The 71,519-nt window shown below is 47.8% G+C and overlaps 1 protein-coding gene across 1 annotated transcript; it reads left to right on the top strand.

Annotated features, from left to right (window-relative positions):
* The first annotated feature begins 25,265 nt into the window (after positions 1 to 25,265).
* Positions 25,266 to 71,271, top strand: LOC115638754 (calcium/calmodulin-dependent protein kinase type IV-like). The gene is made up of 11 exons (XM_030540716.1): positions 25,266 to 26,461; positions 41,410 to 41,488; positions 44,173 to 44,235; positions 51,051 to 51,133; positions 51,774 to 51,846; positions 56,380 to 56,470; positions 57,846 to 57,920; positions 62,343 to 62,418; positions 64,827 to 64,953; positions 66,934 to 67,086; positions 68,596 to 71,271. The coding sequence occupies exons 1-11, from the start codon at positions 26,364 to 26,366 to the stop codon at positions 68,881 to 68,883; spliced, it is 1,206 nt and encodes a 401-aa protein (XP_030396576.1). The 5' UTR covers positions 25,266 to 26,363; the 3' UTR covers positions 68,884 to 71,271.
* The last annotated feature ends 248 nt before the right edge of the window (positions 71,272 to 71,519 follow it).

Genomic DNA, 71,519 nt, shown 5'->3' with positions numbered 1-71,519 from the left:
TGGACCAGTGGGGAAAGGTCAGCAGCACCCCCCACTAAGACCACTACACCCATTTCTGCACGTCCACATTAGGCGGTTGCACCAATTTCGCTAAATCAGTTTTGTTGCCCAAACTGTAGGTCAGCCCTCAGTTTGACTGCTCCGACATCAGCTCTCCCAATGCAACGATAACCTGTGAATGAGTCCAGAGCAGCTTGTTCAACTGTTCTGACGCAATTACATTGTGGGCCCACTTTGTCCTGATGTCAGTGACTGCCCAAGGAGCCAGGCAGTGGAGAATCAGGCCCCTTGACTTGAGTGGGAGGGGGCCCTGCAGCTGAGTGCCTGTTCAGAGAGTGGTAGCTACGTATGTGTGCGTGCACTTAGGCGATGCATGCAAAGATTGCACCATTTAGTGGGTACAGAAGAGTAATAGCATCTGTTGTATTATTCATTAGCTTGCAGGTTCAATAAAGTTGTTGCTATTAAGCACTGCAAAAGGTTTCGAGTTCCACTCTTCACAGTAACCACTCCCCCCTTTGGTGCTGTAGAGGGGGCCTAACCCTGGCTTTCCCGTTGTGTTTTATTGCCTTTGCATTGGGTCTAGCACCTCCTGGCACTGTTCTCTGCCGGAGATTCACTCTGCTCCGTGAGAGCTGCCCAGCATGAGGCTGCACAATCACTTCCACCTGGCAGAAACAGCGAGGGGAGCCAAGGGCTCTGAAGCACATTTGCCTTCTGGGGCCAGGTCCTCCGCTGGCGTCTGCCCATTGGAATCCCCAGACACAATCCTCACTCAAGTCAATTGTCCAATGTTCTTTAATTTCTCTCTCCCGGGGCAGGGGCAGCCACCCGCTGCTGCTGCTGCTCTGTATGTAAGGGCTAGAGATCCTGCCCTGTGTTCGAGCACATGTGCATCAAGTCATGGCAGGTCACGTACCCCAGTGGTTCTCAACCTTTTGCGGCTCAGGACCCATCTGTAAACCTTGATGGCCTGTCGCAACTCAGAGACCCCCGGAGACACCCCCAGACTTGATCCACCAGCCAGGTTGCACCCACACGGTTCCCAGACTAGACTAAACTAGGGTAACCTCCAACCTTTCCATAACCATAGCAACTCTTTGTCCTTCTCTAGCCTGCCCACCCATTAACAAATTTAACCTCGTAAATCCCACCCCTTCCTATGAGGTAGCTAAGCTGAGACACAGAGAGGTCAAGTGACTTGACTATGGCCTTGGAACAAGACTGATGCAGAGTCAGGAGTAGAACCCAGGAGTCCTGACTCCCTGCGCTTTATAGTAGGGCATTGTGAATAGTGTAACAGCTTAGATTAAAGGACTCCCCGAGGAATGGGGCCTGCGAGTTTATACATAAAGCTGGACTTCAATGGTCAGTGTTGTTACAGACTTCTGATTCCATACAGCGCCTTTCACACAAATGATCCCCAGAGACTTATCCAAATTTTGCCTAGGTTTTATCCTCAAAAGTCAGTGATGTTTGCATGGGTGTGACTAAGAAGAGAATTTGTCCCCAGGGTCTGGTGATGGTGCATATCTTTTCATATAGTATCGATCTGTAAGACAGAGTTCTCTCTGTAGGAGGCCATGGCTACAGTTGTTTTAACTTACCTGCCTCCCCAGGGCGCCTGAGATGCAAAGAGATGAAATGTGCCTTAAAAGTGCTAACCAAGAACTACATGCCAGGCAGAGTTGTGCCCATGATAAAGGGCCTCCAGGACAAATCTCTCATGTATGTGCGAGAAGGTGGAGACTGTCGTTGTCAACCTACTGCTGCGGCATGGAACTCCATGGGCTAGAGCTCGAACTTTTGCTCTGAAAGTCCAGTCTCCTCCCGCTTGAATGCAATGCAATTCTCCTTTAGCAGCGCAGGGCCCCGCTCTGGCACAGCCGAGTTGTTACGATTTCACTCTGCCGTGCCCACATACCCTGACCCTTTTACAGCACTCTGCCCTCACATGGCACCGGCCACCCAGTGATCTCAACACGCTCCACCAACGTTAGGCTCACCGCTGAGGACAGGGGCGTCTCCTCCCCATTTTATAGACGAAGAAATGGAGCTATGAGGACAGGCGTCTGTGACAGCGCTGAGATTAGAGCCCATGTTGCAATGTCTCCTGAACCAGGAGACTATCGTCCCTTCCTAATGGTGACATCTCATGTAATAACTCTGGCTTTGTGATGAATGGGTTGGAGGCCATTTCTGTCCCTTCTGAGTACCGAGTGCATATCAAGCGTCCGTCCCTGGGTGTAATACGCGGTTTATGGCTCGCCAGCGCAGCATCCTCGCCGTCAGCCATGCATGTATTTCAAAGCGCTGTTGTCTCCTTGTAATGCTTGTAAGTGGGGTTCAATCCTGGGACTGTCTCCTCTGCCACAGCAGACAAGTGAGGTACAGGCCTTTGACCCTTAGCTGCAGTCAACATGTGTCTCCAGATGTCATATCCTCTGGCTAGGTACTTTCCCCGCCCTGTTGGCACTTGCTAAATGCCGAAGGATTGGCAGGTACAAGTCCATTCCCCCAGGGTACGCCTAGCCCCACGCCGCCTGTTTACAGCCGTGTATATTTCACAGGCCCGTGTGTAGAACTAGCGCCAGGACATGGAAACCCAAAGAAGCAGCCTGGGTTTGAAACTGACGATGATGAGAAAGATGCAAAGGGAGCGGGGGGGGAGAAGGAAAGATTGAAGATTTTTTAAGGCAATAAAACCCGCTACATTTTCTAGGTTTCAGCATCTGAATGTGCGTACACCCACCCACCCATGCAAACACGCACAGAAACAAAAAATTTCCCGGGGGAGGGGAGGGAGTCCTCCAGGCTCTGTGCCTTGTCAGCGCTGTGTCTGCTGTCACTCAGCCGCCAAATTCTCCTTCAAGTTGTCATAGCAAGGCTGGAGGGGATTATGCTAAGGCACTGTCCAGAACTGATTCATGTGGAACGCGTGCTTGACGAGCGGAACCGCTGGTGGGAGCGAGAGCCGTTGAGACCCCCGATTTTCCCACCTTCCTTAGACAATCTGGTATTGTTCGGCCGCAGCCCCAATGATCCCTGTCCCAGGGTTGTGACTGACACAGCTTTGAGGCTCTAAGGCGTATTTTGAATTTCTAAAACCTCTCAGGAAGTCCCCATGGGTGCCTTCTGCCATTGTCTTGCTTCTCTTTTTGGCCTTTTTCTCTCTCCACCCCACACAGCCCCTCCCTTCTTTTTTTTTTAATTTCTAATTCCAGGCCTTATGATCCCCTAACAAAATGTTTTCTCCCTCCCGCCCCCTCTTGCCCTGTGTTAATACTCTTGCTCTCTCTGGGGTCGCTCAGCCAATTCGCAAACATGTTTAAAAGAAAAATAAAGAGACAGAGAGTGAGAGAGAGAAAGCTTTAAAACAGGGATTGAAAACCTGGCTCCTTTATTGACATGAAGGGTTTTGTTTGTTTGTTGTTAATTAACTGACAGAAATTCAGGAGCTGTTGGAAAACAATAACCAAAATACCACTCTCCTCTTCTCTCTCTAGTTATCACACCATCCATACCCCTTTCTTGAGCCAGGTTCTAAAGGATTCGTCATCGGGATTGAGCTAAGGAGAACTTGTTGCCCAGAAATTGTTCCTCCGACAGCGATGGTTCTTGCCGTGTTTCACCGAGAAGACCTATGGACGTTTCTCATTTGGTTTTGTGTTTTTTACGGATATTCACTCTGACAGACAGAGAGTACATCTGGGAGTGGGGGGTGGACTGGAAAGTCGCCCCACACCTTCCTCTGCCAGTGAAGGGGACAGGACCATGAAGCCTGGAAAGGCTTCACTTGGGCAACTTTCTAGAAACAAGCCAGGTCTCCCCCCTCCAGGGAACGAGGAGTGAAATCTCAACCCCAAACCCCTTTAACACATGCAGTTGCTGCATTTGCTCTTCTGGAGCAGAATTTGCCAAAGACTTGGGGATACCTGTAGTCCAGTGGGTGGAGCTAGGAGGCAGGCCCTCTCCAAGGCCCATCTCCACTTGGACCAGAAAATTGGTCTTGCCCCTCCAAGGAAGGAAAATACAGCTAATTTCCACTCTAGGTTAATTAATGGAGATATCCTATCTCCTAGAACTGGTAGGGACCTTGAAAGGTCATCAAATCCAGCCCCTTGCCTTCACTAGCAGGACCCAGTACTGATTTTTCTCCAGATCCCTAAGTGGCCTCTTCAAGGACTGAACTTACAACCCTGGGTTTAAGCAGGCTAATGCTCAAACCACTGAGCTATCTCTCCCACCATGAGCAGCTATTGTCCCAAATGCTCCTTGCTGTGGCTGGAAAGATGCAAAGCAATTGACAGGTGTAATCCTGGACATGGCTCTGATGGCCAATGTTACATCAAGGCATATCCCAAAAGACTGCCTCCCTTATCAATTCCTCACAGGGCATCATATCCCTCCACCGGGGTCAATGACTTGCATTGTTCGGCTTATCTTCTGCCTTCATCCCCTGTCCCCCCTCGCGCACACACAGCCCCTCCTGACACACACATCCCCCTGGAATCCCCTTCCCTTCCACCCTACTCAGCATTATATAACCATTTCCCATTTCCAGTCTTAATCTTATAAGAAAGAATTGAGAATGACCAGCGTAAATACACAGGTGCCGCTGGGAGCAGAAACAACTCTTTAATCTCATATAAGAAAACAATTCCCTCTGCTTCTCACTAGCAATCAGCAAGTGCTATCAGCGCTCCACTCTCCCTGGGAACATGGGAGCTTATAAATATGAATTAGCGGAGAGCAAATCTACTCTCTTACCTAAAGCTAAATGTTATCTGGGTCCCTTTCCAGCCACAGCTGACATTTCCAGAGGACTTTAGTCACATCTACTGGAAGACAACTCATTTCTCCTTTAAAAGGAAAGCAAGAAAGGAGAAAGGGGTTGGGGCCTGGAAGAGAAATGTTGCCTTTGTTTAAAGGGAGACACTCTAGATTTTCTGAATCCTTCCCAGAAAAATTCATAAGGGGGAAGGGGAAACTTGGCTAAACTTAGGGTTTGGTCCTGTTCCCCTAGCCCCCTTGTTGGAGCAGGGGGAGCTGTCCTAACAAGACTACTGGAAATTCCCCTGATATAAGGGAATCCTCAAGTGTCAGAAATGGTCCCTGTGACAAGCTGGGGTCAGGAGGAAGCTGTTTGCAGCAATGATGCTCCAGGATGGGTCATCAGCAGGGACTGAACCTTCAACCTACAAATCTAAATACAGGGATTTCTATTGCTTGACTCGCTAGGCATGTTCCAACCACTAGAGGAGGACAAAGAACCACTGCTTGTTAGCATGGGTTACAAGTGTATAATAATGACTATTGAACCTACCAATGCTACATAGTCTTATGTGACGGTAGATGGCACTCTTTGTACTAGCTCACCATCCACATATACACGTCTCTCCAGATACATCTCCTTTATAGCAGCCCTGGGGCTGCTCTAAATTAAACTGTGGGCTTCCAAGATCAGGGACATAAAGGTAACTTTGGTTCTGCAAAGTCAGTGGTTCTCAAACTTTTGTACTGGTGACCCCCCCTTCACATGGCAAGCCTCTGAGTGTGACCCCCCCTTATAAATTAAAAACTGTTTTTAATATTTAACACTATTATAAATGGTGGAGGTGAAGCAGGGTTTGGGGTGGAGGCTGACAGTTCGCAACCACCCATGTAATAACCTCGCAGACTCCCTGAGGGGTCCCAACCCCCCGTTTGAGACCCCCCTGTGCAATGAGAAGAGCTTGGCTGGACCTAAGGATCAAGTCCTTAGACTGTGAGCCGTTTGGGACAGGATACTAAGCTGAATCTGTATTTGTACAGCACCCAGCACAGCTCTGGATGGGGCTTCTGGGTGTAATCAGAGCAATTACTACTACAGTTATTATTAAGTGATAGCTGGATAAGGTTTCCCTGGGTGATAGGGCTTGCAAAGACCGGCTGAGGCTGCATCTCCTCAGGGATGCTTTCCCCAGGCTCTGAGCTCTCATTAGATGTTGTGGCCGCCTGTTTATGGCATTTCAGACTGGCCTGGATGAACACAGCATAGGAAGGAAAATCCAGAGAGAGCGACTAGATTGTTCTAGATATACTGCAAAGCGTTTCCACCTCTGACTTCTCTGGGCGGGGTTCGAGTCCTGAAATCCCTGCTCTAGTGACAGTCCCATGGAAGCTTTGGCTGGGCAGTGAAGGAAGCTGATTTCATTAATGTCCGTGTAAATCAGCAGTAACAACAGTGATATCAGCGGAGTGATGCAAAAATGGGTGGGAGATCAGCATCGGGCCCTGGCTTGGGCCCTGCCCCCAAGGGAGCAGCGGGTGCACGGAACTCCTTGGGATTTGGCCTGTGACAGGGTAGCACTGCTCACATACTGATTCAGAAAACCACGGCGCTGCGTGTCAGCTGGGTAAACAGGATTGCTCCATTTTAGGCAAAGGAGTCATGGTCGTTAAGAGTCAGATTTTCCCAAGGAAAGTTGCAAAATTCTTCTGACTTCTCCTAGGTCATTATTCCCCCGCCCCCCGTGCAGGAAGCCAGCGCAGGGCCTATGTCCCACTCAAACCCCATTTACGCCTTCAAACTAGAGCACGTATGGTGCATGTGGCTTGTGCTGACCGTCTGCACAGGGGAAAATTTCACCGTCCATATGTGTGCTTCCTGTTTATGACCTCCTGCCGCCCGCAGGGTGCAAAGCCGTATTGACTCTCTCCACAGGCCATTGCACCATAAGCAGGGGCGGAGAAAGGATGATCATGTGGTTAAAGGGCAGGACTAGGGGGTCAGGATGCCTGGGTTCTAGACCATTCACTTGCAGAGGTGCTGTGGCCCTCCATTCCCATACCTGCAAAACCAGGGCAGCGTTACAGACCTGTTTCCAGTGTCACTCTTATTTGTTGAAGAAGCAACAAAGTGGGAGTCAAGAGACTTGGGTTTGATCCCCAGCTCTGCCAATGACCTGCTGTGTGTCCTTGGCCAAGTTACTTCCTGCCTCAGTTTCCCCTCACACCCTTTGTCAGCCTTGTCTATTTAGACTGTGAGCTTTGGGGGCAGAGATGGTCTCTTTCTCTGTAGCCAGACAGCACCCGGCAAAACAGGGCCCAGAGCTCGGCATGAGCCTCTAGGCACTACTGTAATACACACAGTAACTAACCATCCTCATAATAAATTTATGTAAAGAGCTTTGAGATCCTAGGGTGGCCAGCGTAGCAGAGTTGCAAAATCTCATCAGTCCCCTCTCTGCCAAGTAGCCATAAGAAATTATGTGTGTGTTTGTATCAAAATCCAAATCTTGCTTCCCGGTGAGCAAGGGGGAATCTGCCAAGCACCCTCAACAGCCAGGAGTTAAATGCACTGACAACACACTTGGTGCTGGGGGGCCTACCTGCGTGGGCTGAGTGTCCAGGTACCAGCTTTGCTCCTGAGATCAAAGAAGAAGCACTCTAGTAGTCTAAATGCCTCTTGTATTTTATTTTTTAACCAGGTACCGTATTTAATTCAGGTTTCCAGCGCTGATTCAATGCAGGTGCAGAAGGAATGACAGAGTCACCTCCAAGATCTAAGCCCTCCTTCCCCACTCTCCCACAGGTAACGGGTAAATGGAGCCTCTTCCTCGAACAAGCCACTCGGCTTGTTTGCCAAGAGGGTGACATGAAAGAATCTGGCCCTGCAGCCGGCGAAGCCAGAAATGTAAATGTTCCCCTTTTTCCTCCAGACATTTGGCTGTGATCTCTGCTACCTACACACGTTAGCCTCTAACCACACAAACATATCTGGAAGGGGAGAAACTACAGAACAGTGGAGTCTCTAATGGGATGCTTAAGCCATCTTTTAGCTTTTTAATGAGCAGTTCATGGCAGGAATGCTAAACACCAGTAGGTAGACAGACCTGTCTCGCTAGCAGACAGCGCTATGTGTTTCTATGCCCTTGTCTGACTTGAGTGAGCTCTGACCTCATTGGCTTCATGCCATTCAATTAACAAGGAGAGGAATTTGTGTGCACGTGGGGGCGGGGGGGCGATGCCAGGGGGCAGTTTAACCATATGTATTAATTGTCATTTTAAATTCCAAGCAATTGAGCATCCCGCAGGGATGGTATAAACCTCTCTGCCACCCCTAGGTACTGACCTATCTAGCCAATTAGTATTTCCGATGGCTGCCATTTCTCCCCCACCCGCATGGAGAATATGTCGCCGGAACCAGCTGAGGGCCCGTGACACAGCGGGATGTGATCAATGAATCAAGGTCAAGGGACGGCCGGATTGCATGTCAAGTCATTTTGCCCCCCAGGCTGCGGCGGAGCGTGTGGCCGTGGTTAGGCCTTTCCATTTCCTCAGCAATGGATTAAGAACCGACAGACGGGCTCAACGTAATTGTGGAATAATCCAGTTCTGGCCATTTCCACTCAAAGAAGGGAATGGAAACAGGACTGAGTGAAAAATTCCCCCCTTGAGATTCCCTTTTGTCTCTGTTTAAGGACATGTGTGCTGAGGAGGGGCATACAAAAGAAAGTTTCTCCTCCAGTCTGAAAAACAACGTTCTCTTCCACAGAAATTCACTCGGGGTTGCCCTCTTTCAAAAGGGCTGCCATCTCTTATTGTTCTCAGTGGGACTGAGGCCACAGGCTGCCCTCAGTTTTGATGGCCTTCTGAAACCGGCCACCATCTCACATTACTCTCACTGGGAGGGAGGCCAGAGGCTACCCAGAGCAAAGAGGGCCACTGCTTCCATTCACCTGGTCATCTCAGGACACCTCTCTGCTTCCCAGCAGTAGAGAGGGCCACTATCTTCCTTAACAGCAACTGGCTTCACTCTCGTAATCACCAGTCACTCTCAATAAACTTGGCCTACTTGGCCTCACCAGCAGCTCTAGTAGACTCATCATTAGCCACTAGACAGGGTCAAAGACGCTGCCACCAGGCACACCTCGCTACTCCTCATTCTGAGGGACATGGCTCGCTGCAGCCCCAAAGGTCTCTATCTTCTGCACACGTTAGGTGCCCCCTCGCTTGCATCACTGAAAATTATTTGCATCAGAAATAAAGACTCATGAAACCGAAGTGACGGAAAGAGCTACTTACACTAAAACAGGGGTTTGCAGCCTTTTCCACATGGCATCCCCATCACGGGAGGCTTCTAAGAACAAGTCTTGATGACTTCTTGTGGATTCTTTCACCCTGACATTGTTATGATTCTATAGCATGATCCCCTTGCCCACCCCAGTGCCCCTGTCTCCTGTAGCTCCGACCCCTTTTCTATTTAGAAATATAGGAGGGTTGGAAGGGAGGGGTCATAACCTCCTGACACCTGTTTGTGAACTTTCAGGGGGTCAGCTTCCAGGGCCTGAGAGCTCTTGTTCTAAAGCAGTGAACCTGACATCATTTTAAGTTTCCTGCATGAAAGCCTACTTTTTTGCCTTTCACTGTGGGGTTTTGGGTCAAATTTTCAAAAGTGTCTAAGTGGTTTAGGAGCCATTTTTCAAATGTGATTTAGGCTCTTAGGAGTTGACTTTTAATGAGACTTAGGCTGCTAAGGCCCAGATCCTCAAAGGTATTTAGGCACCAAATGCCCATGGGAATTAGGTGCCAATCTGGGCCTGGGCACCTAAGTCACTTTTGAAAATGGGAAGTAGGCTTGTTGGAGAATTTAACGCTTCATCACCTCCCACATCTGGGCCTTGGCTGAATGAAAGGGATGGTCTCCAACCCAGCTGAAGATTCCAGAGCCCCTACCTGACAGTCCTAGCTAAGGTACTTAGATGGCCCCTGTGGACTGTAATGTCTGATCATTTCACAATCTTTACTGCATGTATCCTCACAGAACCTACAGAAGTGACGGTACCAATTTATAAGTAGGGAACCAAGGCACAGAGAGTATGTCTACACCGCACCCTAAGCCCTGGTTCTGACTCAGGTTTGAGGCCGAGCCTCCTGTCTGTCTGCATACAAATGATCTGACTCAGGTCAGTAAGCACTCAGGGTCTGGGTCCTAGGAGCCTGCTGTGGGGTGGGTCAGAGCCTGAGTCCTGCTGAGACCAAGCCCTGTAATTTTGCAGTGTGGACGCAGCTCGAGCTGCAGACCTGAAGTCAGATGTTCTATGCGGTCCAGTATGGATACATTAGTGTAACACAGACAGACCCTGGTCATCTGCAGGCAGGATTGAACCTGGGACCGCTGGAGCTAAATGCATGAGCCTCTACAGCATGCGTGAAAAGCCACATGGCTCTTAGCTAAGGCTGTAGCAGATTCGTTAATCTTGAAGTGATCTCGGTGCCGCTAGAGGGAACAGAGCACCAAACCCAGGAGGTGTGTGGGTTACATTAGCATGGCTGAGAGACCCAGGTCAAGCAATGTAAACCCATGTTTATAGTGCTGTGTGGCTGCTCGAGCGTGATCTTAGAAACACCATGTCCAGAAGCCCCGGTCCCAAAGACCCAGGCTTACATTGCAGAGATTTGCCCAAGGGCACATGGAGTCGGTGGCAGAACTAGGAATTAAACCCAGGTCTCTGGCTAGCAATCTAACCACGTGTGCCATCTGCCCTTAATTCCCTACCTTTGCCTGGAAGCCAATTCTTCAGTTGCCAGAGTTTTAAATCAGTCTCTTCAAAACACGGTAGGTAGTTCATTTTTCTCTCTTTTGTATTTCATCAGAAACGTCGAGAGCCGAGCAATTAAATACAAATTACTTAAAAAAGAGCGAGACAGTGAGAAATGTTTCCCGGGATATAAAAAGTGATTTCAGGCACCAAAATTTATGCTACTCTAAAATAGATTTTATTCCAGTGTAATGAGAGAACAAAATAATTAATTTCTCTCTCAGAGACAAAAGGGTAAAGGTCGTCTTCCAGTGTCTTAATTCAAACCCATCATCCAAGAAGAGGAAAACAGAATGGACGAGAGCCAGACGTGTGCCAAGCAGTGATGCAGAAGGAGCAATATATTTTCTTTAGAAAATTTGATGTCTGGAATTAGGGCTAATAACCCCCACTACGGTAAAGCTGAGATCAGCAAACGTTCAGCAGACAGCTCTGTCCTCCTACCTCAGTCCTGACCTGCGTATCAACCCCTGCTATTTCAGTCCATGGCCTAAGATAGCTCTGCCCATGTGCCATGCTCCTGACATGCAGCTTCCCCTCATAGACCAGTTCTGCTAATGCCTCCTGGATCGTCACCAACAGTCCCTTCTGTTATTCTAGTGCAAATTCTGCTGTGCACCTCACTCTGTGAGATCACCTCTCCCCGCTATGTATAAGACACGTCTCCTGGACAACCTGTGCACTTTGTTCCTGGTGTTAAATTTGCCAATTAGCGACAGGCGAGCGTGTTGCGGGATGGGCCAGCACCTCTGGAACGGGCTTCCTGTGTCGAACAAATTTCAGGGAGCAGCATGAGGCACTGTCTCTTTCGCTGAGCTTTGGATTGCAGTTTGAGTCATTTCTAGGGCCTGTGTCTACGCAGGAGCTTTTGAGAACTATTAAATTTTGAGCCCCAATCTTCAGCGGATGTGAGATACCCTGATTTGCACTAGGTGAGGATCTGACTCCGAAGTATTCATTTGCCAACTGATGGAATATCTCGTATAATTAACATAAGCGCAGAAGTGATAAATGGGTTGATCCCTCCTCTAATGATTATTGATTGGTTAAGCACTGACAATATGCTTGAAACACAGTGTGTGATAGTCCCTATCCAGTGAACTTCAGTGTAGTGTGTTGTTTAGATACACGCGGTAAACAATCCATCCCTACTCCAACACCCACCAGCCGATCGTTAGCAGAATTGCAAAGCTATAGAAAAGAACCAACCAACTCATATTACCATATTTACAAAGGAATAGGCACTGGGACTCTTCAGATATAATCTACAATTGTAGGGGGCTGTGGAGAAACGGGGATGGTGCTTGTTCTAGATGAAGTGATAAATAATAATTATGCAAACCAGCCTTCTCCAGTCCACCCTTATCTCTGCAACATAATAGGGCACAGGCAGGATTTGTATAAATGGAGGCAAAGTGAACGTATCCAGTTAGCAGGTCGCTCCCTTTAAGAATATTCCTTCCAAAGGAGAGTTGCAACTTGACTCGATCAAGCAGGCCTGAGTTTGTCTCTCTCAGAGATGATAAAATATTCTAATAAACACTTAGGAAGCCTATTACAATGAGAACATTGCATGCTGGCAAGACCTGCTTGTCAATTTCTTTCAGGAAGGCTCTGCCAATCCAACAGCCTATTACATTGGCAGAAAGAGCCAATCCAATGCGCTCCAGTTTATAGCACTGTGTGTCGAGCTTCCTTATCTAAATCTCCCAGTTACCTGAAACTCAGTGAGAAATCCCTTTTCTTTAACAACCCCTCTGTGCAACTCGTAGATTCCCGGAGTTTAAGGGCGGAAGGAACCATTAGATCATCTAGGCTGGTCTCTTGTATAACACAGGGCAGCGAATATCACCCATTTACCCCTGTATTAAGACCAATAACTGGTGTTTGAGTACCCCAGAAAGGTATCTAGCTTTGATCCGCTTTGCTGGAGCTCAGGCTTTCCAGCCCACCTCGCCCCTTAGGCTTGAGAGCCCAAGTTTCAGTCTGAGCCATAATGTCTACACAGCTGTTTTTAACATGCTAACATGAGACCCACCAACAGAAGTCTGTGGACCCAGGGTGGGTGGCTTACTCCCACATGCAGTGCTGACATACCCCAGGAGATGGAGAATCCACGGCGCCCCTTGGCATTTAGTTTCAATGGTTAATCACTCTAATGTGGAAGAACATGTGGATAAATGTGAAGGAATGCACACTGGGAAAAATAACCCCAGCCAATACAATATGAAGGGGGCTAATTTAGCTACAACTAATCAGGAAAGAGATCTTGGAGTCATCGTGGATAGTTCTCTGAAGATGTTCACGCAGTGTGCAGCAGCAGTCAAGAAAGCAAACAGGATGTTAGGAATAATTAAAAAGGGGATAGAGAATAAGAGAGAGAATATCTTATTGCCCTTATAGAAATCCATGGTACGCCCACATCTTGAATACTGTGTACAGATGTGGTCTCATCTCAAAAAATAAAAATAAAAATACTGGCATTAGAAAAGGTTCAGAGAAGGGCAACTAAAATGATTAGGGGTTTGGAACAGCTCCCATATGATGAGCGATTAAAAAGGTTAGGACTTTTCAGCTTGGAAAAGAGGAGACTGAGGGGAGATATGATAGAGGTATATAAAATCATGAGTGATGTGGAGAAAGTGAATAAGGAAAAGTTATTTACTTGTTCCCATAATATAAGAACTAGGGGTCACCAAATTAAATTAGTGGGCAGCAGGTTTTAAACAAATAAAAGGAAGTTCTTACACACACACACACACACACACACACACTCACACACACACACACACACTGCACAGTTAACCTGTGGAACTCCTTGCCTGAGGAGGTTGTGAAGGCTAAGACTATAACAGGGTTTAAAAGAAAACTAGATAAATTCATGGAGGTTAAGTCCATTAATGGCTATTAGCCAGGATGGGTAAGCAATGGTGTCCCTAGCCTCTGTTTGTCAGGGGGTGGTGATGGACAGACGGCAGGAGAGAGATCACTTGATCATTATCTGTTAGGTTCACTCCCTCTGGGGCACCTGGCATTGACCACTGTCGGTAGACAGGATACTGGGCTGGATGGACCTTTGGTCTGACCCCGAATGGCCATTCTTATGTCATGTTTTTTTAACATTTGGCTTTGGGGGAAGACAAGAGGAAGGGTTTTCATATGGTATCAACATTTCCCAGGGTGTCTGCCTAGCATTTCAACTGGGATTTGAGTGTGTACCTCCCACCGGTTGCTCATTATGCCCATTCGAAACACAGTGTTTGTGCCAATGTAACTATGTTGGTTAGGGGGGTGATTTTTTACCAATATAATTGTAGTGGTAAAACAAGCTTTTGGGGGCAGGGACTGTCTTTTTGTTCTGTGTTCACGCAGCACCTAGCATGGGGGCTATTCCTTGGTAAACACACTCCGTAATTAGTTGGCCTTTCATCCTAATAATCCATCCCACCAAGAACCGCAGACTGCCCCTCCAGCCAGGCCACCATAAGGATCTCACTGGACAGCAGTCTGGGTCCTGCTCCATCCTCAAGGCAGCTACATCCCATGGCAATTTGTCTTGATGATCTGAGGATGAGCTCTGTGCAGAGGTGGATTAAGGTTTCCTGGGGCTCTCCCCACCCCTTCTACATGCGGTCCCGACCCTGTTCTGCCGTGACAATGGGGTCCTGGTCTGTGACTGGGGCTCCTATGTGCTACTGTAACATTAATTAATAATAATAATGAATATGACAGAGTTATCCCGGTATAAAGTTGTCTTATACCAGTGTAGCTTATTCTCCTTCCAGTACAGGAAATGAGCTATACAGGGTGTATAAACACCTTTAGACCTATATAACTACACCCACAACAGGGGGATACCTGCAGATCACTATCCCAGGACTGTTAAAGCAGTACAACCTTTACATGATAACAAGGCATAGACTGGGATCTACCTCCATCTTAAAAAGTAGCCTGATCTTCACACCCACAAACCCTACTGCAGCCCACTGGGACTTGCGGGGGTTTAGCATGTTGGGATGAAATCGGTGGCCTGATTGTTCCTTTTTTCCACTCCTTCTGCCTGTGGTTTGCATCCTCCCGGTAAATATGGATGATGGAGTATTTGTCATTGAGTGGAAGCCAGCGCTGCTCACTGCCCTGCCAGGACCACGACCAGTAGTCAGAGGCAGGCTCCAAACACGGCGCAGAATTCCCAGCTCCCTCGCTAACAAGGAGAGAGAAATGGAGCGTGTTATTGAAATCCCCTCTGCACACATCTCTCATATTCGATATCAGAGCTAATATCACAGGGGCCTGGTGTTTGGCGCAATCTGGAGACGCGCTCTCGCCCAAGTAATAATTTCCTTCCCTTGTACGTACAAGAGAAACCTCACGCTGGAATCCCTCGCTGGAGGAAGGATTAAGTCCACCAGCTTGGAAGCGCTTGCCCTCAGGAGCCAGAATTTGAGGGCACATCTTGTCCTAATCATTAGGCCAGCAGTGGTAACGGTGAGCTTATTAGACCTCCAGAAGAGATTCCCTTTTGATGTCTGTATCCTGCGGTCCTAGGCTTTGATGAGGGCAGTGGAATCTCAGGTTTTATTACCCCAGCATAACCATCATAACTTCATAGGAGATTTTTATCTGAAGAAACGGTTCCTCAGCACAATCCTCTCGTCTGGAGAGACGCCGTTTAATGGGGAAGGTCGCTCAGGCGCCGAGTCAAGGAGGGCACAGCTGATTCAGTTCAATGCACCAGGCTCCCCTGACATCAGGGGTGCGGTGCCGATTTACACCAGCGGAGGATCTGGCCCAGAGAATTGGAAATTGGAGAACCCCTGCCCTTCATTGCCTCATCCAAGCCGGGATTGGCCCATCACACAGTCTATTCCCCTGTGCTGTTTTTAAATGGTACGCTAGCAAGGGGCTCCGTGGTGAGATTTGGCCCCAGGCCTCACGGACTGGAATGTTTAGTCTGGCATTCGGCCAGTAGGAACCGGTGCTCCACATTATCCAATTCCTCCTGGTTATGTCACCTCAGAACACCCACCACAATCCCAGAGCCACTGGGCATGGCCACACTGTGATCAGAGACCCCCAGCACAGCCGCGTCGTTGACCTGGGTCGTCCTACGCGGACTCACAGGGGAGAGGGGCCTCCGGCTGCGGGGCTAAGAATTGCAGTGTAGACGGTCAGGTTTGGGCTGGAGCCTGGGCTCTGAGACCCCCACAAGGGGGGAGGGTCTCAGAGCCCAGGCGCCAGCCAGAGCCCAAATGTTTGAAGTGCAATTTTATAGCCCTGAAGCCCCAGCACCCTAAGACCAAGTCAATGAACCTGGGCTCTGAGACTCGGTGCTGTGGGATTTTTAGTGCAGTGTAGACGTACCCATGGAGTTTAAATCGCCTTCAGATCATAGGTTGACCTCCTGCATGGCGCAGGCCAGTGCCCGCACACTAAACCCAGCAGCCCAAATGAGGGCAAAGAGTTACAGCCCACAGGAGACTAGGCTGTTACAGGCCACGGGCAGCAAACAGGAGCCCCCTGCCCCCGCTCCCCACAATGCAGGGCAATAATTAAGTGGGAGACCCACGCGTTGCAGAGGAAGGTGAACTCTGCTCCTGTCCCCGCTCAAAGGTCCTGCCAATCTGACCTGGGGTGGTGGGGGGGGGTTCCTTCCTGACCCCACAGATGGGGATCAGCTAGACATTGAGCCTGCGAGCAAGAACCAGCCAGCCGAGCCACCTCAGAGCCCCACACCGGCCCACTCCATGCGGTGTCCTGTCTCCAGGCGCCACCATCCCTGGGGCTTAGGAAGGAGAATGATCCCTCCGCAATCCCACCTCCACCATTCTGCAAAGGTACCTTGGGAAAGGAAACCTGCTCTGTGTCCATCTGGAAGGCAACACCACCACCCTGAGGCAAGCTACTGACATGGCAATAGTGTGGTAGTTGGGTCTGATACCCAGAGGACTCCAAAAGAGGGTGGGGGCTGGGATTCAGGACACCTGGGTTCTAGTCCCACCTAAGGGAGGCTTGTAAGGTACAGTGGTTAGAGCATCCTAAATCATGCCAGAGTACAAACTGGCCCCAGGATCAGGGGAATGTAAAGGTGGTGAAAAACACAAAGTTATAGAAAGAAGATGATTTGCAATTAAATCCTGGAGGATTTTTGTGTAAGGGGATTTATTAAAGATACAGCATCAGATTCCTGGCTGGGGTAAATCAGCATCCCTCCTCCTGGTTCTCCATTGCCCTGCACTTTGTGTGGTTGTTTACAGGAGGGCCAACTGGGTATTCTGCTCTGGGGCGGCACATGATGCAGGGTGTTGGAGAATCAGACCCATTGACTCAAATGGAGCTGGCCCACCTCACATTGGCCTGCTGACTTCAAAGGGGTAACACTGATTTACCCCAGCTGGCCCTATTGACACCAGTGGAGCTTTGTCAATTTGCACTAACTCTGGATTTGGCCTTTAACTGCTTAGGGAATTGAAATTTGCTTCCACACGCAACACGCTGCACCTTCGGCAGCCTCTGAGAAACAGGAGCGGGTGGTGAAAGCGTATCATGAAACCTGCTTCTTCGAGACTGGCAGTCACAGGGCCGAGCCACAGAAGCAGGAGATTCCAGTGACTTTCCTCCCCTCGTGCTTAATCTCAGTGGGGAAAAAACTTTTCTCTTTGTGGCTCTGAAAATGGGTTCACAGCAGCTGGGGGTCGGCTGTGCCCTGAGAGAGGATGGAGATGCAGCTGACCCCACGGTACGTCCATTGGTGAAGGAAATGGATCAGGGTGCTGCAAATAAAAATGCTCCAGCCCCCCAGGCATCAAAAAACAGCTCTGAAATAATTAGATAACAAGACAGCCCTACCGGCATTTTTAACACGGACGCAAAGGATTCTGGGAGTCCCAACCATGGGGCTGAGAGTGGGGCCTAAGCCTGGGCGTGGTGCGGGGGGCAAATTTCACCCCTTTTTCATGGTGTTGAGAGGGTGTTTATTGGTGCTTTGTTTGGGGTTATGTTTCAGGCATGAGACTTCATCGTTCCTAACAGCTCTGGCCCATCAACAGAGGCACCTCTCAGGAGGTCTGGAGGCCCAGAGGATGTCCTCTCTCTCCACCTCAGCTGCCAGCGGCCCTCCCTCATCTGCAGCTGCCAGGCCGATCACCAGTTCATTAACACACAGTGTTTAGTGAACACATTGGCAGAGCCTGACTCGAGGCTGGCTATGCCAGCTCTGTCCAGATGGCAGTAGGTTGTAATATCTTAGCAGTAGCCATCTGTCTGAGATCAAAGATGCCAGCAGCTAACCCTCGTTGGAGGCGAGGGGGTGAGGGCAAACAACGTACTGTTTAATTAAAAATGTATCTACTGCAAATATGCTTTGCTAATCAGACTGCCTCCCCGGGGCAGCATTAAGGAAGATTTAAACTGGCAAAGGCGCTTGCCGCTTGACTGTTTTCTGACCCACAAGACAGAGGGAACTTATTTCATGCCCCTTTTAAGATCTAGAGACATGTTGATGGTGGACTTCAGATATCAGGCCTTGCATCCATCTGCTTTAGGGGTGTTTTCTAGCCCAGCAGTGGGAGGTCTCACATGCTCCATTCCATGGAAACAGCTGCATCCATAGTGTTGACGTTTGACCCGGGATGGGGACTGCCCTGCTGCGAGTTCTAGATGATGAGGTGGGCAAAGCCTTGGCACAGGGTGGAATTCACCCCTGTGCAGAGCCGAGACTGTGTTGATCACCCCAAAATAGGCTTTAAGTGGTGTCTGCATGGTGGGCGTGGTGAAATGGTTAGTGTGGGGCAGAGAGGCCAATTAACACACCCAAGTGCACCGGAGGGTACAATGAATGAGGCGTCAGCACTGTGGGATGAGTCTAAAGAGACACTACACAGAGCAAGGGGGTGAGCTGTGAAATATGCCCACGAGCTGAGAAGGCTGATGTGCTCCACAGCCCGGATAGGCAGAGCAAAGTGGCCCTATTTAGAACAGCGATTGGCCATTTGGGGCTTAAATAGCGATTTGTGTCTAAGAACCAAAGATGGAGCTGGATTATGTGGGATGGGCACAGAACAGGAAAGAGTCAAGCCTCTCTTGTGGGAGTGCAAGGGGTGCACCATCGAAAGGGGGGCGGGATCACTAGGAAAAACCCAGAGGCCTTAAAGTATCCAAATTTTTGCTGCAACACTGAATAAGAGCAGCAGGCGAAAGGGGCCCTATAACAAAAGTCCACATTGCAATTCTTCAAGAATACTGGGAAAGGTGAAAGACTTTGATTCTTGAAAGATCAGTGGTATCCAGACTGTGCTTGGTGGTCTTAACCTCCACAAGTGCCAGTGGGGTGAAACACTGCAGGGAGCCAACTGGCAGGAGCCCTGGGTTAAGGGTTGCCGTGGACTGAGAACTCAGCCAAGGGCCGGAACTGGATCTTGAGGGGAAGCTCTGGGAAGCATTGCTCAGTACAAGAGCTGAGGCGAGAGCCTGAAGAAATTGTCCTAGGAGGTTCCCTTGCCCCTTGGACTTCTGACTCCTTGGAGTCATAGTCATGGCGTTTAAGGCCAGAAGGGACTCCCAAGTCTGACCTCCTGTAGATCACAGGCCATTAAACACCAGCCAGCCCCCTCCACACCAAACCCGACGCCCAAAACTACTTCTCCAGAGTCCCTGCTGGAGCAGAAGAGAACGCGCAGCTGGAGTCCAGTCTGGGTTGTTCTGTTCCTCAGGGCATGGCTGAGACTCTGTTCTAGGTAGGGATGTAACCAGTTCGGTTTCTCTCCATCCTCCAAATGCATTTCAACACTGGGGGGAGTCATATTTCACCTGTCCCATCCAAATGCAGATCCTGTTAGGTAGCTAGATGGGTGTGTATGGAGATGGCTAGATAGACAGACAGATGAAAGACATTCTGGATGTGGTATATCTTAGGCCTGCTCTACACCTGAAGCTTAGATCAACCTAATTATATTACTCAGGCGTGAGAAAAATTCACCACCCCTGAGATACATAGTAAAGCCGGGCCGGATTTACACCTTACATGCCGCTAGGCACAATATCTTCAGCGTCCTTCCTGTCCCCCTTCCCCCCGCCCCCGACTACAGCTGACCTATGTGTTTTCCATAAAAAATGAAACTTTTAACCCACTTTTAACTTTTAGGTGCTCCTAGAACGCCGGTGCCCCTAGGTATGTGCCTACTGTGCCTAACTGGAAATCTGGCCCTGACTAACCCCCAGTGTAGAAACTGCAAGGCGGATGGAAGAATTCTGCTTTTGACCTAGCTACTGTCTCTTGGGGGGGTAGGGGGGAGGGTGAACTACCACAAAGGAAAAGCCCCTTCTGTTGGCACAGCTGCAGCACTGTAGCTGTGTGGAGCAGCTGTAGTGTTGACATCCCTGATCCAGAACTCCTAATACCAGGGTCTCAGCCCTTGGTTGATTCGCGGTGACCATCTGAGCTGCAGGCTGAGCGGGGCTATTGGCTGGGTTAAACGCCCTGCGGTGATGGAAGATATCTGGGACATCCCCCAGCAAAGGGATCACACACACACACACACACACACACACACACACACACACACACACACACACACACACACACACACACACATGAGCAGCCTCCACTTTGTGCAGTTCAGAAAACATGAGACAGCCTCGACAGACCTTGCTGTGCGAGCGCCCAGGAGGGGGATCGCTAGTGGCAGCCAAAACGTTGCTTAGCACAATTAACTGGGAAAATAGGTCACGGAGGAAGCGTCTCTGTCTTCAAGCAATGTATGCTGCAGATAGATGCCTTCCTTCTCCCTGAGACTGAAAAGCCAGGAGGATGCCAGAGAAGGGATTAGGGTCCACGGTGGCCTTTGGGGTCAGAGCTTCTCACTGCCACATGGGCCCAGTCCCCTATTTCCTGGGATGCCAGGGTCTTGCGTCACGGTGCAGGTGGCATGTCAAACCCAGGCAGCGGGAAATTCACTCTTGTGGAAAGGGGCTAGCACAAGGCCTAGGCAGCGTTAAAGAGGTGCAGTGCATTTCCCCTTAGGACCGCATGCATGTTGCTCTGAACTGAGCTCCAAGGGCAGGCTAAGGATAACGCTGGCAAGCTCTAAAGGAGTCTCCAGATAATCCTTGATGGCTAAGGAAGGTCATCATGGAACTGGAGTCCACAGCAGGAGGGGAGAGTTTACCACTGGGGCATTCTCATGTTGCAGCATCTCCTCTGGGCTAATCCAGATTTGCCTTTTCCGAAAGCACTCTCTCTCTGGGAAGAGGAATGTACCTAGTGGAAGCCGATCGCATGTGCACAAGCAAACTCTAAACAGAAATTCCACTCTAGTGACAGCTGGCAACTCTGAAGTTACAGGGCCAAAACCCTCAGCTGGTGTCAGTGAGTGTAATCATTGGAGTTACAGAGGATCTGGCCCATGGTCTGCTGCCTGAGGGTGGGGCAGGAATTTGGTTCACTCCTTTGTGCAATGCACTGAATCAGAATCACTGACGTCACTATGTGCATGGAAGGTGCATGCGTCTGAGGCTGTAGGTAGGCTTGGAAAGATTTATGCTTCAGTGTTAATGAACCACTTCTCACCCCACACGGGAAATGACAGGAATTATTTTCCATCCTTAAGAATTGGAAGGAAAAAGCACAAATCAAAATCCTTCCTATCTGACTCTGGCTGTGTAGGGTGGGCAGGTTGGCCCAGGAGGCATAGGGTTGTCATGATAAATGGAACCACAAACATTAAGGAAGAGGCCTTTATTGCAGAAAACAACCAGAAACCTCTTTCCACACAGATTGAGTTCCAGCTTTGTCCTTCTAGTTTACCAGAGACCACATCTTTCCTGGTTCTCAACGCAGCACTGTCACAGGGTGACGCCCCTTTCAGGGGAGATGGGGCCAGCCCCACCTGTGCTGTAATAATTAATTAGCTGCTTTCCAGCCTGAGGGGGTGGGACTAAGGGGGGCTAGCTGATAGTTTAATGGACACCTAGGCCTCATAAAAGGACCCAGAGAGAGCAATTTGGGGTGCGTGGAACCACAGGGAGGGAGTAGGCTCCTGTGAAAGGTCCCGAGCCAGGAACGGGTCTGCAGGAGGCTGGGAACTGCAGCAGAACCAGCCTGGGGGCCAGTGCTCTGTACCAGACCAGGGAAGGAAGCAAGGAACAGAGCCCAGTAGGGACTGAGAGCTGTGCTCTAAGGGAACCAGCCAGGGCACTGAGTGCTCTAGACACAAGCAGGGAGAAGACTCAAAGGTAGCTCAGAAAGGGCCTGATAATGGAGCCCAGAGGGTGGCTGAGGAGAAGCCAATGAACGGGGGAAGAATCTTTTTGTTTGCCATGACCCTTTAGTTGGGTATTTGTTACCCTGGAACTAAGGGCTCAAGTTTGTTTGTAACTTGGCTGGCAGGCCAAGACATCTCCAGCGCTGAGGGGCGTGGGGAAAGCTGAGGAGACCCCGCCCCCCCGGGAAAGAAACTGAGGCAGAAAGCACTGGTAGTGCCACCCTGGAGCAGAAGGGGTGCTTTGCCACCGCCAAGACAAGCATAGAAGGGAAGTGCACTCAGCAAAACTTTGTAGTGCTCTGTGTGAGGGAAACAACTTGCTCTGCGTGGCTTGCCAAAGGCAGCCAAGGTGCAGGGGGTCTGCACTATCCAGGCCCTTAAATTAGCAGACACTTAGTTCTATGCTGTGCCTGGAGTGGGTTATCTAGCACTCCGGCCTAGTGCTCAAGGGAATCCTAGGGGGACATCCTGCTCACCAGCTGTGTGGTGCACCGGGCTGGGACCCCTCCCCACTTCTGCGCTGAGGGAGAGGGAATCTGGAATCTGGTCTGGCTGCTGCCTGGTTCCCTGGAGGAGAGGATCCCATGAAGCTGATCTAGCCCTGAATCACTGACATTAGAGAAGGTAAAGATCTGTCATATCAGGCAGTTTGTCCCCTCCCAATACAGGACTGCCCCCCCCCCCCCAACACAGGGCTTTGTCTGGTCTCGGGTTAAATGTCTCAGAGGATCTGGGCTCCCCCACTCCCCATGGGACATTTAGGTGTCTAGCCTCAGGTTATAGGGTAGGGCCGAATTGCTGAACTGGTTTCATTTCAGCTCCATTCCCAGTGCCCTTGTGACGATCATCCTCACAGCCATGAGCACCAGCCTCCTTCACTTCTCCAGCGAGTGGACGAGAGACGTCGGAAACGGATTCTCCGCTGGCTCCGGCCCTGTAGCAATCGGCCCCGAGCACAGACCGTCACGCGACCAGAAGCAAACCTGACACATGCCCAGGGAGTGGATGGCTCGGGGGGCTTGTGGGACGGGGCTGTGGAGGGATTCACCCTCTGCTATTCGTTCAGATCTAGCCCAGGCTGGGCCCCCTCTGGTAGTAATTCACTGGCCTGGAGTGGGAAAATGAGCTGAGTTCCTCCTTCTATTTCTTAGTGGGCGGTTGTCTCTCTTGCAGATAACACCATAACCGTAGGCAGCAGCCTCTGCTCAGGGTATGTCTACACTGCAGGGTGTTCCCCGGGCAGGGGGGAGGGAGGAAAACTGGAGGTGCTTCTTCCCGTGCTGTTCTGCAGATAAATAAAGGCTTCCTTCCACTGGCAATAGGTTCCCCCTGGAAAAGAAAAGTGGCCCTCTCGGCCTGCCCACAAACGCAACACGCTGGCAGAGCGTCCTCCTCTGCCGGCTGCTCCAAGAGAACATCCTACCACCACTGCCAGCTAAAGGAGCTACTCCTTTCACTCAAGCAGCAGAGATCTGTGGTGAAGGTTCCAGGTCCAAACCCTGCTGATGGGTGATGCCAGGGTGGAGCTGTCCTTACACAGATGCTGAGGGTTTGCGTTTCATTTTTGCCTGCTGGAGGCTAGAGGATGGCCCATTCACCCCACCTCATTGCATTGTCTCAGGATCCCGACTGAGAAGCGACTGCTTTCGGCTTTGTGGCTTGCGAGCTGATCCCCGCCTCTGTTGCCTTTTCAAAGAGCCAAATTTGCCATGGCAGAGGAAGAGCAGGGCACTGCCCCAGCGGGAAGCATGTTCCTTCCAGCAGCGATCTGTTCTGACCGTCACTGGTCAGAGAAGAAGGCAGGCAGCATGGAAGGAAGCCACAGGGCTTGCAAGAGAATTAGATCAAAGACAATGTTACCTTACACTTCTCTAGCTCCCATTGATCGCAGATCCCTACAACACCCCTGTGACACAGGAAGGTATTAGCTATTGCAGGTGCGGAAACTGAGGCACAGAGAGGTGCTGTAACGTGCCTGAGGTCAGAGAGCAAGTAGATGTCAGAGTCAGATACAGAACCCAAATCCCTTGATGTCCAGGCCAGTGCTCTAATCACTAGACCTGTGCTCCCTCTATGTGGATACTTCTCCTGGAGAACTCAGTGTGTTGATGGATAAATTTGGCCTGGATAAGAACAGCCACACGAGGTCAGACCCAGGGTCCATCCAGCCCAGCATCCTGTCTGTTGACAGTGGCCAATGCCAAGTGCCCCAAAGGGAGTGAACCTAACAGGATCCGAGATTTGCTGAGCATCGGCAACACCCACGGAAGTCAAGGGGCTTAGCTCCTCTCAGCGTCAGGCCTTAAAGTCTCTCTTCCCCTCCAGCTAAGCCCAGGACCCATTTACAAGCCAAGCCTGCGCATCCTAGAGGTGCTTGACTATTGGCTGGGTGAAAGTCACAGTCCGGCTGTGTGGGATTGGGACTGTATTGGAAGGATAGTTTTGTGCTTAGGGCACCAGCCAGAGACCCATTTGATCTTGTTTGAGGCACGGCCTGCGTGCTCGGAACATAAAAGGACTCCATGCTTGCAACTCAACTGGCTGTTTAGTAAGAGAACTATTTGCTGAGACGCTACAGCGAGCATTCTAGCCCTGCGCACACAGACCGACCTCCCAGGGCCTCCTCCAGACACTTCCCTCCTGCAAGCCATGCTCCTCTCTCCAAGCTCCATGCAGGTGGCTACAGATCTTTGTTTAATTCCTGGCCTCACCACAGCTTGTGACCCTGGGACAGCTCACGGAGGATGGGAGCTTTCCAAAGGCCTAGCTCTCCTCCCATTGCAACCAATGAGACTTTTATCACTGACTTCAGCTGGAGCAGAGTTTGGTTAATCCTGAGTACCTTTGCAAAGCTCACCCTCAAGCTCCCTGAACCTCAGTTTTTATCAGGTAGAGGAATTGGAAATCCCCCTTTAAATAGCGTGTGAGCCCTCTTGTGGTGCTCACTGGGTTCTATGCTTTACAAACCCGGCCGAGCAGCAGTATGTGTGTGCAGCTAGACCACGGGTGTGTAGCTAGTGAACATTGTCATTGGGACCCCCGGTGCAGTTTCTACATATTATTTGGTTGCATAAAGAACAAAAGATTGATGAAAAGTGCTGTATCAGAGTTAGGTATTATCTGTAAATGTGGCATAAGAATCCTTCCTTTCCCCAAGCCTCTGTAAATCATTGGGGCAGGTTTTATTTTGTGTCTGTATCTAGCACCATGGGACTCAACTCTTGGATGGGAGGAGGCCTCTATTTGTTCCTATGATATATACTAGTTATATGAATGCATTGGGTAAAATGACCAGGGTTATTTAAGGAACCAGCTGTCAGGTAGGGTTTTTTGTGCTGTGATGGAGATTGCAGTGAGAACGAAGAGCCATTTGGTGGCACAAGAGAGCCAGCTAGAAAGAAGGGGCTAGAAATCGTTGATGTTTCTCGTAAAGGTCACTTGTACGTTGCAGCTGCCGGGCGTGGTGTTATGTCTTCCTCCAGCCCCCCAAGAATGACACAGCGAGAGAGAAACGTGTGTGCTGATTTTTGAATGCAGTGCAGAATTGCTTGCACAGATGCAAAACTGCCTGCCTCTCGCTAGCCTTCTCTTTGTGGACAAGGGGACATCTGAAAATTTTCCATAGCCAAGAGGGCTGGGGCCACAAGCTGCAATTTTCAGCGGCTCAGTGCATATCAGAAATCTTCCAAGATTGCAAATCTGGGAGTTACTCTGGGATGGTCCAGCCAGTTTGGGACAATTTGCAACACGGGCCTTGAGCATTAGGTCAAAGAAGCAGAACCCGTAGTAGAAGAGAAGTGAAGGTGCAGTCAGAGGCGGGGGTGTTTTTCTTCCCAACTAACCCAAGATGTTTGGAACTTTAAAGAGTGAACATTGAATCGGGGACAAATGCGCACAAAGGATTCACGAGAGCGATGCTTCAATACGCAGCGATTCCTTCTCTGCGGTTCTGTTCAGTAATGAAATCAAAAGGAATATTAATCAAATTGCAAAGAGCAACTAGCTGAAAGGATTCCGGATGATGCAAGCCACCGGCAGAAGGAAGCATGTTCCAGAAATAGAGGACACCACTGATGTCTTGGTTTCTGCTGTTTCCTGAGAAAAATACCAAGACACAAATCTCCTAAAGTGACCATCCTCAATGTGCAGGAATATTTGCTGTCTCTCCTTATGTGCATGGAGGGAGATCCCTGCCTCAGCTAGCATTGCTAGCAGAGTCTATGAAAATCAGGTTTTGGCACTGAAAAGACATGAAGGTGCAGGAAAAATAAGGAGGCGTGCAGAGACATCAGGAAAAACACAGGGGGGAGGAATCGATCTGACTAAGCCCAGCGTGCAGGTCCGTAAGGACAGAGATTTGTGGATATAATTTTATTCCACCAGAGAATCCCGAGAACTGCTTTTTAGTCCACCTGTATGTTTGACACTGGAATAGGTGCGGAGGGTGAGAAGTCACAGCAAGATTCCAATCTCTGCCCCACGTCTAGCAGGAAATTCCTTTCTGCGGCCCCCCAACATGCCTGCCTCCAAACCCGGCACGGAGTACTGGATTGACGGCTCCCACCGCAACACTGCCCTGGAGGACTTCTACGCTATGGGTCCGGAACTGGGAAGGTAAAGGTTTAAGGTTATCGGGATTTGATTCGTGGTGTGGGTGAGCTTTGCATCTCTTGCTCCTAATGATGCCTCTTGCAGTTGGGGATCAAGTGCACGTGATGGGTAGGTCAAGAGCCTGGAGTGAAATGTGGAGCAGGTCTCCCAATGGATGAGAGAGAGGGGTGAATTGTTTTCTTTAGATCATGCAGCCCAACCTCAGGAGCAGGATTATATCTGGTAGGTGATGAGGGAGATCAGTTCATGGTTTGTAGGACTGGGCCTTTCCTTCTTTGGAGCCTGATCTCATAAAGGGTAAAGTGTCTTCAGTGGCTCTTGATTTATGTTCAGATTATTCCCGACTCTCACACCTTCTGCCAGAGTGACTTTGGCATGTCAAGAAATGAGCTCTGCCATGATTCACCAGGCGGCGGGATGCCTCCTCCCTGTAACAGGGGTAAATAGGGAGGTGGCAAAGTTTGCAGACGATACAAAATTTTTCAAGTTAGTTAAGTCCAAAGCTGACTGCGAAGAGTTCCAAAGGGATCTCACAAAACTGGGTGACAGGGCAACAAAATGGAGGATAAAATTCATTGTTGATGGATGCAATGTAAGGCACATTGGAAAACATCATCCCAACTATACATACAAAATGATGGGGTCTAAATTAGCTGTTACCACTCCAGAGAGAGATCTTGGAGTCATTGTGGAAAGTTCTCTGAAAACATCTGCTCAATGCGCAGCAGCATTCAAAAAAGTGAACAGAGTGTTGGGAATCATTAGGAAAGGGAGAGATAATAATAAATACCATAATGCCACTATAGAAATCCGTGGTACACCCACACCTTGAATACTGCATGTGGTTCTGGACACCCCATTTCGAAGAAGATACATTGGAATTGGAAAAGATACAGAGAAGGGCAACAAAAATAATTAAGGGCACAGAACAGCTTCTGTATGAGGAGAGATTAAAAAGACGGACTGTTCAGGATGGCAAAGAGATGGCTAACGGGGCTAGGAGAGAGGTCTATAAAAACATGACTAGGGTGGAGAAAGTGAATAAGGAAGTGTTATTTACTCCTTCACAGACCACAAGAGTCAGGGGTCGCCCAATGAAATTAACAGGCAGCAGGTTTAAAATAAACAAAAGGAAGTATTTCTTCACACAACGCACAGTCAACCTGTGGAACTTCTTGCCAGGGGACGTTGTGAAGGCCAAAACTTGAACTGGGTTCAAAAAGGAACTAGATAAGTTCATGGAGGATAGGTCCATCAATGGCTGTTAGCCAAGATAGTCGGGGATGCAGCCCCAGGCTCTTGGTGTCCCTAAGCCTCTGATTGCCAGATACTGGGGCCGGATGACAAGGGATGGATCATTTGAAATTGCCGTGTTCTGTTCGTTCCCTTTGAAGAATCTGGCACCGGCCACTGTCAGAAGCCGGGATATTGGGTTAGATGAACCATTGGTCTGACCCAGCATGGAGTTTCTATGTTCTTAAGCACCAGACAGTTCAGGAATTGATAACAAGGACCAGAGCCTTGGATGTGAATCTGCCCCATTTTGCAAAGGAAGTTCTGTAAAAGTGTTTACTCCCTGTCTAGGCCTTGGGGGGCTGATATGCAATGAGTGTGGTGGGGTCTCAGTCCTACTCCTACTGGGCTTTTGTCCACCATTGCAGCTGGTGCTCACCAGCTCTCTTGTCAGTCTGGACTATAAAGCTAATGACAGCGGATGTGAGAGCTCATTCGGTGGACAGACCTGCGACTTATTTCTGATAGATCCTAACATGGAGCCATGCTCTCATAACGGGCAGGGCATGTGCCCTGCTTTATTTATGTCGAGATTTGCGCTAAACCAAGCCAGGGTGAAATTTCCAGACTCTTCTCTATGTTGGAGAAAAATGAGAGTTTAAAGTCAGCCAAACGTTGTGCTTCAAACCGTAGAATGTGTCTTTTTGAGCAATCGTTTTCTCCAACAAGGGTCACTTATTCTTATTATTTCTTGTTTGCATTGCAGTAGTGCAGAAGGGGGCCACTCAGTCAGGGATCCAGGCCCTGTGGTGCTAGGTTCTGTACAAACAAATAACAGAGACAGTCTCTGCCCCAGAGAGCTCACAATATACAAAGAGTTCATTGATGTCAATGGAAAGGCTCCCCTTTACTTCAGTGGGCCTTAGATCAGGTTCTAAGTGATTCAACAGACAGATGGGACGGAGGGGGCGGGGCAGAGGGTGAGAGGACAAAGTGATGGGAGAGACCAGTGTGGTTGTGGAAATTCGTAGACACAGAGTTTCTCTGATCCAAATCCCACTGAAGTCAGTGGAAAGACTCCTGCTGACCAGTAGCTGGTCCTTGGTTTCGGTCCTTACAAAGAAATAGGTAATTTGCAAAACCCAGATCTGGAGCTTTGTTCGGATTGGAAGTACCCGCTAAAGTTCAGGAGAGTTTGAAGCTGGAATGTTGAAGCCCTCCTGTCAGTGGTCAGTGGAAGTCAGATTTTGCTGTCATCCCAGTGGCTTCTCTTGGGAATTAATTCTTCTTTGTTGTTTGATTAAACCAACGAGCAGTCGTCAAGCGTTGTGCAGCTCAGTGACCAGTTGAGAACCTCAAGCCGTTTATCCCAGCTGGCCTGTAATCCCTGGGAATGCCCTGCCCTTGGGTAGTTACTGCTAGTGATTAAAATGAAAAAGGGAGGGAGGGCAACAAACAGCAGATGTGGGTATTTTAGGTTTTAGGACCGACATTGTTTCAAATTGTTGCCTACAAGGGCTTTCTAGAGAAGGAACCTTTGTATTTTTAACCAGCTAGCTCGCTTGCCTCCTGAGTTTCTCATCCAATGCTTACTGATTGTTATTAAACAACCTAATATAAAAATGACAAATCTGCAAATGCACAAAGGAAATTCTTGCTTGGAAGTGGAGGTGAGACTGGACAGGTTTAAAATGTGCATTAATATTAGCGATAGGTCCTGAGGGCTGTTGCAATAAATACACAGTTTAGGAATGTTTTAAAGCGCTTATATTTTTATCCTGATCTGTGAAACAAGTGTGACTGAGCCTGTGTGTGTAAATCCTTATTAGGGACTCTTTTTAAAAGCTGATTCTTTTTTCTTCCTTGTGACCTGTTAAACCCTATCATGGCCACAAGCACAGAAGAGCTTTTCAATCTGTTTGCTTTACTCAATCAGCTGTGAGAGCTCAAGAGGCTCAAGAAATGTGCAAGGAGTAGAAAGGGGCAGGAACAACGGAGGTAGGATGGTGCACTGATTAGGGCACCTAGCTTCAGCTTTAGGAGACCTGAATTTAATTCCCTTCTCTGCCACAGACGCCCTGTGTGACCTTGGGCAAATCACTTAACCGCTCTGGGCCTCAGTTTCCCATCTGTAAAATGGGGGTATTAGCCAGGCCCCTGCCTTCCAGGGGGTTGTGAGAGTAAATGCATTGGCAGGTTGTGAGGGGCTCTGATGTTACGGTTATGGGGACCATAGATATACCTTAGAATGGCAGCTGTAGAGAACTGGAAATGAAATAGCTGTGTCGATTTTCACTTCGTATCCCTGCCCATCCATAAAGGCACCAGGCTATTTTAAGGCCTGATCCAACACCCTTTGGCATCGACACCGACTGACACCAGTGGCTTTCGATCAGTCCCTTAGAGAACAACGCTCTGGACAGCTGCAGACAAAGTACCTTCATGTCACTGGAGCAAAAGCTTGGCTATTTCTTTCCTTTTTTTTTTGTTGCACTCATAGCTCTTCAGTGTCCAGAGCCACCTTTCAGACACACAAGTAGCCTTTACTCACATGACTAAACCCCTTAATTTAAGGCCCAACCCTGCACTATTGAAATCAGTGGGAAGTTCGCCACTGGACTGGAGCTGGGTGTGATTTACGCGCCATGCACTGGGCCAGTATAAGACCTGCAGCCTTCAAGCCCCACTTAAGCCTTCAAAATAGGATATCGCTATTGCATGGGTTTTGCACTGGCCGTGTGGATGGGGGGTCAGTTTCGCCCCCATGTGGATGAGGGTTTGCAGGGTTGGGCAGAGTGCCCGTTGTCTCCAGCAGCTCTTGATTTAAGGCCCCGTTCAGTGCTTTGCTGGGCTTAAATCCTGACATAGCATTCCGCTGTTTGACCCCATTTCATTGCTGTGGTAGAACTTCCATCCCATTGACTTCCCTGGGAGCAGGACAAGATTTAGTCTCTAATATAAACACTAACAAAGCTCTTAACTGCACCACAGCTCAGATGCGCTTCTAGACAGAGCCAGGGCCTCCCAGAGGATTCAGGAGGCCTGGGGCAAAGCAATTTCGGGGGCCCCTTCCATAAAAAAAAAGTTGTAATACTATAAAATACTATATTCTTGTGAGGGCCCCTGCAGGACCTGGGACCTGGGGCAAATTGCCCCATGTGCCCCCCCCCACCCCCGGGCGGCCCTGGACAGAGCTGTGCAAAGAGCTGTTTTTTCGGTTCACTGGCAGTTTGGCAAAATTGGAGGGGAAATCGTTTCAGGATGACCCAAAATGAATTTTTTTGACTTGTTCAGCAAGTCAGAAAGCAACAACGACAAAATAGTTTCAGGTCAAACTAAATGTTTTGTGTAGATTTTGAGCTTTGTAAAATGTTTTCTAAAAGCAAAACTGAATACAGTTTTATTGACAAAGCAACCGGTTCCCTTTTGAAAATATCAAAACAAAACATTTTGATTCCTTCAGAATTTTGTTTGTTTCCCAACCAAAACAATTCAGCAAATTCGACACAAATTCGTGATGCATTTCGGTCAACCCAAGTCTGCATTTTGGCCCCAAAAAAGTTTTGGTCAAAAATTTTTGCCCCGCTCTACTGCTCTATTAATGAAAAACCCTGGAAGGGGGGGAGGAAAAACCCCAGGTTGCCAGTAAAAACCAGAGGCAAAGAACAAGTGGAGTGTCTGTTAGCTCTTGGCTTTGTGTCGCCAGATATTAATACTGCAGATGTGGATTTTATTAATGCTTTGTCTGAGAAAAATAGCACAGCAATCAGAATGAATGAGCTCCAAGGGAACTGAATTTAAATTTCATTGCTATAGACTTTGGGAGGTTATTTTACTCTCTGGCAATGATGTGAAGCTAATACTTGAACCTGAAAATCCATCTTCATTAAGTTCCAAGGGCTCTTCAAGGATCCTAAAAACAGACAAGGCTATAGCTGACTGCAATGGAGAGTCAGTTACCCTTCTTGTCACAGACGGGGCTGATTCTCTGTTACTCCATTCCTGCACTTGGAGGGTAGAGTTGGGAGATTATGGGGGCTTTAAGATACTTTTGTGTTCCCTGTATTCTTGCAACATCCAGCCCCTGGTGTAAGTTAGAGCAGTCTCAGGGCTGCTGTAACGTATGTTGTTTCTTGGGGCCCCCTGTGGGAAGCAGAGAACAGCTGTAGGGCTTTGCACTCCATACGTACTCCCAACACAGCCCCCATACCAGGAGCTGGAAGCAGGACTGATGCAGAGTCTTGACATCAACCGTGTACTGGCAAGGGGTATTCTCAGGGGGGTTTATGGATTACGAGAGGACTCAGGCATATGGAGGTGGGTTGCAGAGGCCCTGTAGCAGAAGTGGCAGTCAAGGAGTTAATCCTCCCAAACACATGTTCTGCCTTCTACGGGGATGGGGGCAGCAACTCGTCAGGGATGAGAGATGAGGGGAAAAGAGCCCAGACCCTGCGCTGAGCACCTGGAGCTCTCAGTGGAGTCTGCGGGAGTTCTCACCCGGGCTCAGCACCACCTCAGTATTTGACCCAATAAGCCAAGTCCAGGGCCCAGTCCTCCATCAGGCTGCCCCTCAGACAGGGATACACAGACTGAGGCTCGCGAGCTGCAATGTGCCTCCTGCAGCTCTTTGCTGCACATGCTATTAAAATGCTGTGTGATTTAATTACTAACCAAGCTAAGGTATTAACCAGTCAGGATGCTTGTACTCTGTTATTAACCAATTGTAGGTGATAAAATAATGATACTTAGTCATTTTGCTGTGAGAACTGAGAATACCTATAATAATATATAAAAGAAATATTTCCCTGCTACACTATTTAAACATGAACATATAGTACAATAAACAGTGAATTCACACTCCTGTGACTCTTTTGGGTAACGTTGATCACTGATTTGGCTCCTGAGTCACTGAGGTCTGAGTATCACCACTTTGAAACAACAGCCCAACTAAGAAGATCTGTTGTGTTCTGTGTAAGTCCTCATACTGCACTACAGTATCTCAGCGCCGTCCTTTGATTTCAGTAAAGCATTTGTAACACCGGCCTTTGTAACAGTGGATATTTATAGCCTGCTGGGGCCTTTGTTTTTATTTACTATTATGTATTTCTTTGTGTTGCGATAGTGCCGAGGAGCTCCCGGCAGGGCTAAGGACATCGTGCCCCCAAAGAACTTACAATCAAACTCAAGGACGTTCTATTTATTTAGCAATGGAAGCTTTCTGCAGCCCACTCTGCCATTGCAAATCTGGGGCACCGAGCCGACTTTGTCACCTCCTTACCTGCACATACCTTACAGCCGCTAGAGAGAAATAGCAACGGGTGTGGGAGGGGATTCGAATGTGGGTGCAATTGAAACGTCCAGATTTCAATCAAATTAATTTTGTTCCTTCCAAAAAAACCCCTCTGTCTGTATTGTCAGTCCTTTGCCTCGCTCTCTCTTTTTTTTCCTTTCACAACTTGAAATGCCAAGTACTGTGTGTAATCTGAGGTGACAGAAAACCTTTCTCCACATATATTTGTCACTTAGTGCCACCCTGCCTCTGGTGCATTGAAACTGACAGAGCAGAACACCTTCTGCAGACTGATTTGTAGCCAATGGTTTCTTCTAATCAAACGGTGAATTGCAGCACTCAGTTTAAAGGAGGGGTGCGGGGGAAGTCCATGAAGCAGGGTTTCAAGGCCCTTATCAGACAAATGAGCACAGACATGTGATATTTATCAGGCGCAGGGGAGGAGGGCTTTGGAATATTGCACAAATCAGTTCCAAGGACAGACTGGATTGAACAAAAAATGGCGAACCAGCAAGTGAGGTAATAGTTTATTCCCGGTAAAAATTAATTGCTGAAGGATATTGCCGTGAGGAAGAAAAGATAGGCCCTGAGTCTGAAATGTGATCTACACAGGTCCCGGGTCTACCTGATATGACTTGCGGGATCGGGGCCCTAAATCCCATATGCTTGGTTGATTATCGGTGGGGAAAATGTGGATTTTTATCCTGCTTTCAGTGTCTTATAAGTATAAAATTAAAATATCTACATCTCAGTGATGTAAGATGAGAAATTGCAGCTGGATTCTCGATCAGCGCTGAGTATAACATGCAAAATCCTGCTGTGTCTTACTAGTGTCAGCGCCCCCAGGTGAGAAAAGGTGCAGCAGAGAACATCCTCAATTACATCTGTGCAGGAACTGGGGCAACTAGAGTGCTTTGCTTGCATGTTAGACTGGGAGGACCTAACAAAGGAGAAGGGGCCAGCCTGCCTGGAGGTGTGGCCATCCCTGCATGTTTGAGGCCTGATTTGCAGTTATTTGGGGGCAGGGATGACTTTCAGCCATCTTTGTGCTTGCTGTATTCTGGGGTTATGGAGGCCTGGGGAGTTTGTTTCCCTTGGCCCGTGGGAAATAGAGCAGCTGCAGGGCAGTACACTGGTCCAGTCACAACCCCCAACCCAGTCCCTCAGCTAGGGGCTGGGAGCAGGGTGTGCATAGACCGAGGGCCGGCTCCAGGGTTTTTGCCGCCTCAAGCCGTGCGAAAAAAAATAAAAGCCGCGATCGGTGGCACTTCCACCACTCCACTTTTTTCTTCAGCAGCAATTCGCCGGAAGGGCCTTTCCTCCGAGAGGGACTGAGGGACTCGCCGCCAAATTGCCACCGAAGAGCCCAGCGTGTCACCCCAAGCACCTGCTTGCTGAGCTGGTGCCTGGAGCCAGCCCTGCAGAGAGCCCACAGCACGCCAGCCGGGGGAGCCCTCTGCACTGGTAGCATGGCCCTAGAATGCCCTGGATCTGGGAGCATCTCGCAATAGCCAGGCCAAAGCTTGGCCCATAGTCTTTGGCTCCTCCTCCATAAACGATGCTATTGGATAAAGTGTGCACTCGCATTAGAAGCAAATCCAGTCTTTTTTCAACTAATTCCATCGTTACACATTTTCCAGTCATCTGTAAAACAAACACAATTATATCTCCATTCCCAGTCAAGGTTGATTACGGATATTTATTCAGAACATTAAGTAGAAGTAGAAGATTGACTCTTTTCTGGAAGCTCAGAGACGGGGCCAGCGATACAGACTGACTGGGGTGTAGCTAATTTGTCTAAATCCTGCCGCTGCCGCTGATAATGTTATTGGAAAACACAAAGGGTAAGAGGCTCTTGTGTGTAGACTGACACGCAAAACTGAGCATCTCTTAAACTCTGAGCTGATTGTTTGTAAATGATCATCCTAAATGCAGGATTTGGGCTCTAAAGTAGCCATGCAGAACGTTCACCTTGAACGGTAGATGGATGAGACGCATCCAAGTCTGTTGTTGGAGTCAAACTTTGCACGGGTGACGATAGGTTCAGGATGCTAAGGTTCTGTTCCTGGCTCTGCCACTGAGTCACTGTGCAACCATCTGTGCAAAGGGAACAATAAATACGGAGTTGGGGCAAAGAATTGGAACTGACACTTGATTCCCCCCAAGACAAGAAAGTCAAAGAGTAATAAAATGTGTTCGGTTACTCAGAGCGGGAATGAACCTGCTAAGAGGAATCCTGCATCAAAGCTGAAATTGCAAGGTTGGCGACACAAGCAATAGACTGATTTCACTGTCCGGTGGTTAGGAGATGTTGTGAACTAGATCTAAAAATTACTGGCAACTGCCTGACACTGCAGGGGATTTTAAACATAATGAGTCTTCTTTAGTAACTTGAAAAGGCTGAATTTTGTACACCGGTACCTTTCCTGGACCATTTTGCTGGTCCTCAGAAAACTGGAAAAGCATTTTGGGGGTCTAGTGGTTAGAGCAGGAGACTGGGAGTCAAGACCCCTGGGTGCTGTTCCTGGCCTTGGAGGGGAGGGGGAATCAGGACTCCTGGGTTCTATTCGCAGCTCTGCTACTGGCAATACTAGGTATCCTTGGACAAGTCACCTCTGTTTTCCCAGTACAATGGGAATAATAGCACTTAGCTACCTCATAAGGCTGCTGTGAACCTGAATACGTGTGCAAACGCTATGGATGGCAGTGTTTGCTGCCCTTCCAGGAAGCCCAGCACACACAGACCAGAGCTCAAGAGCGAGAGCAGAGGCGGCTCCAGGCACCAGTGCAGCAAGCGTGTGCCTGGGGCGGCAAGCTGCGGGGGGCGGCCTGTCGGTCGCTGTGAGGGCTGCAAGCAGGCGGCTTTCGGTGGTGCGCCTGCAGGAGGTCCGCCGGTCCTGTGGCTTTGGCGGCAATTCGGCAGCGGGGAGGCCGATGGTGCGGCACCAACAGCAGGCATGCCGCCGAATCCACCTGGCCAGTGGACTGCCCGCAGGCGCGCTGCCGAAAGCTGCCTGCCTGACGGGCTTGGGGCAGCAAAAACCGTAGAGCTGCCCCTGAGCCGGAGACAGAGGTGGGTTCAAAATGCAGCAGAGCTTGTTACGCAGCGGCCACTGCCCTCACCCACCTTGCTGACATGGAAGAATAACCAGCATCAGTCCCAGAGGCACAGCTCAATCCATGCTCTTCCCCCAGCCCTCATCACTCTGGCACGTGTGTGCCTGACTCTACTCTGCATGTTCACATTCACTCCCTCCCCTGGCGATTAGGATGACATCCCAGCAAAGCACAACCACCCCAGGGAGCCCCATTGGAGGGGCTCCAGGCGAGACTTGGTCTGCAAAGCTCCTTGCCTGGCATCTCTTCCTGGTTAAAGGATGGCGGACGTGTAGGGTGACCAAATAGCAAGGGTGAAAAATCAAGACGGAGGTGGGGGGTAATAGGTGCCTATATAAGAAAAAGCCCCAAATATCAGGACTGTCCCTATAAAATCGGGACATCTGGTCACCCTACGGGGGTGCCGTGCCTTTCATGGTGCAGAAGCCACCTGACTCCTTGTCTCGGAATGACGAGACCCACTCCTGGCTGCTGTGTAAGTGGGGGAGGCACAGAAGAGGGGACGGGTGGGGAGGGCCAAGGGCTGGTCCTCCCTGATAATCCTCTTTACAATTTAGTTATTATTTCTGTAGTGCACCGGGCCTGACGTGCTTATAGCCTGCCCTGGTTTGCAAACTGATACAAGCCCCTGTACGTTCGCTCTCACTGCAGTTTAAGACACAGATTTTCGTAGCAGTAGAACTATGACACTGACAGGGAGGGAGGTTATTTTTTATCAATGGCGTTTTACCCGTACGCCCCTCTGCGGATGGGTTATACAGATACAAAGGTGTCCTATACCAGTATAGATGATGGGACCTTGGGACCATAGTTTGGGACTTAGGGTTTTTTTTTGCCTTCCTCTGCATGGGGGGTGGATTGTCTGCTGGGATCATCCTGCCATGTCTCACCTAATCAATTCCCTGCCATTGCAGGGGCACTGGTGCCCCTCTGTCCCTCCTGTTCTCTGCCTGGGTCATGTAACGGGGTGGTCGCCTTGGGACTAAAATGCCTTGGTTTAACTGCAGTCCCTGGGCTCAGCGTGACATTGGATGGCCTGTGCTCTGCAGGAGCTCAGACTAAATCTATTGATCCCTTTCGGAATTCGAGGCAGCTATGAAATGACTGCTATAAACAACTTTACGCTGGCATAACTGGGAGGGTGCTTTCATTATATCATCTAGTTAAAACTATGCAACTGCTGTGTGGAGACAACCTCTGAGAGGTGCTTTGGGCCTGGTCTAACCACAGCGTTGCATGGATTTAACTGGAAGGTAGGATTTTAAACTGATTTAGTTAATCCAGGACAAAACCTTGTGTGGACACTTAATGTGATTTAAACCCAGCTTGTATCCATTTTGATGCCAGCACAATGGACATAAGCCAAGTGTAAATGACATTTAGGGTGTCCATACAGGGTTTCATACTAGTTTGAAATAACACTTTTAGGTAAACTCGTGCAATTTAGAATGCAGGCAAGGAGGCCACATTTCCAGAAGCATCTACGAGACAGGTTCCTAAATCCCATTTTGAAAAGTGCCTAAGGGCCAAATGTTTAAAGGTATTTAGGTGCCTAAAGATGCAGATTAAGGCCTAGTTGGAAATGGATTAAGCTAAGCAGGAATAAGTGTGTCTACACATGGAGGTATTCAGGAAGAGTTATTGCAGTTTAAATGCACGCACTATCTCAGCCTGAAACAACTTTCCAATGTAGAGAAGCACTTAGACGCCGATGCCCCAGTCACTTTTGAAATGGGACTTAGGCTCCTAAATCAGGTACTCTTGAAAATGTGTCTCTACTTTTTCTGAATGGTGGGTAATCAGGGCTCAGGGTTTGCTTGTGGCGCGAGGTACTCCACAAGCAAGGGAGACATCGCAGGCTCTGGTTTCCCCCCGTGCTCCAGCTCAAGTCCGTGGCCCAGGGGCCCTGCCTCGAAGCTTACAGTGCCAGTAGAAGACAGCTGCCTACCAAGACCCCAGAGTTCCTTGGTGCAAATATAATTTAGGGACCCCCTTCCCCACTGCGAAATCCACCCCCTTTGAGCTTCCCCACAGCCCCAGTCCAGCCTCCTGTACATCTCTGGACCCTCAGCTGGTGCCCCCATAGCCGCAGTCCAGATCTCCCACACCTTGGCCACTGCCTAGCTTCCCTCCAGCTTCATTGCAGGCCCTCTGCAGACCTACAGCTTGTCCCCCTGGCCCCCCTTGCTCCCCTCTAGTTCTGATCCCATCCTCCCAGCTCTCCCTCATCCCACTCCAGCCCTCAGCTCTCCCAGCCCCGATCCAATCACCCCACGAGGCCCTTTTAGCTCCCCTCCTGCCCCCACTTCTCTGATCTCCTTCCCAGACCCATGTCAGGCCCCCACAAGCCCTACCCCAGCTTTCTTCCATGGTCCACGCTCTGCTCCCAGACCCTGCAGCTCTGCTCCAGCCCCCTGAGCTGCGCTCCAACCCCCTTTCCTTGCCCACCTCAGCTTTTATCTAGCCCCCTAGCTCCACCCAGTTCTGCTCCAACCCCCTGCTCCACGAAAAGTGGCCGAGGCTTTCTGCTTTGCACTCCACCTCTTAGAGACCACATCTTCCATCTCTGTCCCCACCCCTTTCGCATCACCTGGTGCTGCTATATTCCCCCACACCTTCTCCATGCATCCTTGCTGGCTGCTCATGCCCAGGGGCATCCTGGATGGAAGGGTCCCCCATCCCAGCCACCCCCTGCCACTGAGGGCCAACAGGCCCTGCTCTCACCCAGTGCCCACTCTGACTGGGGCTCCATAACCTCACGGGTCCTGCCCCACTGTAGCAATGTCCTTGGTGGAAGAGGTATGGGCCAGGCGTGAGGTTGGAGAGTGACGGACTGAGCCTGTTCCAATTTGGAGGGTGATGGGACGTTGAGAGACAATTGCCCTTTGACAAACGAGTCCCCTGGCAAACCCCACTATCTAAACCGCAGCCTTTCCAAATAGCCCGGACACTGGAAGGCAGCCTCTCTCTTTCTTTTGACACAAACAGCATTGGGTTACTACCACTGCTTGCTTTGTAATGAAAGAGGCACCGGGGCGCAAGCAATATTTTTACTTTCGGACCAGATGCAGCACCCCTGGAGGTGCCTGGGCTATGCCTGGCCAAGCCTAGAGGTGCCGGGGTTCAACTCTGGCACAAATTAAGTGCTGGTTACTACCCTCCTCACCTTAGGGGCTGGATAGTTTGAAGTCACAGTTCAGCAGAGCCCATTCACTGCCTTTGCGAAAACATGATGGAACAGAACAGATCAGCTGTGCTCCGGAGACAGCTTGCTCTCTGCAACTGAGGACTAAGTGGATTTGCAAATGGCCTAATGACCAGGGTCCAATCCCACTTGATTGAGTTTGTTTGTGAGGGGGAGATGAGGAGTTCAGGGTTGCTCCTTAGGGGTGACTGTCTGCAAGAGGAGAGGTGCTGAATTGAAAAGTTCCTCCAAGGCTGGGGAAAATGGTCGATCAAACTCTGCGGCGTATGTAGCCTTCTGCGTGTCGGTCTTCGAGGCTGCTAGCCCAGGCGCTGCACAGAGCCGGTGTCTTGTTGCATAGGGATGCGCGGAGTCGTGGGAAGCAGCCTGCGGCGAGTGGAGTGTAGCAGAATGCGGCTGCCAGCAGGTCAGATTGCTGTGTGACTGTTAATGGCAAGTGCTCGCTGCTTTAACGCAAAGAAGAACACATGCATCATTAAAGGCAGCAACTGCTCAGTCCTAGGGTACGTCCACACTTCCAGCTGGAGGTGTGAATGGTGGCTCGGGATCGTACTCAGGGCACCTAGCCCCTCCCAACACTCGCACCACCCATTATATTTTTAGAATGGTAGCTCCTAGTGCAGGTGTGTCTTCTCCAGCTCAAAGTGGGGGTGTACCCAAATAACCCCAGACTGTCCTGGGCTCCAAGCACCAGCTGGGGAGTCAGGAGACCTGTGTCTAGTCTCAGCCATGTGCCTGGATGGCTGTGTGACTTGAGGTTGCTAATAAGAATGCTCTGTGCCTCAATTTCCCCATCTGTAAAATGGGGTTGATCAGGATCTTGCATGCAGGGCATCATGTGCATTGAAAGCACCATGGTGGCATTAGCATCCTGGTGCCAAGGGGGAGCTCGTGGCCCTGGAGGCTTGTTCAGGGAGCACACATGTCGTACACTCTCGAGAGTCTCCCCTTCTGCTCCCCCACAAGGATGTAATCTCTTCTTAGCCCTCCCCTTGCAGCTGGTTCACTTACTGGGACGTGGGGGAAGGGGATGCAGCTTTCTGTCTTAAAAGCTGCTTAAGGATTTAGACTGCCTCACTATTCCATTTTTAATTAAAATGGTTTTACTAAGGAAAGCCGGAAATATAAGCCCCTCGCACAGCTGAGTGCGCTGATTCTGGTGCAATCAAAGGTCACAGTCTCTGCATCCCCCTCAGGTGGCACGACAGCAGCAGAACGAGCAGCAGCTCCCACGTGCTGCATGATGGTGCCCATCACCCCCAGGGCTGCAGCTGTGAAAAGTCCACGGTGGTAGCGTGGTGAGAGAAGCCCAGGTGGTATCGTTGCAGTAGTGCATGCACACCCACCATACCTCACTCTGCATAGCACTTCTCATCCGTACAGCTCTGAGCGCTTGACAAAGGAGCTCAGTATCAGACCCCCATTTTAGAGATGGGAAGTTGAGGCACATAGAGGGAAGTGACATGCCCAAGGTCACCCAGAAGCAGAGCCAGGAACAGAACCCAGACCTCCTGTGCCCCACTCCAGTGCTCTATCTGCTAGACATCACTGCCTCCTACATATGCCCAAGGTGACTAGACGTGCCTTAAGGCACCGTGATTCCAAAGGGAGGTGCATGACTCTGAGCCACAGACCTCAGGTCTGTGCTGCGTGGGCATCCCCACAGTGCTGAGCAAAGTCCTGCCCCAGCGGGAGTGTCACCCCCAGGGAGGGGTTGTCGAGTCTCCGCTTTGCCCGTCCTACAGTCCAGCTCTGGGATCGGGAAAAGGCAACCTCAGCACAGTTACAAGTGGCCCCCAAAAGGAGGCGTGTTAGAAGCAGAGACTGGGTGGATGTGATGCAATGAGGCCGAGCAGCCTCTGAGCTGGAAAGCTGGCGTGAGCACCTTAGCCCTTGAATAGACCAGGACCATCCTCCAGGCAAGCCAAGACCTGAACCTCAAACTTCAAAACCAAGCAGCAAACCACCCTTCAGTCTCCTTTCTGCCTTCTTTATCCATCGCAAAGAATCCTTGAAAAGTGCACTCGCCCCCCCTTTGCAGGTTGTCTTTGAGCAGGCATGGCTTTTCTCATTGGTAACACCGTTGGCCTCTCCTTCTTTCTGTAGGGGTGCCACTTCCGTGGTGTACAGCTGTGAAGAGAAAGGAACCCACACACAGTACGCGGCCAAAATCCTGAAGAAGACGGTAAGTACCTGGGACGCCATCCTCAATGATTTCTGAAAGGTTCTGAGCAAGCGTTAGCAACACATGGAAAGTAATGGGAGGAAAAAAATCCTTGTGTAGACACGGCAGTTTGTAGTCTCAACATGAGTTAGCAGGTTGAGGTCAACCCTAAATTCACCCATAAGTGAAGAGGCCCCCACTGAGGTCTGGATTTAGAACTGCATGGTTATAAATTCCGCCTGGACTGCAAAGCATCTGCATTGATTCAAGCAGATGTTCCTTCTCTTGGTACTTTTGGCTGCTACTTATTAATGCCATGAAGAGGAAGAAATAAGCAGCCCTGTGGCCGGGGGAAATGGGAGAATCCCCTGGAGGTAGAGGGTCAGTGTAGTCCTGGGGGAGTGAAGGCATGCATAGCTGGGGAATTTTCTGGCTCTGGGGAAAAATGGACCATATACAGGAAGGATGGGCTCCACCTAAACCAAAATGGAACCAGATTGCTGGCGCTTAAAATTAAAAAGGCCGTAGAGCAGTTTTTAAACTAAGGGCTGGGGGAAAGCTGACAGGCACAGAGGAGCACATGGTTCAGACTTCTAATAGCTAATGCCAATTTTTAAAAAGGCTCCAGAGGAGACCCCGGCAATTACAGATCTGTAAACATGACTTCAGTACTGGGCAAACTGGTTGAAACTATAGTAAAGAACATAATTGTCAGACACATAGATGAACTTAATTTGTTGGGGAAGAGTCAACATGGTTTTTGTAAAGGGAAATCATGCCTCACCAATCTACTAGAATTCTTTGCCGGGGTCAAAAAGCATGTGGAGAAAGGGGATTCAGGGGATATAGTGTATTTAGATTTTCAGAAAGCCTTCACAAGGTCCCTCACCAAAGGCTTTTACGCAGAGTAAGCAGTCATGGGGTAAGAGGGAAGGTGCTCTCATGGATTGGTAACTGGTTAAAAGACAGGAAACAAGGGGGAGGAATAAATGGTCAGTTTTCAGAATGGAGAGAGGTAAATAGTGGTGTCCCCCCAAGGATTTGTACTGGGCCCAGTCCTATTCAACGTATTCATAAATGTTCTGGAAAAAGGCATAAACAGTGAGGTGGGAAAATTTGCAGATGATACAAAACTACTCAACATAGTTAAGTCCCAGGCAGACTGCCAAGAGCTACAAAAGGATCCCTCAAAACTGGGTGGCTGAGCAACAAAATGGCAGATGAAATTCAGTGTTGACAAATGCAAAGTAATGCACATTGGAAAACATAATCCCAACTATACATATACAATGATGGGGTCTACATTAGCTGTTACTACTCAAGAACGAGATTTGGGAGTCATTGTGGGTAGTTCTCTGAAAACATCCACTCCAGTGCAGTGGCAGTCAAAAACGCAAACAGAATGTCAGGAATCATTAAGAAAGGGATAGATAATAAGACAGAAAATATCATATTGCCTCTCTATAAATCCATGGTATGCCCACACCTTGAATACTGCGTGCAGATTTGGTTGTCCCATCTCAAAAAAGATATATTGGACTTGGAAAAAGTTCAGAAAAGGGCAACAAAAATTATTAGGGGTATGGAATGGCTTCCATATGAGGAGAGATTAATAAAACTGGGACTTTTCAGCTTCGGGGGGATATGATAGAGGTCTGAACATGATGACTAGTGTGGAGAAAGTAAACACAGAAGTGTTATTTAGTCCCTCTCATAGCACAAGACATAGGGGTCACCAAATGAAATTAACAGGCAGCAGGTTTAAAACAAACAAAAGGAAGTATTTTTTCACATAACGCTCGGCCAACCTGTGGAACTCCTTGCCAGAGGATGTTGTGAAGGCCAAGACTATAATAGGATTCAAAAAAGAACTAGATAAATTCATGGAGGATAGATCCATCAATGGCTATTAGCCGGGATGAGCGGGGATAGTGTCCCTAGCCTCTGTTTGCCAGAAGCTGGGAATGAGCGACAGGGGATGGATCACTGGATGATTCCCTGTTCTGTTCATTCCCTCTGGGGCACCTGGCACTAGCCACTGTCGGTAGTCAGGATACTGGGCTACGTGGACCTTGGGCCGGACCCGGTCTGGCCGTTCTTAAGACCGTGGCTGGGGAATCTCCACCCAAGCAATTCCTGGTTGCTGGAATGACCCCTTCTGAACTGCTAGGAATAACTCAGGACAGACGTGGAGGTTATGGGACTAGTCCAGCCCTCACCAGCCCCCGGATTTGGGGAACAAAAAGGTGGCTTGAAGCAGCCTTTGCCAAACCCCTTTTGCTGCCTGACGTGTTTATTGTCTGCAGCGGAGGCTCAAACCTTGACTATCGATTACAATTCCTCTCTCTGTACAAAGGGTCGTGACCAGCCAACTGAAGGGCAGTGGAAACTCTGCTTTCTTCAGCTATCTAGTCTGTCTCCCACACAGCTGTGCAGCTCTCTGTTCTGCAGCGCTGGCTGGCGCTGCTCTGAAAGGTTCTGGCTCTTGGGCGTTCCCCTCACATACGTATTTAGAAGACTTGCTTGAGTGAAAGTGGGCGAATTTACATGCAGTTAATATGATCTGGTTCAGAATTAATTTCAAGCTGGTTTTAAACAGCAGCAGAGGCCTCTGCATGTATGTGCTTATCAAACCTGACGTCCAGAAGAGTTCGAAAATGTAAAGCTTTGCGTCCTTGTTCTTATTTTATTTTATTGCTTTTTAGATTGACAAAAAGATTGTGCGGACGGAAATTGGTGTCTTACTGAGGCTTTCGCACCCCCACATTGTGAGTACGAGCCGTGTGGCTGCTTTGTGACTCAAATCCTCATCGGGGGTGCCGGGGTCCAGTTATGGCCCAGAAAGAAACAGAAACACACAAACACACCTTGTTTAAGGGGGGGTAGGAAAGTATCTTCCCAACAGAATGCAGTTTTGATTTGTTGGTTGTTATGCTGTAGATTTCTCTAGCACATTTCACTCAGGTGATGGGCACTGGTATCAGACCCTAAGATAGCAGATTGGATCCCCAACTGCTTCCCCTCAGCGCTCTCCATGTGTCACTACTGAAATTTAGCCACCTCTGGGGCAAAGGGCAACTCCAGGCGCACAGTGGGCAGGGAATCTTTGGCCAAAGATGCTGGAGCAAACTCCTATCTCGTGTAGCGATCCCCTATGGCCTGTATTTACCCTGACCTCCTGCATAACCCGAGCTGCTGTGTTTCACCCAGTGACTCCTGCTACCCGCCCATTAACATAACGGCTGAGCGAAAGCATCTGTTGAGTCCCAGCCAGTCTTGATACAGGATGGGATTTTCAGAAGCACCTAAGGGAGTTGGATGTCTAAGCCCCCTTCCAAAAGTCAGCAGGAATTCAACTAAGTGCCTAACTCCCATGGGTGCCTTCGAAAAATCTCGCTTTTCAAGGTGGCAGATGTTGGGGGACTTCGCCACCCCTTTGGGGAAGCTGCTTCAGCGGCAAATCGCCTTCAAGTTTAACAATTTGCACCTTGTTTCCAGTTTAAATTTTTCTCCCGACCACTCTCACCCCCTGGGCTTTGTTCTTCCTTTGCCTGCCAGGTTCGAGCCCTCTGCCCTCAGGTCCTATCTCTGCACAGGGGCACTGGCAGACCGAGATCAAGCCACCTCTTGACTTTTGATAAACTACGGGCAGATCTGGAGTACAGTACAGAATTGCTTTGTATAACTATGTCACGCAGGGGTGTGAAAATGCACCGACCTAACCCCCCCTGTAGACGGCACTATGTCATAGCTCTTGGGGAAGTGAATTAATTACACCTAAAACGCTACACCGGCAGGAGGGCTTCTCCTGTTGGCCCAGGTAATCCACCTCCCGAGAGGCAATAGCAAGGTCAACGGGAGGCCTAGCGCTGTCTACCCCAGGGGTTAGGTCGGTATAACTGTGTCGTTCAGGGGTGTGGATATTTCATGCCTCTGAGCAATGCAGTTATACTGGTCTAATTTCCTAGTGTAGACCAAGCCTTAATAAGCGGAGCTCCTAAGTCTCTCCCTGTGAGATGTGTTCCCCAGACGTCTCTGTGTCATCATTCCTCTCTGCACAAAGCAGATGCGCACTGCTGCTTGGCAGCCTTCCTCACCCGCTTGGCAAATTGTCAGCTATGCTCAAATCAGCTGTTAGCCTTTTCCTCCAGGCCCAAACTCTCCAAAGGAAAACAAAACTTCCAGCTGGGGCTGTCTACCCAGCCATAGCTCCCAGAGCCTTCAACCTGCTGCCTCCCTTCTCCAAGGACTCCTGCGAGAGACAGTCCCTTTCAGTGGTCCCACTCCGCTTCCTGCAGATCTTGATCTATCCCTGGTTCAGCTGCATCTGATTAGCCACCAGGACAGCTGGCCTCAGGCCTCTGGCCCTTAAAGGGGCAGGCGAGAGTCCTGCGCGGGACTTTTTTTTAATCCCTCCCCACAATACCCATTCCCACCTGCTCCCATGTTGTTTGTTGAATTTTTATCCCATTCCCGCTATTATGGCAGCAGGTCTGCAGGACCCACAGGATCCCAGCCCCGCTATAGGGCAGGCCACTCTGTTCTTTGTGGTTTATTTTTATTTTAAAGGTCTCATTCAAAACACCCACCAGCAGGAAAGTGCATGGAACTCACTTTACCCATTGCCTCGGGAAAGACGGGATGTGTATGAGCCCTGTTGGGGTTTGCCACTGTCTGAGTTTCCAGGGGTCTTTCAGGTGTTCCAGCGCTGATGTTCAGGCCACTAGACTCCCCCCTTGGAGGGTTTCCATTCGGTAAGCGATTTCTATCGAGGAGATCAAATGAATGCCAAAGAAAAGTGCCTGTTTGTAACGAATCCTACAAAGGAAGAAGTCGAAAACACCAGGCCATTTCTTGCCAACATCTGAGCTCTCAGCTGCTCGCCGGTATGAGCAGAGCGGTGTGGATATAATGCAGCGCTCAGAGGATAATGACAGTTGAACTGGAACAGTTTGTAATGCGCAGGAACAGATATAATTACAGAAGGAGTCAGCCTAGATGGGACCTTCTTGTCAGGTTCCATGTAACTGACGCGACACGCTGCTCCCTCTACTCTGCCCAGACACTCAAGCTGCTAATTCTACCGGTGGCTAAGCACCAGCGCTGCCCGTTGAGCTGTGGGGGCTGTGCGCTGGGCAGGATTGGACCCCTTTCCAGGCCTTTCTATCTCCAGAGGTTTATTCCTGTCTGTTTACTTCCCCAGCTGATTTGGAATTACCAGGAGGCCAGATGGTTGCTTTCTACCTTCCTGTCCCTGTGCATATTGGGCTGTAATGTAATCCCTGGAAGAAAAGCGCCCATTTGTAAATGGATGGTTTTTTCACAGGTCCGCAGAACGTCAGGCAATCTGAATTTTATTTTCATTGTTGCAGGGTAACCCCCATTTCCCAGAAATGCTGCTTTTGGCCACCTCCCCGGGGTGAAGGAGCTTTCAGCAATCCCCACCCTCCTCGTGGGGATGAGAGTGAGAATGGAAGTCTTGCCTGCTTGTAATCGTGAAAGACCCTTCTGGGAAAAGCAAAGCCATTAGGACAGGGAATTGCTGGAAATCAGGGGGCTGGAGCAAAACCCACCCCCAGTGTAACTCCACTCACTCCAGGATGGATTTTGTCCTTTATCTATCCTCCCCAACACACACACACACACACACACACACACACACACACACACACACACACACACACACACACACACACACACACACACACACACACACACACACAGAGTTCCTTGTATGACATTTCCTAGTGCTGTAAATGCCCCAAGCAAAGGAACTTGCAGTACTTCCCCAGAGAGGCTATTTCACATTCTTAGCTCCCTGCCAGGAAATCATCACTGAAAAGGTCTGGACACCCGTTGTTAGAGGGCTGGAGCAGGCTGCCTGGTCTGAGCCAGCTATATTCATATTTCCATTAGTAACCCCTGGTGCAGGAAAGCATCCCCTTTTGGAACAGCCGGTAAGCAGTTGAACTGGAGCAATTTAACACCCAGAAGGCGACCGCCTCAATGGGATCTTCTTGTCAGGCCACATGGAACATGCATCACGCAGCTCTGTCTGCTCTGCCCGGGCGCTCAAGCTACTGATCCTGCCAGGGGCTGAGCTAAACAATCTGCTGCAGGAATTATCTGGGGGAAAGTCTACGGCTTGTGTTACACAGGAGGTCAGACTAGGTGATCACGGTGGTCTCGTCTGGACTTAGAATCTATTATTCCGTATTCTTAAATTCTGTCTCAAATATGCACATACTTAAGCGTGTGCTCAAGAGAGATCCTGAATAGGGGCCAAAAGGGTAAGTCCCCAAAGGGACATAACTGTTAACGTCCCTGGTAAGCTTCGAGGGTCTGATTCTTTTCTACCTGCTTTCGAGACTGATTTCAGCATTCAGTTCTCCTCTTTTGATGCGTGTGAATGACTGGCAACCTGTATTTTGTTAAGAGGGTTTTTTTTCAAGAGCACCTAAGGCTGTCTGTGGCACCTTAGCTATCCCAGTACAACCCTGTAATATAGACGTAGCCTACAGGTTTTCCTCACTGTAGGAACTTTAGGAACTGTGTAGAACTGTAGGAACTCCACCACCTCCACCTCCTTGAGCATTCTTCCATTGATTTAGCCATGTGCACATCAGGGATTATGTCGGCACAGCTGCCTCACTCAGGGTTGTGGATTTTTCACACTCCTGGTGACCATAACAATGTCCATCTAAATGTTAAGTGTAAACCAGGCCTATGTCCCACAGTGACACTTCAGCTCCTAAATCACTTAGGTTTCGATCCTGTTCCCATAAAAATCAATGGTGAAACTCCCATTGAGTTCAATGGAACAAGATCAAGCCACTTTTGAATATGTTACCCTACGTCTTTTTAAAAGATATGATAGAGACCGAGACCAGTTTCTCAGTTGGTGTCAATCAGCCAAGTGGAGGAACATCAGCTTATACCAGGTGAGGATCTGTCCCCCATTTGCTGTAGATGCACCACATGGTCTCTGAAGTCTTGTTTGTGTAGAGTCTGGGGGAGAGGCAAAGGAGAGATTGCCTCTGGCTTGTTATAAAGGGGGTAGAAAACTTAATTTGCCCACCCCAGAACTAGGCGCAGATACAGGCCAGCTACATTGACATAACCAATTGGACAGCTTTAGTATTTAAATCAGAATGGTTTTGGTAAGGATCTGCTCCCTCCCTCGTTCAAACGATATTTTTTTTAAATGACGCTTCATTTCAATATTTACACTGGTGACATCTGTACGCTTCTCGCTGTCATTCCATACCCACCTCAAGAGCAGACGATAATAGGATTGTAAACTTTTGAAGTTAATAGGAAAATTATAGCACTTCTGTGTAGTATTATAATACAGTAAGCTGCCACAATGTCTCATGCGTAGGTAATGATTAAAGCCCCATGAAATTCACAGTGTCACAGAAGTCTTTAGCACTGTGAAATTTTCTTTTTTCCATTAAAAAAAATGCACGTGATGCATTTTTATGAGCCCTGTTAATTCCACATTTGCTGCATTGGCACAAAGGGCCAATGTGAGTGGTCTCATTTATTTTTTTTTTAATTTTATTTCTTTTCTGCTTTCCTCGTGACAAAACAGTCCATGTGTCACAGGTGACCTGTTCAAAGCTGCCTAACTGGCTTAGGTGCCCAATGTCACATTTTCAAAAGTAACAGAGCTGGTCTCTTATTCCTGAAAAATGATGTATACAATCAATACCTAAACATGAGAGGTTCCTAAGACATCAGGCTGTAGCAAAAGAAGTTTGCTGTGCATAGGCACATGGGACCCAATCATGTATCTCCTGAACACATTCATTTAATTTTCTCTTCCTGTCCTTTTTGTCCTTTCATGATCTAAGGATGCTGCAAATAACGTACTGGAATAATGGTCCAGTTTGTTCCGGGAAAGGGCAGATACGTCAGCTGCAGTTGGCGATTCCAGCATAAATGCATCATGGCCAATTCTGGCAATTTTAATGTGGGTCTCATGATATCTGGTATTTTTTCCCTTAAATCCTCAACTCCTGGAGTCATGGGATTATGTAAAACCCTTGGCTTACATTCTTTTTATTTTTTAAAGCCAGTTTCTAGTGCTCGCAGTTGATTAGGAAAACCTGAAAATGTGACATCAAAAGGCTCAAAGCTCAGAAGGCAAATAAAAGAACAAAAAAATTATATAAAAATCTTGTGATTTTTTAAGAGGATCTCGTTATTTTTTCAAGCCTAGACGTTTGGGATTAGCAGGACTGTAAATGCAAGCACCCTTATTCTCGGTAACACTAAAGTCCCTTTACATGGCTGTGGCATCAGAAAGCAGCCTTAGAGTGGATGGAAACAGTCCCCGAAGTACCCCCTGTGCAGGGGCCATGCCCAGCCACGGCAGACCTGGCATAAGGGAGCTGCTCCAACCTTGTTCCCATTCTCTGACCTAGGCAGTGAATCAGGGATGTGACCAGAATGCAATGCTCCATAGCTATGTTCGCTTCCCATGGTGGGAACCAGAGCATAAGTTAGAGTAGCCTCAAGGCTGCTGTAACTAACCGCAGGCAAGCCTCTGAACAGGGAGTTTGCATCTCCTCCTCTTTTTGATCCAAGTGCAGGAGTTGAGTAACTGAAGCCAATCCACCCTAGAGGGGCTATCGTGGTATAGCCCACCGTAGAGTAGACATCGCCTACAGCACTGTGAGGGGGGTTCCTGTCACTGTAGCAACTCCACTTTCCTGAGTGACGGTAACTAGGGCAATGGAAATGTTCTTCCACCCACCTAGCTGCATCTACCCGGGGGCTAGATCAGCACAGCTCCAGAGCCGAGGGTTGTGGATTTTTCACACTTCTGAGCACCATGACTATGTCAACCGACATTGGAAGCATAGACCAGGCATGAGAATCAGGCCCAAGAGCTTCAGGCTGAAATCCCGGCCCTGCTGAAGTCAATGGCAAACTCCCGTTAACTTCAGTGGGCCAGGATTTCACCCTTAGGGGTAAAACTCTCCCATTAGCAGAACCTGCGGTTGAGTGAAAGAGACAAGGACAATAGGCTTTGCAAAGCCACAGGAATGTGTGCAGCAGAGGTTGCTTAGTCCTCCTGGCAGGGATGGAGGGGCTGCTAATTTAAAAAGCTTTAGGATACAGCACATTCCACTTACAATAATCAGCTTCAGGGTCTGGAGAGAATAAATGCAGGGTGTGCGGGTCTGTTTCTCTGCTCTAATTTGCAGGGTTGTTTGTTTGTTTTTTTAAAATGCCTGATTAAGTGAGCAAACCTGTTTTGAACAGTTAAAATTCCATGTTCAAATAAAAAAAAAATTAGGCATATTTGTTGACGGCAGCCCTGTTAGGATGATGCTAAACTTGTTACATCTACGCAATCTGTTCTGCATTTATTTATTCCTCTCACCACGACGAGCCTCCTCGGCATGCATCTCATGAACAAATTAACCTATTCTGGGAATAAATTGATTTACAGTGAGTACAGGGCTGGCGGAAAGTTGCCACTGCATCTGGCTTGTAATGGACGCGGCTGGAAGAATGGCCCCTTTCTGGCAAGGGAGCAGGGCTGTGAGTGAACTGTTCCTGTTCTTTTCAGATCAAACTGAAGGAGATCTTCGAAACGCCCTCTGAGATTGTGCTCATACTTGAATTAGTGACGGGAGGAGAGCTCTTTGACAGGTACTCAGCTAGACCTTCATTTAACCTGCAAATTCTTAATAAAAGGAGACACGTCTAGCCCCACCAAAAAGGTGGAGGATGGAAGGGAGAGCTGAGTGGCTCAGGGGCTAAATTACCAGCTTTCCAGCTCCAGGCTCATAGATCTAGTCAATTCAGGAAACCAAGTGGTTTGCAAGTGGCCAGCGGGGGACACAAGACCTGATTCTCTAATGCCCTACATTTACCTCTGGGAAAAGCCAGCATCAGATGAATGATAGCTGGTAAAGAGCTGGGCTTACATCTATTTGGAATAGTTGGTGTGGGCTGGGATATTTTTTGGGGAAGGGGGGAAAAGCTGTTTCCTTTGGGCTTCGTTTGAGTTTCCACTAGGGAAGTGGAGTAAGTTCACATGATGGGCTGGAACTGAACCTTTCTCCAGGTTCTGTAATCAGACCTTGGTTTTCCCTTCCTGTTTCCAGGTCTGAACTGGCCAAGTGCAGAAATAAGGATGATGGTTTATAGAAGAAGAGCCTCGTAGTGCGAAAAGGTCTAAAACTTGGTGGGAATTGATTCCAGGGCAGGCTGTGAGCCGCCACGGGGTCAGGATGTGCCATTGCTATGCAGGCTTCTTTGTGACCTCTTTGCTGTTTTCATCTTACAGGATTGTAGAGAGGGGATTCTACAGCGAAAGAGATGCAGCTCATGTGGTCAAGCAGATCCTGGAAGCTGTATCTGTAAGTTTGCCACTGTTTCTTTATCTTTCTATGGTATTTTGGCCTCTCTGCCTCTGTCAAACCCTGGGGGTCATGGACAGCTGTCAAGGGATCGCAACCATTAGAGCTGGGAAAATAACTGACGTAATTGAAAAAGTTGGGGAGGGGGGGAATTGTGTCAAACACAATGTTTTGTTTCATTATTATTTCTTTTTTTAAACTTTTAAAAAAAATAACACTGAGGTAAAATGCACACCGCAAAGTGGTTTTGAATGGAAATGTTTCATTTTTTCCCCCCGACTGAAATAATTCCGGGAGATCTGACATGAATTCACACCAGGTTTTGCTTGACCTGAAGTTGCATTTTTTTGGCCAAAAAAAAAGTTTCAGCCAAAAAAATGTCTCCCAGTTCTAATGACCATCTGGCCCCAAGAATAATAGGTGGGAGGGAGGTCCCAGCTTAATAGGAAGAGGGTTCCTCAGTATGGCAAAGATTAAGAACCAATGGTCTGCTGGCTAGATCAAGAGAGAAGCCACCAGAACTTTTGAGTTCTAAACCTGTCTCTAGCACTTTGAGACTTTGGGCACCTCTGTACCTCAGTTTACCAACGGGCTAATAACTCACCTACCCCTGTGAGGCTTCATTAATGAGGCTCTGAGATCCAAGAGCAAAATATTATATCTTGTTTTTCTGATTCTGTTTATCTTTCTCTCTTTCTCTGTACGTGGGTCCCTAAAAAGAGGACAGGATACAGGGGGGCACCTGTTTTATACTGGATCATGGGTGTTCAGAGAGGATGGGGGGGCTTTGTGGTTAAAGTGTCATGGTAGGACTCAGAAGTTTACGTTCAATTCTTGGCTCTGCCACAGTTTCCCTGTGTCACCTTGGCCAAGTCACTTAGCTGTGCCTTGGTTCCTTTAGCTGTAAACTGGAGATCATGATACTTCAGTTCTCCCACCCTTTGCCTGGTCTATTTTGGTTAAACTCTTTCAAGCAGGGACTGTCTCTCATTCTGTGTCTGTACAGCACAATGGGGCCCTATAGGCGCTAAGATAATGGAAATGAAATATTATGGATATTTAAGGCATTTTGCTTAAGACGCCGGTCTCATAAACCTGCTGCCAAATGGCATAAGAAATGAATTGGTCTCTGAGTACCCGAGAGAACAGCTGCAGCTTGGCTTTTGTTCTGTTAACCGGTGGCCCCTCCCCGTCTTGAGCATATCTAGGGCCACCCCATCCTCCCAAAACCATTTTGATGGGTTCCCCCTTTGCCCCAGTGGTCAGCACAGAAACAGTCCCATTAAAGAGACCCTGTAACGATGGCACCTTGGCAAAATGAAGAGCACAGCAGCAGTGCTGCAGGTCCAAGCATAATTACAAGGGAGGCCTGTACCCTGTGTTTGTGGAGGAAAGAGAAATCTGGATGCCTCCCCATTGTAGTGGAGGGAAATGTCATGTACTTGGAACACAGCCCAGCTAGGACCCCTGCATATAAAACAGAGGGGCTCCTTTCCTTATCCTGCCTCCGCGACTTCCCTAGCAGGGAAGCTTGTACATCAAAGCAAGATCTTTCCGACTGCCAGCACTGCGAGCCTAACCTGGCCTCTAAAAATAAAGCTGCGTGCCCTTGGCCTCAGGCGTTGTCTCCTGCCATCGTCAATGATAAACGTTCCGGAATGGGAATTTAGCTGGCCTCTGGGCTGTTGATGCACAAGGGAAGTGAGATCAGAGCTCGTGCTCCCACCGTCCGCTACTGGATATGGGATCCTCTACCCCAGTCCCTCCTCCATGTGAATTATTGCACAGTGAACTAGAGGCGTTGTAGGCTCAAGCCCACCTGCAGTGAATGGACACTGCTAGAGGCAGCTACTGAATTGGATGGCTCGGATCCAGGACTAAAACAAACATGTGCAGGGCCAAGGTGCCATCTTTACAGAGTCCCTTTAATGGGACTGTTTCTGTGCTGACCACTGGGGCAAAGGGGGAACCCATCAAAATGGTTTTGGGAGGGTGGGGTGGCCCTAGATATGCTCATACTGCCCCAGGGGCTGGTTATTAGATCAATGAGTGGGGACTTAGGCTTTGGGGGAAGCCTGTCATCACGGGGCGTGTTTCTAGCAAGCACTGTCAGTCTTCACAAACAAGTTTACAACAGCCGCAAAATCTGCCAAACTGTGTTTTTGTGCAACTGAAAAATCCCCGCAACTCACAAAGGAACCCGCGATGCATTGTTCGGAGGAGCTGCCTCTTCAGATCTGTGCTCTGGAGAGGATCAAAGAGACAGAGAGAAAATACCTCGGATTTGTATCAGGAAGGTCACTGTTTCTCTACAGGAAAGGTTAGCTGAAGAGAGTCTCTATGGCAACAGAGGGTAAAAAATGGAAGCTCGTAACAGAAAATCTCCTGTGTGGAAATTGCACCTCCGTCCACGTAGGCAGGGAGAGAGCAACAATGTACCCAGGAGTAAGGTGTCCAGCAAAGGGGGTTTTAAGGAAATAATTGGGATTTGGGGATCTCTAGGTGCTCTGCATCACACAACAAACCAGGCAACATGCTGCAGCTCCCCAGATGTGCTCATCCCTGCCCTTTAATAAAGAAAGCTGATTAGCAGGTCAGCGTTAAGGGGGGAGCAGGTTACTGTAGGGGAGCGGTGGTTTCTGTAAGCTAACTGTGCTTGGTGGAGGAGCGTTAGATTCCTATAGCTGATCAGTACAATATAATATAGCCGCTGATCAATATGGGCCAAAGGGAATATTTTTCTCTCCGCATCCATGTAGTTCTGGACACAGCCAAGGTGCCGTTATTCATACTATAGAAGCATCGGGTGCTTGGTTGTGTGCTAGGTGCTGCCCGTAGCGGGCGGCAGAGCTTACATTCCAAACAGGAAGAGAGACCAAGGGGAAGGAAGGGAAACAACTTGCCCATAGTCACATGCTAGGTCGATGGAAGAGCAGGGGGTGGAAGTTGGGTCTCTTGGTATTTGGGTCAGGTTCCCAGTTACTGGATCCTACCATCTACTCATTGATAATGTGGTTTGCGTTTTGCCTCCTCTGTTCTCATCTTAGGCCCCTCTCGTTCCTCCATATCCTCTCTTCTCCTTGCTCCCTTTGGCTCCTTTTCCCACTTGTGTACATCTCCTTTCCTGCAAGCCACCCGCTAGTTCTCAAAGACCCTCCCACAGGTCCGTCCAGTCACTTATAACTGTTAGATAAGTGCCAGGCACAATATCTACTTCAGCAACTACAGGGTGACTTATCTCTGTGTCTGTGGCATATGGATTAACACCAGGTGGCCCATGTGTTTCTGTTGGCTAGGAGTGCTTGGGTGCAGACAAAGCATGATTCATTGTTGCAAGAGAGTTCTAATCTTCAGCTGTCTTTGTCTGCTGAGAACTCTGTCTAGAACTGAACAAAGACTGGAGCCTGATTTTCGTCCACACCGAGGCCCCTTTACACTGCCAGCCCCATGTAAGGGAGTAAGGCCCTATGTGATTTGGATAGTTCTGTCAATGGAATCTCATACTCTGTTTAATACAAACTAAGCAGTGTGGTAAGGAAATCTACGTGGCTATTTTGTGATTCTTCGAGACACAAATCTTCTTCCTTTGCAAAGTCTTCGTAGGTTGATCTCCTCAATGAAGACGTTCTCTGCGACCGCTTGTATATGAACCGATGAGCTGTGTCTGAATCAGGCTGCAAATTCACATTGGGACGGATCCCGCACTGGTGTAAACCGGCATAACTCCACTGACTTCAGTGGAGCTACACCAGCTTACGCCAGCTGGAGATCTGGCTACTCTCTTTTGACATGTGTCTATAAAGAACCAGGGTCCATCACTTGGGGCAATCACAGTACAGTTAGCTAACTCTCACGCTTTTGATACAGCGTTGAGGCTTCTGAACCGGTTAGGCGCCTCCATGACATTCTATCCTAAACCAAGTCTGGCGTGTTCTGGGGACAAGTGTCTGTTGATGTCATCCAGCCATCGGAGCTGAGGTTTTCCACTGGGTCTTTTCCATCCTCCTTTCTTTGAGTCAAAGTCATAGAGGATTTGTGCCAGAAGTTGATGAGCATTCGGAATGGATAACCACGCCATCTTAGAGGGAGCTGGGCAACCGTTTGAGTGGATTGGAAAACTGAGCTCGCCATTCAACTTGAGTTCATGCCGTTTGATGTTACCAGTCATTCAGCAATGCTTCCCGGTCACGCTATAAAGTGTGAATGGTGATTTGTAAGTAATTAGCTTATAAATGGCGAATACCAGTAGCAGTGTAATTACACTGGCCAAAAACCAAGGACCAGATACCCTTATTGACACTGAACGATACCTTATTCCTGGTGCCATGGATGTCAGTGGAATGAGACGTCACTTGTAGAGAAAGTTGCAACTCGATGTGAATAACGGTATCAGAATTGGGCCCTGAGCGAATTCTCCAGGGTTTGGCTCAACATAATTAATACTCTGAATGCTGCTGTTTTATATCATCCCTGCATTTTGTCTGAACTGGAGTTGGCTTTTTCTCCCCTGCTTCACATTCTCTGTCTCTCCAGTATTTGCATGAAAATGGAGTCGTCCACCGTGATCTGAAACCAGAGAATCTCCTGTATGCAGACCTTTCCCCAGATGCTCCTCTCAAAATCGGTATGTCTGGGGGGCAAGCAGCAGAGTTTGGGTTTCCGGTGCCAAGGCAGCTACTGTCCATGGCTAGGGCCCAGTCCGACAGGGAGTGGGAATTTGGTTCTTGATTTCAGTGGGCTAGAATAGACTATACTCCTTCAGTTTGCTCTAAGTAAGGGGGTGGTGTGGAACTGCATTGTCCCAGGATCAGATGAGAGAAAAAGGGTAGAATGACCCCATTGACGTCCATAGTGAAACTCCCACTAGCCTCAATGGGGCGGGATTTCACCCTGAATTGTGACTCAGTTCTTTCCCAGCTTTCTCCTTTACTCTAGGGAGGGTGGAAGTTACTTCCCCCTTTTCATGGCTTGGATAGTAATAATTCAGTCTGGGATTTTCCAAGGAGCCTATGGGAATTAGGCACTCACATCCCAGTGAATTCGAAACTCCCTTAAACTGAGGCTAGGACATTCAAAGAAGCCTATCAGCTGAAATCCCCATGCTGGCTGTGGAGCATGCCACAGTACCGTTGCCCCTTTGGCGTGAGCGATTAGCCAATATTTGGGTTCTTGCTGGGTTGTTTACAGGAGCAGAACAGATCGACACTACGAGTCGAGTCTATTCTTGGCTGTAATCTTATTTACAAAAAAAATGCACAGACAGACCTGTCTCCTGATCACAATAGAAACTGCTTACCTGTGTGACTGGATGTCACCTCCCCCATTTAAATCCTGGCTTATTAAAGCCAAATGAAGGCAGGGATGCAATGAGAGAAATTAATGGGAATTCTTCAGTTTGACCCCAAGTCTCAGAATTCCAGTGCGTTCTGGTAGCTATCCCGCAACATGCCATGAGGAAAAATCCGAGAATGCACCAAGCCCAGTTGAGACGCCTGGGATATCTGCCCAGGCTGCTGAGTGCTGATTTCAAAACAGCCCACCACTGTGTGGACATGCTGATCTCAAAGGGAAGTAGCTTAACCTAGGATAAGAAGGCGTGGTGGATGTGCTGCTTGCGCAACCATTGTTCTGGATCACTTCATGCGGATAAACATTCCCCAAACCAACTTTCAAATATGGATGAGCCCTCGTACACACAGGTTGCAAAACCAGTGTGGTAGCCTGGGCAACCAGGGCAACTCCTGTTAGCTCATCTGGGTTAGCTCTGCTGAGGAGTGGCTGGGCAGTTTAGTGCCTCCCGTGGTAGCCTCCATTGTCTGCAGTTGTTTTGCTACATAAAGGGGCTGAATTGCTCCTTCCACTGAAAGAAGGCTGCTCGGCACACCCAGTTGGCTTTAACAAGGGCTGTGATTGTTTAGGATCAAAGACTTGACCCCGATGGCAGCCACTGGGCACCTGTCAGCGTAACAGTCCTTTTTTGCCCATCTGGTCCCTTGCAGGTGATTTTGGATTGTCCAAGATAGTGGATGAGCAGGACACCATGAAGACTGTTTGTGGTACTCCAGGATATTGCGGTAAGTGGCTCAGTGTGAAGGAATCATATGGTGGGGACCTTGTGGAGGTGGGAGCGGAGAGGGAATGTATCTTTGCACATTCTGATAGACAGAAACCCCTAAAGGTAGGACTTCCTGCCCTAGGGATTGGATTCCTATGGGTAGGGCTCTTGGAGCTAGGGTTAGGGGTCCTATCGGTAGGGCTTCCTGCTGTGGGTTTAGGGTTCCTAACAGTAGGGCACATGGAACTAGGATTAGGGTTCCTATGGGTAGGGCACTTGGAGCTAGAGTTAGGGATCCTATGGGTAGGGCTTCCCGCCCTGGGTTTAGTGTTCCTAAGGGTAGGGCACTTGGAGGTAGGGTTAAGGATCCTATGGGTAGGGCACTTGGAGCTAGGTTGAGGTTTCCTATGGGTAGAGCTTCCAGCCCTGGGTTTAGGGTTCCTAAGGGTAGGGCACTTGGAGCTAGGGTTAGGGTTCCTATGGGTACAGCATGTTGAGCTAGGGTTAGGGTTCCTAAGGGTAGGGCACTTGGAGCTAAGGTTAGGGTTCCTATGGCTATTGTGCCCCACCCAAGGGATAGAGTTCCTAAGGGTTCGGCACTTGGAGCTAGGGTTAGAGTTCCTAAGGGTAGGGCACTTGGAGATAGGGTTATGGTTCTTATGGGTAGGGCATCCCCCCCTAGGGTTAGAGTTCCTAAGGGTAGAGCACTTGGATCTAGGATTAGGTTACCTATGGGTAGGGCTTCCAGCCCTGGGTTTACGGTTCCTACGGGTAGGGCACTTGGAGCTAGGTTTAGGGTTCCTATGGGTAGGGTGCCCCACCCTAGGAATAGGGTTCCTAAGAGTTGAGCACTTGTAGCTAGGGTTAGAGTTCCTAAGGGTAGGGCACTTGGAGCTCGGATTTGGGTTCTTATAGGTAAGGCATCTCGCCATAGGGCTAGGTTTCCTAAGGGTTGGGCACTTGGAGCTAGGGTTAGGGTTCCTATGGGTAAGGCACTTCGAGATAGAGTTAGGGCTCCTAAGAGTAGGGCACTTGGGGCTAGGCTTAGGGTTCCTATGCATAGGGCACTTGAAGCTACGGTTAGTGTTTCCGTGGGTAGGGCACTTGGAGCTAGGGTTGGGGTTCCTATGGGTAGGGTATCCCGCCCTAGGGTTAGGGTCCCTAAGGGTAGGACACTTCAAGCTAGGTTTAGGGTTCCTATGGATAGGGCACATGGAGCTAGGGTTAAGGTTCCTATGCGTAGGACACTTGGAGCTAGGGTTATACTTTCTATGGGTAGGGCACTTGGAACTACGGTTATGGTTCCTATGGGTACGGCCCTTGGGGCTATGGGTAGAGTTCTTATGGGTACAGCTTCCCACCCTAGGGTTAGGGTTTACTATGGGTAGGGCACATGGAGTTAGGGTTAGGGTTCCTATGGGTAGGGCACTTGGAGCTAGGGTTAGGGTTTCTAAGGGTAGGGAACGTGGAGCTATGGTTAGGGTTCCTATGGGTAGGGCCTCCCACCCTAGGGTGAGGGTTCCTAAGGGTAGGACACTTGGAGCTAGGATTAGGGTTCCTATGGGTAGGACACTTTGAGCTAGGGTGAGGGTTCCTATGGGTAGGGCACTTTGAGCTAGGATTAGGGTTCCTATGAGTAGGACACTTGGAGCTAGGGTTAGGGTTCCTAAGAATAGGACACTTGGAATTAGGTTTAGGGTTCCTATGGGTAGGGCATCCCGCCCTAGGGTTAGGGTTTCTAAGGGTAGGACACTTGGAGATAGGGTTAGGGTTCCTATGGGTAGGGCGCCCTGCCCTAGGGCTAGGATTCCTATCTGTAGGGCACTTGGAGCTAGGGTCAGGATTCCTATGGGTAGGGTGCCCCGCCCTTGGTTTAGGGTTTCTATGGGTAGGGCATTGAAGCTTCGGTTAGAGTTCCTATTGGTAGGAAGTGCGGGGCCCAATTCAAACAGTTTCGACGGGGCCCCGGCAAGGATGACTTAATGAAAGAAACACATGTAAAAAAGACATGGGGCTTGTATTCACCAGGGGGTGTTCTGAGTCTTTGGCAGCATTTCGGTGGTGGGTCCTTCACTCACTCCAAGGCTTCAGTGGCACTGGAGGACCCCCTGCCGAAGTGTTGCCAAAGACCCAGAGTAAGCGGAGCACCCGCCGCTGGAGTGCCATCGAAGACCCTGAGAGAGCGAAGGATCCGCCGCTGAAGTGCCGCTGAAGACCCAAAGTGCTGCCAGGGAAGGCGCCTCTAGCCAGGGAAGGGATTCTCACTGGGTGCAGGGCCCTCTTAGGCGTGGGGCCTGATTCAGGGGACTTGGTGGAATAGGCCTAAAGCCGGCCTTGCAGGCATGCCTGTGGGAGGTCCACTGAAGCCGCGGGACCTGTGGACCCTCAGCAGGCAAGCCGTCAAAGGGAGCCTGTCTGCCACCCTTGCGGCGACCGGCAGAGCGCCCCCCGCGTCTTGCCACCCTAGGCACATGCTTGGAGCGCTGGTGCCTGGAGCTGCCCTTAGCCTCCAGTCACACACAGGTGAGATCAGGGACAGTGAGGATGGAGTAATGTGGCTGGGGCTGTGTTTTGGGGACACTCATATCTGGGTAGACTAGCCCAACTTCTCAAACCCAGATGCTGATCACCCAGGTTAACTCGGCAGTGAAGACATGTCCTAAGAATTGCCATTCAGTCGTGTTAAAGAGAACGGTCCTGTCACCCAGGAAAAGCACTTCAGGGGTTTAGGAGCACAAGTCTCATTGCTGTCAAATGGAAATTAGGCACCTAATTCCTTTTGGCTCTTTTGAAAATCCCATCCTGGGTCTGCAAAGGCTCTCAGGGCAAATTTTCACAAGCCGCTAGTGATCTGTGTTGCCTCCCTTTTTGGATGCCCAGCTTGAGATGCCTTAAGAGTCTGATTTTCAGAAAGTGCCTAGCTCCCAACTTCTGTAGAGCAGCCCTTTTAAGGTGTCTCAAACTGGGCACTCAAAATCACCAGGCACTTGTGAAAGGTAAGCCGTAGACTGCATCTGAAAGAGATACTATTATTTTAAAAATCCATATAATTTATTTATATTTAGGCTCAGATTTTCAAAGCTGCCCAAAAGATTGGGATGCCCATTTGCCACTAAAATTAACGGGAACTTCAGCTTTGATAATCTCAGACTAAATTCTTACATGTGCCACTACTGCTATCTTGAACTCTAAGGACCGGGAAAATATTTTACAGTCTCATTTTCATGGCGGGTTCTCTTGTGCGTAAAGCACAGGGCTGAGATTCAGTAGATCTGGAGTCTCCTCCCTAAGCTGTCACAGACTTGTTCAAGTCAATTCATCTTTCTGTGCCTCAGTTTCCCATATCTCTAATATGGTTGTTAACTGCCTTGAAATCTTCAGCTGATAATGTTCTGCAGAAGTCTAAATTTATTTTAGGCTTTATTTAAAATATTGTTTTTCAAGCCACTTATTTCCTCCTTGCTTCTTACTGATCTTGTTTAAGGTGACCAGATGTCCTGATTTTATAGGGACAGTTCCCATTTTTGGGACTTTTCCTTATACGTGCTCCTATTACCCCCCCACCCACTGTCCCGATTCTTCACACTTGCTGTCTGGTCACCCTAATCTTGGTCCACAAGATCTAGATGATTCTGCTTTTCTGTATAACCAATTTTTAATATGCTTCATTTTTGGTTCTTCCTGTACATTGTCTAGAAAGATACTGTCTTATCTGTGTTCTAACCTCTGCAAGGGAATGTTTAAATCCCAGCAGCAAATCATGTTTTTCACTGACACTTATTTTTTAATTCCTTGAAACCAATTCTCTTCATATTAGGGTTATAAAAGATCCTTAAAACCTGAGTTTTGGGCCTAAATTACTTGCTGTGGTCCCTTTAACGGAAGTGGCTTGAAACAGGAAGTTAGCTCAAGAAGTGAGATTTCAGTACACAGTCACTCCTTTGAGCTGGTAAAGGCACGATGTAAACATGACATTGTTTTGGAATTTTCATCTGCAATATTTAGCAGCTGATAAAACACCGATTAAGTGCAGCAGACGGACCCATTTCTGGGAGAGACATTAACACACGGCTGTTTGTCTCTGTAGTAACCCTAGTGCTCTATGGCCTTGCTCTGGATTTACACCAATGTATCTGAGAAGGGAGGGAAGTGCAGTGGTTAGGGCTCTGGCCTGGGACTGGGGAAATGTGGGTGTAATTCCCTTCTCTGCCACAGACTTCCAGTATGTGGCCCTGGGCAAATCACTTAGCCTCTTTGTGCCTCAGTTCCCTATCTGTAAAATGGAGATAATAGCATTGCGCTACTCACCTGGGGAACTGTGAAGCACTCAGGTGCTGTGGTGATGGGAGCCATATAAATAATTTAGATAGCAGAATTTGATCCTCAGGTTATTGACAGATGCCTCCTGCTGGCATATTTTAACTGTGAATTATACTTTCAGCGCCTGAAATTCTCCATGGCTGTCCATATGGACCCGAAGTGGATATGTGGTCTGTGGGTGTCATAACGTATATACTGTGAGTAATGCTGAAAATCTCTGACAGCAGCCCACGCCCCCACATCTTTGCTGCGTTTTCCAACCACTGTCCCTAAGCAGAGAAGCACTGACTCATCTTAACTCCATCTGCAAACACGTCTGGTGTTTTCACCAATCTGCTCCAGGGCCTACCACGCAGCTCATGTTAATGACACGTCTAGTCCATGCATCCCTTACAAGAATGAGGACTCCCATTAAAGAGAAATGGACTCAGGGCTGGCAATCTAAGCCCTTAGCACCTACCAAGTGAGGAGGAGTGGACAATCTTTATGCTCGTTGGACTCGATTTTAACCCCTTAGTCACAGCAGTGAGCCGTTAACTCTAACAAGTTCTCTCACTGGCCAGGATCTTCAAAGGTACTTAGATTCTTCCCTTCCATTGGGAGTTAGACACCTAAATACTTTTGAATATCTGGACCTTTGACTTAACTTGTGAGAGCATTCTCACTGGTTTGAGAAATGGGCTCACAATCTGGCCTTTTGTTTTCAGGTCCTAAAAATAAGTCCTACTAAGAAGAGTGAGAGAGAAATGTATACGGCTTATTGAGAGATGGCTGTCTGTTTCACGGTATATCATGATCTGTTACCAAGGTCTTTGATCACGAATGTCTGATTTTCTGAAGTATCAGAGGGTAGCCGTGTTAGTCTGGATCTGTAAAAGCAGCAAAGAATCCTGTGGCACCTTATAGACTAACAGACGTATTGGAGCATGAGCTTTCGTGGGTTGTCTCTACATGCATCCGACGAAGTGGGCGTTCACCCACGAAAGCTCATGCTCCAAAACGTCTGTTAGTCTATAAGGTGCCACAGGATTCTTTGCTGATTTTCTGAAAGCCTTCAAACACCCAATTTCTTTCTCAAGCCTCATTCTGCTGCAAGTGACTCTGATCTCTTTATTTTCTTAGCGATGGCTACACCCAGTAACATAGATTCCCTTACTGGAACCCTTCTTTTAAAAAATGTCAATTACTGGCCAACTTTGAACTGATGGGGCCCTGCAGGCATGTTGTAAACATGGCTGGAGAAAGCAGATATCTTCTGACTGGCTGAACTTCATAGCACAGACAGTAAGTGTCAGCTGATAAATGAGCTTCCATCACTGGATGGATGAAGGTTTGAACAGTCCTTACTGCTATCATCTGCTATTAGCTCAGTACCGTTTCTTTCTTTCTTTCTTTCTTTCTTTCTTTCTTTCTTTCTTTCTTTCTTTCTTTCTTTCTTTCTTTCTTTCTTTCTTTCTTTCTAATAACTTTAGTTAGTTAGTTAACTTCTTATTAATGCCCCAGGAGGATTTCTCGCTTATTCGTTTTTTCTACGAGTATACGAGTCTTTTTAAAACTCTGAACCCTAGATAATTATACGCTACCACACTTACTCACAATGAGTAGAACTTTACTTTGCTACTAGTCTCACTAAAATCCGTGGGCTGGATTCTGTTACTCCAAAGTAAGGGATGAGAGAGAAAACAAATCACACATGACAATGTAGAAGCTGATCATCATAACTATTTGGAATAACTATACAGCAGTTTCTACCCATGTGGAAACTCTGTTCCAGAAAAAAAAGTTACTCCACTTAAAAAAGAATTTGGAATAGCTGTGTTGGTCAGTTTCCCGCATGTAGACAAGACCTTGGTCAGATCACTTACTGTACGACTGGAAAGCGCTTGGAATGTAATGTTTTACATCCACTTTACACTCACTACGCCCTAATGTATATAACAGCATAAGGTACAGGACAACTGAGAATTGAGACCATTTTTTAGGTTTAAAATATTCCTTGGACAAGTTCAGGTTTGTTGCCACGATGTAAATCCAGAGTAGCTCCACTGACTGGAGTAGAATTGTCCTAATTTCCACTAGTATAACCCTGAGCTGCAAAATTTTATCCACCTCTTTCCAAAATGATCACTGAAATATTGTGAGCAAGCCGCAGACGTTCTCTCTTGCCCTATTTGGAATGTGCATGGTATTACTGGCCATGAATTTCTACATGCTTGCAAAACTAACAGATGCTAAGTAAGAGGCAGAAGCTCTCATGATTGTTCTTATAGGTTCCTTTCATTGTGCCATATGTGAAAGCATAGCATGACTCATAGAAATTACAGATGGGGAAAAGCCCTGTAAAGTAATCCAGTCCATTCATCATGGCAAATGCAAGAGTCTTCCCTACCGGATGTGCTCCTGTGTTTTGTCCACTGTCGTTGTCAATGTCCCAGGTAATAGTGCTTCCAGCCCAGATTCAGAAAGGATTTTGGGTTCCTAATTTCCACGGAATTCAGTGGAATTCCCTTGTGGATCTAGGCTTCCACCATTTTTCTTCACTGCTCCACAACTCTTACTGGCAGAAATCTTCCCTTTTCTTAATTTTATCCCACTGTGTTTTCAGGCTTTGTGGGTTTGAACCATTTTTTGATCCAAGAGGGGACCAGTACATGTACAGCAGGATACTGAACTGTGACTATGAGTTTGTTTCCCCTTGGTGGGATGAAGTCTCCCTCAATGCCAAGGACTTGGTAAGTTACCTAAGGCCAGAGATGTAAATGCCATGCTGTGGAAGAAATTGGACCTCGGTATTGTAGGTAACATGAGGGGATAGCTTGGCTTCTTGTCAGGGAAGAACTTTGTAAGGCCAGGTCTACGCCAGAAACTTTTCGCTCCAGAGTGTGATTTTTATTTTATTTTATTTTATTTTTTGTGTGTGACATTTCCATACTCTAGCCCATAGGGCTAGTTTAGTCTATATTATATTCAACTGTAATGCAATGAACATACAGACCTGTATCCTGGAAGACATTAGCTTAAGCAAGCTTAAGTATAATCCAGTATAGCAGGCCTGTGACTCATAGATAAATACCCTGACAGTCACCCTTAGATTTTGGGGAACTAGGAATAGCTTGCTCAACACCAGGAGTTGGAACCTAACTGTGCCCAAACACTGAAGTGATACTGGGCTTGGATGTTTTAGGATAGTGTCGTTGGCAGATGTTTAACCACAAATTTGCTTGAGCAATAAGTGAGATGTATGATAATGAGTTAAGTGGCTTTACTGTGTATGCATACGATACATTAACCTATAGGATAAGTGCACCCCAGTATTACCAGGGTGAGGAAGTTAGATTTGGACAGGAGCATTAAAATGAACCTTCAGGATAGTGCGCAGGCCCTATGATAGGGCAAACCAACATGTGGAGGGGAGCTGGACCCTTCCGCTCTATTGTTATCTGCCATCAGTGTTAGGCATTGAGGGACCTGGACCATTGGACTCGTTCGGCGTGCCAGAGACAGGGCTGGCCCCAGGGCCAGCTTTATGACCCGCAGGGCCCGATTCTGGGGAATCGGGTGAAATGGCTTAAAGCCGGCCCTGGCTGGCCCTTTGTCTCTTACCGTGAGGTCCTCAGGGAAGGGTGCAAGTATGCAAGTCTAAGAGCATATGCAAAGAATGACACCACAGATAGTCCCCAACACTGTGTTATTCCTAGCTCTTTTCTGTGGTTTGGAGCTTTTCTGGCTTTATTATTGATCTTAATAAAAAATCACTATAGCTGTGCTTTGCCCTCCGTCTAAGTGTCTTTGCCATACAGGCCAAGGTTCCCTACAAGATATTGAACTCATTGGTTTTAGTTCTGTGTAGCCTGATTCTGGGACAAAAGGCTCTTAACCCTCAGCCAGTCCTAGCTGCGGCTCTGCTAGGCCCTTGTTGTGAGACCTTGCACGCATCTCTCCTTGCCCCATCTCCAAAATGAGGGGGGTAATGCTTTGTTAAATATTTGAGATCTCTGGGTAAAAAGCTCTCTGTTTTGTTATAGCTGTTATTCAATAATAATCATACAAACCAGATTTGCAGAGTGAAGTCCAATAGTGAAGTACTAATGTCTTGAAAAGTACATAAGTGACTCCATTTAGCAGTCTTTCCAATCTCACAAAGTACAATGGATAGCCAAAAGAAAAGACAAGAATGGATGAGCCTGATCAAATGACAGAAAAAGATGACAGGAATCAATGTAAAGTTAAAACTCTCGCTCTTTCCAGCAACAAAATATAAATTAAAACTATTCAGATCAGCATTATCAATGATTATCATCCACTGTCAATGGATAATATTAAAATGCTTTACAATCAATCCATTTGTAAAAAATGCAGGAATGCAGGATTTGCCAAACCAAAACAGACCAATGGTCCATGTGAATTTTCTTTCCTGTGTCTGGCCCCAATTCAGGAAAGCACGGAGCATGTGATTTATGAACTGGGGCCTCTGACTGTGTTCAGTACTTTATAGGAAAACTGTCCCTCTGATATGTTTACTTTTGCTATACTCTACAATGAGATAAATTCTGCTTGACTCATGCTGGTGATCATTCTGTGCCGTGCAGCATGAAGATGCATCCCCTTATAATTGCATTCCCCATCGCCGGACTGCAGATGACATTAATGATAATTTCCAATTCCTTTTGAACAAACATATTTAAACTTACTTGTTTGAAATCTGGCTGCAGGTTCAAAAACTGATAGTCTTGGACCCACAGAAGAGGCTAACAGTACATCAAGCACTGGAACACCCCTGGGTCACAGGCAAAGCAGCTAAATTTGCTCATATGGATAGCACACAAAAGAAACTGCAAGAGTTTAATGCCCGGCGGAAACTGAAGGTAACGTTATAGAGCCTTGATGTTAATCATTCTGGTACATTTCTTATTTCCCTTTTACATAGTCTGTACAAATTGTCACTGCTAACCACATCTGCTATCGTCAGCTCTTCAGAATGCAGTGGTTTTAGTTAAGAAACACTTGAGATTTGTCTACACTTTCAAGCTGATGTGGATTATGATAGGGTATGAATATGCAGCCCAAGAGCTATTCCAAAATAACTCCACATGTAGACAAACATTAATTAAAATGTCACAGTTTTGGTGGGGGACTGGATAGCTCAGGGAACTGGGAAAAGGATATGAAGCTTTTTGTGTCTGAGACTGTTTCCACTGCCAAAAATAGGACTGTTGTTACGTCATTAGCTATCACAGTGTAAAATTCTGGTGGGGACCAGGCACGGGTAGTTTCTACCTTGAAGTGGCTAGTTGAAATAAACCCCAGCAAGGGGTATAGTGTTTGGTCTTTGCTAGCTACGCTGAGGTAAGAACTGCCTGTGCTCTGTCTTCACTGGTATTTTACATTGCAATTGCTAACATAATGTGAAAACACACCTTTTTTTACTCTGGAGACATAGCCTATGGCATCACTTCAAATTTATCTCACAGTCATTGCAAGCTGGTGTCTCTTTGGTGGCCTGTGTGAAACGAACCAGAAGTCTCAGTCCATCCTAGTGGATGGATGTTGCCATCCATTGGCCCCCTTGTTAGCCCAGATACCAAGAAATGAATGGCCCATGGAAACTGATCTCTTTCCTCTGGAGGGGCGGAGTATGTCTCCAAATCAGGACTTACCCTGTGGAAACTGATACTGACCATGTTCAATCTGTTCTAGAGAGACTGAAGTCCTCTGTCTACCCAGGGCTGTTGCTCCAGAACCTTTCTCTGACACTAAATTCACTCTAGGAACTTAAATGAACAAATTACTTTTTTTAACCCCCCAGTTTTACTAATGAAAAGATTGGAAGTCTTTTAATTGTATTTATTTTTAGTACTTATAGATGCACATTAGGGCCTCGATCCTGCAAAGATTCATGCTTGTGACTTTACCCAGATTGGTAGGCCAACTGACTTTGAACTTACATACCCATTAAGTTTTGCAGGGTTAGTGACTAGGGATACACTTTAATACAATATAAAATACATTTGATTGGAAAATGTTAATACAATTAAAATAAAATAAATTCCTATGGTTGACCTAACATGACTTGATCTCTTGTAAGAATACACTGGTTTCTGATCTAAGTTATTCGTTATCCTTCCTTAGAACCAAGAAGTATACCACATATATATATTTCCATGTGACCGTGTCTCTTCATCCCACTGGCCCTACTGAAGAACCAAGGTTATTTTGTCAAGGATTTTTTATTTTATTAACACAGGCCTGGGAACCATGACAGCCATGTCATGTAGCATCAGAGTATTTCTGAACTTACATCCAAGTAGCAAATCTCTGAAATGCATCCGTGCACCACTGCTGTTCACTAACTCTTCGTGTTTGTTTTTAAATAGGCTGCAATGAAAGCTGTAGTCGCTTCTAGCCGTCTAGGTAACCATGGGCATCATGACAGCTCCAGAAATGGACGTACTCACGAAGGTACCAAAGAATCATGCCTGGCTCAGGCAGCTGAGAACTCCTCTCTTCAAGACAATCCTGATAGCTCTTCCATGGCCAGCCGGCCAGAATCCAGCGCAACAGGTCCCTTGGCAAAGGCAGAGAACCTGGAAGCTTTCCAAAGTGATTGCCCTGCAGCTCCCAAGGTTGCGTTTAATGGGGCCAGCTGTGAAAGTGAGTTATAAATATGGCTTCCGGCTGTTAACAACTTTAACTAAACAATATCCCATGACTCTTGGCCACAGCCGTATGGAAAGGAGTAGGCAGAAGAAGACCGAGCAATGGGAGGAGCATCTGAGAAATGATTGGAAACTGGGACTCTGAATAATACATAGCATGTAGTAGGTATGCTTTGATGAGCACTTGGTCTCATGTGATGCATCCTTATTTAATGTCCTTTCTCCTGTAACTGGTGGCTGTGTATGTGGGTGTCTGTATGGACCAAACTAGCAAGTCAAAGTTGGCAAGTTAAACTTTCAACAATCTATTCATGGCCACCTTCTCTGACATATGAAAGAGAAGCAAACAGCAGATAGAGGCATTTTTACCTTCCCTACAAAAGAAACTATGTTATCTTCATGGCTTGTTTTGTAATTTAATGTAAATAATCCTCTTAGGTATATTTAATGAGGGAAGACAGTGAATCTACATTATCTCTATTATAATTGTTGTTAAATCTTCAAGGCCCAACTGTGCGATATTTTTAGATAGGGTTGGTAGACACATCTGGACCTAGACATTTAATGCCATACAAAGGAATAGTACTTGCCCTGTTTAATTTGTGCTTCAATTACACTCCAGTTTTAGTTGCTTTTAAGAAGTTCAGTCATGTGCTATGGACAACAATGCAGATCACATGGTTCTTAATAGCAGAGGCCATTGGCTTTTGCATTTGCTTTCTAAGCCACAATTTACACAATTAATTCTAATGGTGAACAATGCAAATATTTCTACTGAGCATCCTAAAGACTTTGTTTGTAACATGCAAGAAGTGCTATTGTTTCTGGGTATCCTGCATTGGAGACAATGTCTTTGTACAGCATAATGTTGTTTCTTTTTTTTTTTTTAAGGTTATTGAAATCAATTCATAGAGTATTGGGGGAAAATCCCAATTAGCTTTTTTTAGCGCAATTATACACCATACTGCTGGATAACCATTCAGAGGCATCAACTCAGTGAAAAGCAATTTTAGAAATATATAACCTGTTTGGGACTGTGAGTTGTCATTCAGTCAGATCCCTTCTTATAGATCCAATCTCAAAACTTGTAAAGTGGCACCGCTCCATTTAAGTTAATGGAGCTACACTGATTTACACCAATGTAAAGGAGCTGGCCCAATGTGTGCAACAATGGGCTCCTGGCAGACAATCTCAATCTAAAGAGATTGAAATGTGTAAATAAGGTTCATTTTTGATACTTTGTATATACAGTTCGGAATCTAATAACTAAGGGCTCACAGATAAAACTTACATTTACATTTAGCCTAAGCATTTAGTGTTGCTGATGCAAAATCTAAAAGGGGATAGAGAGCATGTCAGAACTATAAAACAAAGTCAAATGATTTTCAGATTTATTCACAGCACAAGTAGAAATTGGAAAGATGATACATAAGGGTTTATAAGGACTTTTTTTTTATTTGTGTATGGAGCGTTTTGATGTGAAACAAAAAATGTAGTGAGGAGAGATTAATGACTAGAGTTTTCCTGATTGGAAAAGTACTAGTTCTAGGCTAGTGAAGTGCTCCTATAATTAATATTTATTTCTTAGTTGGGATAGCATGCAGCTGAGGAGATGCGTTAGAAGGATATCAGTTGGATGCTGAGAATTGTCTGGGAAGAATAGAATATGGGATCTTGAAAACAGCTGATGTCAAATTAGTGCAGATTATATTGTTAAGATGAGATCAATGACAGAATCTGAAAGGAAAACAGGGTTGTTGTTTTTTAATGCATGTAGGGCTTGATTTCAGAGTGCTGAACATGCTGGCCCTGATCTTGCAAAACTCTTAGGATTAAGCCATCTCCTCATCAAAGTCAATGGGAGTTTTGCCATTGATTTTAATGGGGTCAGGTCTTCACCTTTAAACATTGCTTTGCTTAATTGGACTTCAGTGGGGCCGCAAATGCTTAAAGTTAAGCACAAGCTCAAATGTTTTACAGATCAGGACCAGAGAGACTAGTGCACCCTGAAGGCTCAAGCCCATCATGCCAACATAGCCCATAAAGCTTAGGGTCCAACCCAGTGAATTGCTAAATAACTACTGGGTTGACTTTAATGTCAGTTGAGGACACTCTTTATTTTGCAGGATGAACTACAAAAAAAAATTGATAGGCTGAGAACACTGAATAACAAAGGACATTGCAACGGCAGAAGGAACCAAGGGAAAATACTACGCAAAAAAACAAACAAAAAAACCACCTGTCATTTCAAAAAAGAATTATTCTGTAAATAATGATAGCTTAAAGGTAGAGAAAATGTACTCCCTGGAATAAACCTAACTAGAAAGTACAGCTTTGATCTGTAGCTATGTGTTTTAATAATAATTTACTAATTCAATTGTGTTAACATTTTCAGTGTTATAGGTATTTATAAAAGTATCAATAAATATTAATCATTATAACAGATAGATCCTTTGTGTTTACTATTGAGCTGTCGGGGAAGGTTAGGGGATTGTGTTGCTCATCCGATAGGGACAAATAATTCTCAGCTGATCTGATTTTCACATGGTTGCCTGAATCCATCTTCACATAACAGACTTTCAGGCCTCAGGAAACTGAATAGGACATCTAGGACCTAGGTTTTTAAGGGTTTCCAGGATCAC

Source organism: Gopherus evgoodei, chromosome 22, assembly GCF_007399415.2.
Source record: "Gopherus evgoodei ecotype Sinaloan lineage chromosome 22, rGopEvg1_v1.p, whole genome shotgun sequence".
Classification (NCBI taxonomy): domain Eukaryota; kingdom Metazoa; phylum Chordata; order Testudines; family Testudinidae; genus Gopherus; species Gopherus evgoodei.
Note: the sequence above shows the minus strand (reverse complement) of the source record. Positions and strands in the feature narration are given on the sequence as shown.

Coding starts and splice junctions, on each gene's coding strand:
- LOC115638754 (XM_030540716.1), top strand. CDS start 26,364: ATGCCTGCCTCCAAACCCGGCACGGAGTACTGGATTGACGGCTCCCAC. Junction 57,921..62,342: donor TGGTACTCCAGGATATTGCG/GTAAGTGGCTCA, acceptor TTATACTTTCAG/CGCCTGAAATTCTCCATGGC. Junction 64,954..66,933: donor CCCTCAATGCCAAGGACTTG/GTAAGTTACCTA, acceptor ATCTGGCTGCAG/GTTCAAAAACTGATAGTCTT.